This window comes from Cricetulus griseus, chromosome 2, assembly GCF_003668045.3.
Source record: "Cricetulus griseus strain 17A/GY chromosome 2, alternate assembly CriGri-PICRH-1.0, whole genome shotgun sequence".
Lineage (NCBI taxonomy): Eukaryota > Metazoa > Chordata > Mammalia > Rodentia > Cricetidae > Cricetulus > Cricetulus griseus.
This window is the reverse complement of record NC_048595.1, coordinates 73,045,976-73,118,064: the sequence shown is the minus strand read 5'-3', so window position 1 is coordinate 73,118,064 and position 72,089 is coordinate 73,045,976. Positions and strand designations below refer to the sequence as shown.

General features: G+C 39.1%; 1 protein-coding gene and 1 non-coding gene across 2 annotated transcripts; one reads left to right on the top strand and one right to left on the bottom strand.

The window, feature by feature from the left end:
• Positions 1-21,244: 21,244 nt before the first annotated feature.
• On the bottom strand, positions 21,245-70,668 carry Rasef (RAS and EF-hand domain containing). Its single transcript, XM_027400233.2, has 17 exons — positions 70,328-70,668; positions 56,320-56,466; positions 55,273-55,363; positions 47,612-47,707; positions 43,795-43,872; positions 40,319-40,434; positions 38,956-39,024; positions 37,360-37,444; positions 36,457-36,545; positions 35,508-35,742; positions 35,065-35,202; positions 34,829-34,973; positions 34,249-34,330; positions 32,924-33,038; positions 28,464-28,583; positions 25,489-25,565; positions 21,245-21,699 (listed from the first exon to the last, which is right to left on the bottom strand). Exons 1-17 carry the CDS (start codon positions 70,666-70,668, stop codon positions 21,594-21,596), a joined length of 2,130 nt encoding a protein of 709 aa, XP_027256034.1. The 3' UTR covers positions 21,245-21,593.
• Positions 62,060-62,166, top strand: LOC113833982. Its single transcript, XR_003482214.1, has one exon. It is a non-coding gene; the product is annotated as a U6 spliceosomal RNA (small nuclear RNA).
• Positions 70,669-72,089: the final 1,421 nt, after the last annotated feature.

Sequence of the window (72,089 nt, the reverse complement as noted above, 5' to 3'; positions counted from 1 at the left end):
TGTCCTTTTTCACAATGTTCAGTGTACTTTCCAAGAGTAAAGTGTTCTGAAAAGGTTGTCAAAATTGACATAAGGGAAGAAAAGTGTCAAAATGAGTGGCTGCAAGTCATTCTGGGCCTAGGTAAGCACAGATGGCTTTAGGAATCTGAGCAAAGTGATAGAATTCAATAATTCTTGTTATTTTGGTCTCAAGTGGATGGGGGCAGCATATAGTCCCTGTAGGAAGCTCCCCTGTCAGTCATCTTTGAGGTTTCCCAGTTCTGTGACTGTCAGCAGGAAAGTCAAGCCAAATTCTCCCACGTTCCCTCAGTTTTCTGTCTTTTCATGCTGCCCCACATAGTGTTTCAGACTTTATGAAAAAACACAAAGATGGATAAAAATAATCTTGTTATCAAGGAATGTATTCTGTATCAGAGGAAGTAAAAACACAACAAATCTCTCTGTGATCCCCACAAACCCATCAGTGTGAACAGAGCTTGTCCAAAGCAGAGATGGGAGCAATCGATTTTACACATAATAAAAGAGAAAGGATTCACAGAAAAATATACAAGGTTCTGTTTTGATGGGAGTCCGGATGTCATAACCTGTTTGACTAATTTAGTTTCTAAGAAATTAACATGCACATGATGTTAACATGATATTTGATGCACCCACCTCCAACCACAGAATCTTAGAATGCAGAGCTAAAATGACTTAAGAAAGAAGTTGTGGTGTGTGCCTGAATCATCCCACTTCTTTGCAAAGATGTAGAACTTTGTAATTATCTCTGAATGATTTTGTTATGAACAGGGTTAGTGGGTGGTTGTGTGAGGTGAAGGAGGCCATAAAATTAATAACTCAGTGACTCTGTTCCAGAAAGAGCTTATGACAGAAAGCCAAAGAACACATACTACAGGCACAGTTTTGCCTATTAAGTTTTCAGTAACATCACAAAGCACTACCCTGGAGGTCCCAATCACAAGTATTATGTGAGAGATCTGTCCTAATAAGGTGAATCAGTAGTTTTCACACCAAACTCAGACTGTGTTGATGCATGGGTATTCATGTCCTCAGAAAATGACTTTTTGCTGTCAGTGGGAGGAAATACATTTATAGACGATGTAGGGAGTCAGGGTAACTGTGGCCTCATAAAATAAACTGGGCAATGTTCCATCAGTTTCTATTTTGTGGAATAACTTGAAAAGTATTGGTGTTAACTCTTCTTTGAAATTGTGGTAGAATTCTGCATTAAAACCATCTGGCCTGGGCTTTTTTATTGTTGTTGGGAGGTAACTGTTTCTATTTCATTAGGACCTGAGCAAATGGGAACTCATGGGCCCTAGTCTGACATCTGAGAAACCAACATAGGACCAAACCAGGCCCCCTGAACATGGGTGTCAGCTAGGAGTCCTGGGCAGTCTATAGGGCCTCTGCCAGTGGAACTGGTATTTATCCCTAGTGCAAGAACAGATTTCAGGAGCCCATTCCCCATGGAGGAATACTCTCCTAGCCTAGATACATGGAAGAGGGCCTAGGCCCTTCCCCAAATGACTTGACAGACTTTATGATCCTTCATGGAAGGCCTCACCCTCCCTGGAGAGTGGATGGGGAATTGGATGCGGGGGTGGGTTGGTGTGGGGCATGGGAGGATGGGAGGGAGACAAACTGGGATTGATATGTAAAATAAGATTGTTTCTAATTTAAATACGATTTATTTAAAAAATTGGTAAGTAAACAAAAAAAGGTTTTAACCTGTATCAAATGTTTATAGCCTAATAGCAAACTCTGCCCAATCTACGTTCAATGGGAAATTAATATACTTCTAAATGAAGCAGGTCGGTACACCACTATAGTAACGTACTTGTTTTTATTACATTTACTTTTAATGATTCTCTTCTCCATGCCAATCTAGCTTGTGCTGCCAACAGTGAGAGGAAAAGGAAACCCACACAAATCCTAAGGAACATCATCTTTATGCTGCACCGCCACCTAGCGATCATGGGGAAGACCTTGCACGGTGCTTTCATGAAAGGAAAGCAGGGCTTTCCATCTAGAATGGAAATTATTCACTCAGTGTCACTTTCACACAGAGGCAGGATTTTAGTAAACATGAGATTATAGTGCACACCAGTAATATGTATTTCATGATTAGTTCCTTTCAAAACTATTAATACAATGAACTCTGGTTTGAGAAAGACCATTTAGACAGCATTTGGGAAGACAATTATAAACTATATCTGAGACAGTAAATGAAAAAATTGTGATAAGTTTTTAAGATGACTATTTACAGTATAGAAACACTGTCATATTGTAAGCCAAATGATGATGACCTCCTGTTTGAATCTGGGAACACATACACACTAGGTATATGACAAACATGTAGTTTACCTTTGTTTGAATCATGTCTTAGAGACAAAAAAAAAAGTGTATGTGGAAATGATAACAGAAAAAATCTTGAAAGTTACTAAGTATTCCGTAAAATAAAATCTCACTGCCCACACAAGTACAGAACTCAAAATTAAGTAAGTTAATAGTCCTAGTCCTAGGAAATGTAGACCTTTGAAGATGAGAAAAACTTCACCACCACTAAGATAACTGCTCCTGTTTTATATTTATTATACTTCTAGAATATTCAGTTTCAGCCTAGCTCATATGATGAATACTGTTATGTCATCATTTTACATATGGGATTGTGACACAGAGAGAAACAGCCTGGGTCCAAATCTACATTGTCTCTTACAAACTTCAAGTTTAACTGAGTCTCATAAAAGAGCACTGTCCATGGTACAGTCCAAGTAACTATAATTTGTTTCCCTATTCAATATGGCATCACCGTCACTTCTGCCTGTCCTTTCTTTACTTCTTGGAGACCAATAAAATGAGACCACGTGGCTTTTAATGATGATCATAAACCATCATTACTGTTCTGGTACCCAGAACCTTTTACTCCCAGATTGCTCTCTGATTGTAACTGGAACCATCAGTCATATGTTAGTCATTTCCAAAGATGTTTCCTTCTCTTACCATTGTTAAATGCACCCTTCCTCCTATGCATAGACAAAAAAAAATAGTTTTCTGAAGCAATTATTATCTCATTCTGGGATACATATTCAATAAATATTTACATATGATAATTGAAGGTGTTTCTGAGACATAATCAAACCAAAGTCTTTTTTAAGTTTATGAGGTTCTGGGTAGGATTTATTACCTCCCCCAAGACATTTGGTGGGAATTAATAGTGCACAGGCTTTTTTCTCCATAAGATGTCTTCTGAGAAGGTAAGAAGTCTGAAATACCTCAATAATGATAATCTTACTGATAAAAAAGAAAAAGCCCACAACCAACTTAAACAAAGCTTATCTTCAATGGTTATTAAACTATACCTGTTGTACCTGGAAAATGTTCTGGAAGGTGAATGTGAATAAGAGTTCACTGTAAATCACACAACCCCCCAAATTGCCACTGATTATTTTATATATCCATCTGGAAACATTAATTATTAAACCTCAGGTTGTGTGGATATTTAATGAGACTACATAAAACTAAAATGTTCTGCTTATCTAAAGAAACAATCAACCAGGTGAACACAAATCCAATAGATGGAAGAGCATCTTTGCCAGCTATACATCTACAGGAGGCTTAATATCCAGATTATGTAAATAACTAAAAAAAACAATAAAATTAAAAATAAACAAAAATCTCCACCATTCAATAATACCTCAACAGAGAGTTTTTAAAAGAAGGTTATAAATAAATAAATAAACACTAACAACTTCAAATTTTCCTCTTACCCCAGAAGAATAACAAAGATCAACAAAGACAACAAATGCTGGAGTGCATGCAGGCAAAAGGGAATCTTCATTCATTGTTGGGGGAATTATAATCTATCCAGTCACTATGAGAATCAGTGTGATAATTTTTCAAATAGATAAAAATAAATCTACCCTTTACCCAGTTGTACCACTCCTTGACATATGCCCAAAGGACTTGACATTCTACTCCACAAATACTTATAACGCAAACTCATTGCTGATTTATGCACAATTCCTAGGAAACAGAAGCCATTAACATGTTCTTTAACCTACAAATAGATAATGAAATGTATGGAGTACTATTCAGCTATAAAGAAATATGAAATCATGATCTTTGTAGGGAAATGGATGGAACTCAAAAAGATCATATTGAGAGGGGTCACCCAGACCCCCAAAACAAACATTGCATGTTTTCTCTCATTTGAAGCTCCCAGATCTATTTCTTCAGATGCAAGTACATAAGCTAAAGTGACTGAAGATACTAGGAAGTAAAATGGGACCATTGCCAGAATAGGAAGATCAAAGAGAAATTTTGAGGGGCATAACAAAGTACAAGTGATCTGATCATGGAAATGGGAGTGAGGCTGTTTAGGCAGGAGGAGAAAAGTAAATATAGAAGTTGGAAGGTAAAGGCAACTATAAGGGTACAAGTGATTTTATAGGAAAAATGGGAAAATAGGAGCTCTTTAGGGAAAGAGAAGAATAGAGATACAAAAGGCAGGAAAAGATATAAAACTATGGATACCTGAAAGTCACAAGGAATCATACTACTATACGAAAATATTAATTTATGTAAATATATACATATATGGCTTTAATGAATTTTCTCATCTGGGCTAACAATGCTCCCTGAAAAGCCTAAGATTAGCTAACAGAATATGTAATTACAGACAGATACCATACGCCTTCTTTTGAGTTGTTGGCCAAGGATGCCCAAGAGAATTCCAAAACACAAAGCCTATTACAATTACTCTTGGCTGCCCTCCCCCAACAAATGGAAGGTAAGTTCCTATTGCAGAAGAAAACATGTTGTTCAACATACAGCCCGGAAGACCCTGAGCTGAAAATGACCTGAATAGTCCATTAGCAGGAATAGCTTTCACAGTACTGAAAGGGGCTATGCAAGATTCAAAGGATGTAGGCAACCAACAGTCCTACACAGCTACAATGTGTATGAACCACATTAACAACAGGCACTGAATGAAAACCCTAAGGGTGGCACACATACTGTAGTGGTTTGAGTAAGAACGGTCCTCATATAGTCGAATGGTCATTCCCCAGGGTGTTGCAGAATATTCAGAATATTCCTTTACAATCTGTGAATTTATATCACTGTGATTAGTTTAATAAAAAGCTAAATGGCGAGAGGACAGGACATCCCTTTCAACCTGAGGTAGAGTAGCGCTCAGAGGCATATGACGCCAAGGGTCTGCTCACTGGATCAGAGATCGACGACAGGATCCGACACACACGGAAGCTGCCAAGGCCCCGGTGACAGTTCTGCCTCCATCCACGACAAGAGGAGAGACATCAGAGTATTGGAACTGGTGGCATCTACCAGAAGGGAATCTTGGTCCCATACACACCAGGAGAGGAAGAGACTCCTGCTATACCCAACAGAAGAAAGGATGAGAACAGGTCAATGTAAAAGCATATTCAACAACAGAAAACCCAATATGAAACCACCAGAGACTAGGAACCATACACCAGCAAGACCTGAATAATGCAGATGAAGTAGAAAAGAATGACCTTATAAACATTTTCATGAAAATGATAGAGGACCTCAAAGAGGACATTAGAAAATCCCTTAAAGAAAGGGAAGAGAAAACAAACCAAAAAATACAAGATATTAACAAATCTCTCAAGGAAACAGTTCAAGACCTAAAAACTGAAATAGAGAAAATAAAGAAAGCACAATCTGAGGGAATGCTAGAAATAGAAAAGCTGGGTAAAGATCAGGAACTACAGGCATAAGCATAACCAACAGAATACAAGAGATGGAAGAAAGAATCTCAGGAGTTGAAGATACTCTAGGAGAAATAGAATCATCAACCAAAGAAAATCTTAAATCCAACAAATCCCTAACACAAAATATCCAGGAAATATGGGATACCGTGAAAAGGCCAAACCTAAGAATAATAGGTATAGAAGAAGGTAAAGAAATCCAACTCAAAGTCACAGAAAACATATTCAAAAAAGTCATAGAAGAAAACTTTCCCAACCTAAAGAAAGACATGCCAATGAAAATACAAGAAGCTTACAGAACAACAAATAGAATGGGTCAAAAAAAAAAAGGTCTCCTCGACACATAATAATCAAAACACCAAACATACACAACAAAGAGAAAATATTAAGAGAAGCAAAGGAAAAAGGTCAAGTAACTTATAAAGGTAACCTATAAGAGTTACACCTGACTTTTCCATGGAAACTCTGAAAGCCAGAAGGTTCTGGATAGATATTCTACCTACACTAAGAGACCATGGATGCCAGCACAGACTAGTATACCCAGCAAAGCTTTCAATCAATATAGATGGAGAAAACAAGATATTCCATGACAAAACAGGATTCAAACAATACATATCCACCAATCCAGCCCTACAGAAAGTTTTGGAAGGAAATCTGCAACCCAAGGAAGTTAACTACAACCAGAAAAATATAGGCAATAGATAATCCCACCTTACCAACAGCCAAAAGGAAAAAAGTATACAATCCCACACATAATTTTGCCACCATCACAAAATCAAAAGCAAACAAGAATGAACAATCAATGGTCACTAATAACCATCAACATTAATGGTTGTAACTTGCCTTTAAAAAAGGCACAGATTAGCAGAAGGGATAAGAAGACAGAATCCATCCTTCTGCTACATACAAGAAACACACCTCAACTTCAAACACATATGGTACCTAAGAATTAAAGGTTGGGGAAAGATTTTCCAATCAAATGGACCCAAGAAACAAGCAGGGGTAGCAATCCTAATATCCAACAAATTGGATTTAAACTAAAATCAATCAAAAGAGATGAAGGAGGTCAATTCCTATTCATCACAGGAGAAATACATCAGGACAACGTCTCAATTCTAAACATTTATACCACAAATACGAAGGCATCCACGTTTGTAAAAGAAACATTACTAAAACTCAAATCACGCATAAAACTGCACACACTTATAGTGGGAGACTTCAACACCCCACTCTCACCGCTGGATAGGAATACCAGACAGAAAGTTAAGAAAGAAACAAAGGAACTAATCAAAATTATAACCCAATTGGACGTAACAGATATCTATAGAACATTGCATCCAAATACAAAACAATTTACTTTTTTCTCAGCGCCACATGGAACCTTCTCTAAAATAAACCACATACATGGCAAAATAGCAAACCTCAACAGGTACAAAAAAAATAAATGAAATAACCCCCTGTATCTTATCAGACCACCAGGATTTTAAGTTAGAATTCAACAACAACACGAATTACAGAAAACCTACAAACCCATGGAAATTAAGTAACACCCAATTGCACAATACCTGGGTCCAGGAAGAAATAAAAAAAGAAATTAAAGATTTACTAGGATTCGATGAAAATCCAGACACAACATACTCAAACCTAAGGGACACTTTGAAAGCAGTGCTAAGAGGAAAGTTCATAGCGATAAGTTCCCACATGAAGAAACAGGAGAATAATTACACTAGAGAATTAACAGCACAACTGAAAGCTTTAGAAAACAAGCCAATACACATCAGAGGAGCAGATGCCAGGAAATAATCAAATTGAGGGCTGAAGTCAAATAAATGGAAACTAGGAGAACAATACAAAGAATCAATATAATAAAAGGTTGGATCTTCAAGTACATCAACAAGATAGACAAAACTTTATCCAAACTTACCAAACAGCAGAGAGTGAACATAAAAATTAATAAAAACAGGAATGAAAAGGGGGACATAACAACAGACACAGAGGAAATCCAGAAAATTATCAGGTCATATTTTGAAAACCTATATTCCTCAAAATTCAAAAATCTAAAGGAAATGGACAATTTTCTGGACAGACTTCACTTCCCAAAATTAAATTAAGAACAGATAAGCAACTTAAATAGACCTATAACCCCTAATGAAATTGAAGCAGTTATCAAAAGTCTCCCAATCAAAAAAAGCTGAGGGCCAGATGGCTTCAGTAGAGAATTCTACCAGAAATTCAAAGTACAGCTAATACCAATTCTCCTCAAAGTATTCCACACAATAGAAGCATAAAGGTCATTGTGAAACTCTTTTTATGAGACTTCAATAACCTTGATACCCAAGCCACACAAAGACGCAACTAAGAAAGAGAACTACAGACCAATATCCCTCATGAACATTGATGCAAAAATTCTCAATAAAATACTGGCAAATAGAATCCAAGAACACATCAGAGAAATCATCCACCATGATCAAGTAGGCTTCATCCCAGGGATGCAAGGATGGTTCAAAATACAAAAATCCATCAATGTAATCCACCATATAAACAGACTGAGGGAGAAAAAAACCACTAGATGCCAAAAAAGACTTTGACAAAATCCAACAGCCCTTCATGATAAAGGTCTTGGAGAAATCAGAAATAACAAGAATATACCTAAACATAATAAAAGCAATATACAGCAAGCCAACCTCCAACATCAAATTAAAGGGAGAGAAATTCAATGCAATTCCTCTAAAATCAGGGACAAGACAAGGCTGCCAACTCTCTCCATACCTTTTCAATATTATCCTTGAAGTTCTAGCTAGAGCAATAAGACAACAAAAGGTGATCAAGGGGATACAAATAGGAAAGGAAGAAGTCAAATTCTCACTATTTGCAGATGATATGATAATCTACATAAGTGACCCGAAAAACTCTACCAGGGAACTCCTACAGCTAATAAACCCTTTCAGCAAAGTGGCAGGTTAGAAGATTAACTCAAAATATCTGTAGCCCTACTATATACCTATGATACTTTGATGGAGAAAGAAATCAAAGAAACATCACCCTTTACAATTGCCACAAACAACATAAAATACCTTGGGATAACACTAACCAAAAATGGGAAAGGCCTGTAGCATAAGAATTTTGAGTCTCTAAAGAAAGAAATTAAAGAAGTTACCAGAAAATGGAAAGATCTCCCATGCTCTTGGATAGGTAGGATCAACATAGTAAAAATGGCAATCTTGCCAAAAGCAATCTACAGATTCAATGCAATCCCCATCAAAATCCCAACACAATTCTTCACAGACCTTGAAAGAACAATTCTCAACTTTATATGGAGAAACAAAAGACCCAGGATAGCCAAAACAACCATGTACAATAAAGGAACTTCTGGAGGCATCACCATCCCTGACTTCAAGCTCTATTATAGAGCTATAGTGCTGAAAACAGCTTGGTATTGGCACAAAAATAGACAGGTAGACCAATGGCATAGGGTTGAAAATCCTGATATTAACCCACAGACCTATGAACACCTGATTTTTGACAAACAATCCAAATTTATACGCTGGAACAAAGAACATCTTCAACCAATGCTGCTGGCATAACTGGATGTGGACATGTAGAAGACTACAGATAGACCCAAGCCTATCGCCATGCACAAAACTTAAGTCAAAATGGATCAAAGACCTCAACATAAACCCAGGCACACTAAACTTATTGGAAGACAAAGTGGTAAATACCCTTGAATGAACTGGTACAGAGGACAGCTTCCTGAACTTAATACCAGTAGTACAGACACTGAGATCAACAATTGATAAATGGGACCTCCTGAAACTGAGAAGCTTCTGTAAGGCAAAGGACACAGTCAGCAAGACAAAACAGCAGCCACAGACTGGGAAAAGATATTCACCAATGCCACATCTGACAGAGGACTGATCTCCAAAATATACAAAGAACTCAGTAAGCTAGTCTCCAAAACACCGAACAATCCAATTAAAAAATGGGGTACAGAACTAAATAAACAATTCTCAATAGAGGAATCTAAAGTAGCTGAAAGACATATAAAAATGTGTTCAACATCCTTAGCTATCAGGAAAATGCAAATCAAACAACTCTGAGACACCATCTTACTCCAATCAGAATGGCCAAATCAAAAACACCAACGACAGTTTATGCTGGAGAGGATGTGGAGAAAGGGGAACACTTCTCCACTGCTGGTGGGAGTGCCAACTTGTACAGCCACTTTGGAAATCAGTATGGTGACTCCTCAAGACACTGGGAATCAGTCTACCACAAGATCCAGCAATTCCACTCTTAGGCATATACCCAAAAAAAGCACATTCCTACAACAAGGACATCTGTTCAATGATGTTCATAGCAGCACTATTTATAATAGCCAGAAACTGAAAGCAGCCTAGATGCCCCTCAACTGAAGAATGGATAGAGAAAATGTGGTACATTTACACAATGGAGTACTACTCAGCAGGGAAAAAAATGGAAACTTGAAATTTGCAGGAAAATCGATGGAACTAGAAGAAACTATTCTGAGTGAGGTAACCCAAACACAAAAAAGAAAATCATGATATGTACTCACTCATATGTGGATTTTAGACAGAGGAAAGGATTACCATCCTACAATCCACACTCCCAGAGAAGCTAGTAAACAAGGAGAACCCTTAGAGAGACATACTTGGTCCCCTGGGGAAGGGGAAAGGGTCAAGATCCCCTGAGCAAATTGAGAGCACAGAAGAGGGGGGAGGGTGCTACAAGAATGAGAAGGGAAGAAGAGGAAGGATGCAGAGGTCATGAGGGAGAAGAAAGGTTGAGTAAGGGGAAGAATGGAAGAAAGGATATGTGATAGGTAGGGTTTTAGTTGAGGTGGTGGTAGGGGAGGACGGGAGGGAGAAGGGAACTAGGATTGTCATGTAAAACAAATCTTGTTTCTAATTCAAATTAAAAAAATCTGAAAAAAAATGCTAAATGGCCAATAGCTAGGCAGGATTTTCCAGGCAGAGAAAATGCTGGGAAGAAGAAGGATGAATAAGCAGCCAGGAACAGAGGAAGCTGAAAGCAGCAGTGCAGAATAAAGGTTAATAAGGTCATGAGACAGAAAGTAAATTAATATTAATGGGTTAATGTCAGTTATACGAACTAGTTAGAAACAAGCCTAAGCTATCAGCTGAACTTTCATAATTATTAATAAGTCTCTCTGTGGTTATTTGGAAGCTGGCAGACAAGACAGAAAAATACACCTATACCAGGGAGTGATATTACTCAAACAGATTAGGAGGTGTAGCTGTGTTGGAAGAAGTGTGTTATTGGAAGTGGACTTTGAGGTTTTAAAAACCCATGCTAAAAACCCAGAGTTCCTTCCTGATGCTGATAATCAGAAAATAGAGCTCTCAGCTACTTCTCCAGCACCATGTCTGACTGCCTGCCACCATGCTTCCTATCAAGACAATAATGGACTAAATCTCTGACTGTAACAAAGTCTCAGTTAATGCTTTCTTTTATAAGAACTTCTGTGGTCATGCTATCTCTTCACAGTAAGAGAACAGTGACTAAGACATATATCTTGGTGGTAACCTACTGCTCTTTAATTGGTCCTGTTCCACAATAGGGAAACCATGCCTGGTACTGGATACCTAGTTAACTATTCCATGCTAGTGAAGTCATAGGTTTTGGAAAATCTACAAGTACTAAACTAGCATAATTCTTAACTATATTCTAAATAGTTGTCCTTATACCCCTAATACTCAAACTTCATCACACTTTTCTTTGCAGCAAATGGAGAATACTACAAAAAAAAAAAAAAAAACACAAACAATAGACTGCAGAGTTGGGAAGTCCAGTCCTGGTGGATATATCTATAAAGCATTCCCATACCTAAAGCTCAGGGAATATTATAGGAGAGTGTGAGTAAAAGTTTTAAGAGCAAGAGAATCAGGTTGTTTGCTACAAGACTGTGTCTCCTGGTAGTATCAGAAGCTCCATTCATAAAAATCCCATTTATATGACTGCCTAAAAAATAAGGTGAACAGTTGTAGAGAGGGAGGAGTGATGAGCAAAGGGGTCAAGACCAGGCTGAGGAAACACACAGAAACAGCTGATCTGAATAAGGGGGAGCTCATGTTCCCCAGATTGACAGCTGGGAAACCAGCATAGGACTGAACCAGGCCCCCTGAACATGGGTGACAGTTAGGAGACCTGGGGCCTATGAGGCCTCTGGTAGTGAAACAGTATTTATCCCTAGTGTATGAATGGACTTTGGGAGCCCATTCCCCATAGAGGGATACGCTCTCAGCCTAGACACACAGGGGAGGCTCTAGGCCCTGCTCCAAATGATATGACAGACTTTGATGATTCCCCCATGGAATGCCTCCCCTCCCTGGCAAGCAGAAGAAGGATGGGATGGGGGGGTTGCTGGGGGGTGTGGGAGGATGGGAGGGAGAGGGAACTGGGATTGATATGTAAAATAAGATTGTTTATAATTTAAATTTAAAAAAGAGAAACATAGGATTCAAAAAAAAAAGGTGAAAAAGAACACCACCAGCAGACAAGTGGACAGGAGAAACTCCACAAGGCCTCAGCCCTACACAAATAACTACAGGCAACTAAGTTATGCTGAGAATAGGAGGAATAGTCTTTCTCAGGGGAGAATACAGCAATTTGTTATCCAATTCAAAATGGGTATCAAGGAACATTATAAAGGCTGAATAGGTTATATTTAGAAATATACAATCATGTGGTTTCTATTCTTTGTTGTTAACTTGACTACATCTGGAATAAACTAAAATTTAAGTGGCTAGGTACACCAGTGAAGGATATTCTCTTAATTAAATCATTTGAAGTGGAAAGATTCACTTTTAATCTGGATCTTTTAATGTGGGAAAATACACCTTTAATCCAGACATTTTGGGGTAGGAAAATCCACCTTTAATTTGGGCCATACCTTCTTGTGGCAGCCTATATAAATTACATGGAAGCAGGAAGTTTTCACTATTTGCCTGCTTATTCTTGTTCTTGTTGGCAAGTCCATCCATTCGCTGGCATTAAAGCATAACTCTGCAGCCATAAAGTGAAGATCAGCTGTGATGTCCAGTGTCATGGAATGAGCAAGTATTGAATTCTAAGACTTTCTGTTGGTAGACAGCTATTGTTGAATAAGTTAGACAACAGGCTATGAGACACTGTAATAAATCACCTTTATGTATTTGTATGTATATATTCATACACTTGAATATATATGTGTACATATGTATTTATTCTAGCAGTTCTTTTCCTTTGCAGAACCTTAAGTAATACAATACACATACATATATATACCCAACAATTAATGACAAAAGAGTCCGAGAATTAGAAAGAGAACAAGAAGGAGTATACTGGATAGCTTGGAGGGAGATGGAAAGGAAAATGTTGTTATATTATAATCTCAAAAGTATAAAGAAAAAGTCTTCAGTCAAATAATATGGTCATGTAACTGGAAAGCTGGAAATTACGTCTATCATGGATCAGAGAGAGAAATTCAGTCCCTAAATTTTCTTTATTCAAAGAGCCAGCAATTTGAGAAGACAGAATATTAACATCTTACAGATCTGTCTTTCTGTCCCATCTTCATTCAGGGAATAATCTTGGGAACAGAAAGAAGGGCATCCAATCACTGAAGAGTGTGATCCTTTCCTCCAGTCATGTAGTCAGTCTGGTCTTAGATCCATGGTGATGATGCTTCCCTCTGTCAACTTCTCAGCTGACACATGAGGATCTTGTCTGCTGGTCCTATTATCTTAGGACCTGAAAGAATGGGAAAGACTATAGTCTAATGCTGTAGACATCCTTACTTCAGTTTCAGTGTACTTTTTACACATGATGAAACAAAGGAAACAATGGTCTAAGGAAAGTTGCTTGAGTTCAGAAAACATGTAAATAAACACCAGTAAGAATATATTGAATATTCACAAAGTAGCCCTTTCCCAGAAATTTCTCAGGACAGACCAGTTTAGACACAATTGCCTGACATTATAGATTACATCTGGGAAAGCATGAAAGCAAGGCAGAAGACCATATCTAGATTAAGGGTGCACTTATCAGATTGGGTTCTATAGCTATGTTCTGAAATCCAAAAATAAAAATAAACACATCCTATAAAGAGTAAATGTTTATCACACAAGGTTTAGAATGACAATCAAGAATAATCTATGGAACAAAATGCACCTGAGGTAAAGGACCTGCTGTCTTTTCCCTGGAGCCACTCTCACAGTTTTCCAAGGCATTGTTCACCATGCATCATTCTTTTGACTGTGTTCCGACACAACTTCTGTACTTTTCCTCATTATTGTTTCTCTCTCTGTAGTGGAGGGTTCACATACACAAAGGCCATGGCTACTAAGCTTTATATTCCTCCTCACTTGTTAGAAGTTAACTCAGAACAGGCTCATTGTTAGTAACATGTAGATTCCTTTCTACAATATGAAGTGCAAATGTGATATTATAAAAGAGAAAGGTATGCCTCATCTGTCCTTCTTGTTCCCCACCAGTGTGGCTGATGGACTGTCAGAGGAGTCAGTGGAGATCTGATGCTAGTTCTGATTCCATTCATATCTTTACATTCTGATTTTGAAGCTTTCATTTCTCCCCAATCTTACCATATCTTATAGTCAATGATAGCCCAAATTTGTGTCATTTGAAACGCCAAGAATGCATGCTGGAAACTTCCAATTAATGGAAGAGATACTATTTCATGTGTCTTATGTTCCACGTCATCCAGAAAATTACAAATTCAATTATTCCCTGCTATAGAACCTCCTAAATCACAACAAGCAATGATGCTTAAAATTTCTTCCTGAAGGATGGATATTAGTGTGCCAGGCATCATTCCAATAATTATAGACATGAACTCATTTAGCTCTCATGACACTTCCCTGAGAAGTGTCTGCTACCATGGTTTTTTTCACTAATAAAGTACCTGGCATTTAGAGTTCATATTAATCCAAGCAAGATGATTGCAGAGTTCAACTTGTGATATTAAGATATTCTGTCTCTTGGGGACACTGCCCATAGCGATCATGTGTTTGTTTAGGTATATGATGCAAAAATCTGCCTGAAATACCTAATCAAATTTTTGATTACATACTCTGGCTGAATGTTCCTTATAGGCCTATCTGTTAAAGGCGTAGTAAACTAGGGCGTGGTGAACACCTTAAGAGGTGGTCCTGGTTGCCAGTCTTCCAGTCTTACAGGAGTATGCTCTTAAAGGGGATATTATGCCTCTGGATCTTCCATTTCTGCACTTTAGCTCTAGACGGCCATAAAGGGAGCAGCTTATTCTGCTAGGTCCTCTCTGCCACAATGTGCTGCCTCAGCTACCCCAAAGCAACAGAGCCTATCAATGGTAGAGTGCAGTCCATGTGGATCAAAATAAAACCACCCTCTTTTTAATAGATAAACTTTGGTATTTTCGTTCTAATAATAGAAAACTAACTAATACAGCATGTGTTCAAACATCAGTACTATTATAGTTCTAAGCACTGTGTGCACAGAAGGGAAGTTTCAACAGGCAAAGTGGTTAAGTGTAGGAAGCATCAGGCATCATAGTTAAGGGTAGAAAACATGTCTAATTAAGCAAGTATAAAGTCAGTAAGGAAAATAAGAAATGAAGAGGGGTTCCCACTCTGAGCAAGGTAACCCAATCACAAAAGACAAACGTGGTATGTACTCACTCATATGTGGATTTTAGACATAGAGTAAAGGATTACCAGCCTACAATCTACACTGCCAGAGAAGCTGGTAAACAAGGAGGACCCTAAGAGGGACACACATGGTCCCTGGAGAAGGGGAAAGGGAAAAGATCTCCTGAGCAAGTTGGGAGCAAGGAAGGTGGGTGGAGGGAGCTAGCAGAATGAGAAGGGGAGAAGAGGAGGGGTGAGGAGGACATGAGGGAGCAGAAAAGTTGAGGTGGGGGAAGAATAGAAGAAAACAAGAAAGGAGATACCATAACAGAGGGAGACATTTTAGGTTTACAGAGAAATCAGGCACTAGGGAAAGGTCTGGAGATCTACAAAGATGATACCAACTAACAATCTAAGCAACAGAGGAGAAGCTACCTTAAATACCCTACCCGATAATGATTTTGATGACTGTCTTATATGCCATCCTATAGGCTTATTCCAGCAGCTGGTGGAAGTAGAAGCAGACACCCACAACTAATCACTGAACTGAATTGTAATCCAGTCACCAAGAACAACTGATGGGCAAAGGGGTCCAGATCAGGCTGGTGAAACCCACAGAAACAGCTGACTTGAACAATGGGGAGTTCTTGGTCCCCAGCTTGGATACCAGCATGGGACTGATCCAGACCCCAGGAACATAGGTTTCAGTGAAGAGACCTCAGAAATCTACAGGACCTCCTGTAGTAGTTCAGTACTTATCCCTAGCATAGGCGTGGACTTTGGGAGCCCAATCCTCATGGGGGAGGCAGGGCTAGCATAGGTGTGGACTTTGGGAGCCCAATCCACATACCGGGTGTGGGGGGGGGGGCTAGGCCCTATCCCAAAGGATATGATAGATTCTGATGACCCCTATGGAAGGCCTCACCCTCCCTGGGGAGCAAAAAGGATATGTGATAGGGTATTAGTTGGGAGGAGTGGTAGGGGAGGAGGGGAGGGAGTGGGAACTGGGATTGCCATGCAAAAAAAACAACTTGTTTCTAATTCAAAGAAAAAAATAGGGTTCCATGACAATTTAACTGAATTGTAGAATAATAAAAACTCAGGGACAGATATTGGGGTTCAAGATGAAGATCAGAGAAGCTAAGCAACCAAGTCACCAGAGATCTCTTCCAAGGTCAGGGAGTCTCCTCAACATGGCTGGAGACTAATTGCCCTAAGTCTGAGTGCCTGCTCTGAGACCCTGCTCCTTTCTTATATACCTCTCTAGTACTGGGATTAAAGGCATGCACCACCACCAATAAACTTCTATGGCTAACTAGTATTAACTGCTAGTATTAAAGGTACATACCACCACTGCCTGGCCTCTATGGCTGTGGTTAACTTTGCATTCTGATCTGCAGGTAAGCTTCATTAGATCACAAATAATACATCACTACACTGACATTGTGGAACATGGCTGAGTATCAAAGGATTTGACCCCTGGATGCCATAAAAGTAGCCAGAGTGATCCTGTGCATAATATCTCCTGGGTGAGTCTTTCTGGACCAACCCAACCACACAAAAATAGCCTCTAAATCTAGCCCAAATAATAATTCCAGACTCCAATCCCATCTGGTGAATTTCCTAGATGTTATGGAATATATAAAAATATAAAGATGTATTACATTTGTTTACACTTTGGAATATTACTTTAATTATGTAAAAGTATGTTACATTTATTTCCACTGCATTAGTATAATGATGTAATAATGTGTTAGAACTGTTTAATTATACAAAGATGAGTTGTATTTGTTTCACCTTGCTTGCCTAAGGCACCTGGATTGGTGTAATAAAAAGCTGAAAGGCCAATTCGGGCAGACGAGTAGTCAGCTTCTATCAGGCATGGCTTACAGTGTCCCCTACAGCCAATAGCTAGGAAGGAGAAGCATAGGTGGGGTTGGCAGGAAAAAGAATAAATAGGAGAAATCTGGGTTTGAGAAGAATTAAAGAAAAGAAGAGGAGAAGAGAACAAAAAGAGAAAGAGAAGGGCCAGACAGACAGACAAACACAAGAGGCAAAGAAAGAAAGAAAGAAAGAAAGAAAGAAAGAAAGAAAGAAAGAAAGAAAGAAAGAAAGGAAGGAAGGAAGGAAGGAAGGAAGGAAGGAAGGAAGGAAGGAAGGAAGGAGAAAAGGCCTTGAGACAAAAGCTAGATAAAGAGAAACAGGTTAATTTAAGTTAAAAGAGCAATCCAGAAATGAGCCAAAGCTAGGCTGAGCATTCATAAATAATAAGTCTCTGTGTCATGATTTGGGAGCTGGTTGGTGGCACAAAAGTAAAAGCCTAGTACACCTGGATGCTACCCCCCTCCTGCAATCTCCCCAGTCCCCAGACCTAGGTTGGGTCAGACACCCTATATACTAACCTGGTTTGGTGAGTCTCTCTTGCCCCATTCTCAACCTTCATGCTAGTTTCCATTTGTCCTGTATACCAGAAGAGTCTGGAAGTCCATCCAACTCTGGTCTACATGTGACATTTGTAAACTCCAAGCCTAGCCAGGGTTACACATATGTGCACTGGCCTAGTCTATTAACTACTATGCATCTACATTGCCTGCATCTTTTCCAAATGCCGGGCTTGGCCTTAGTCACATATCTGGTACACAAGCATAGTAAAGTTTGCCACTTGATAAGAATCCTGTCTTGTGGTCGTTCTTTCTGCGTCTCATCCCCATTCCCTATCCCTGACTCTCTTGGCCCAGGTTGATGTCCTGCAGGTCGGGACACATTGTTTTCTCCCACTGCAGGAATAGCATGTCCGAAAATGACAAGTGCTGCAGATCTGTCTCTTGTAGACACTGTGGAATCAGTTGCTTCAGAATACCCACAGGGAAGCTCAGGAAACTGCCCAAGGGCCAAAATAAGAACACTTTATTGCATTTACAAGGCATAGATTTTATAGCTTCTTAGATATTTGCATGACTATGCAATTATACTTTGTGGTATCATTGTCAATGGTTTGAAAATACATAAAAAGTATAAATGAAACAGCTAAAACTGAAAAATATAAACCATATAAATCAAAATCATATAACAGTGACTCAGTTCTCAGCTGCTAACTTGCCATACACATACATAATTTCTTACACATATATACAACAAAAGCCTAAGAAACAATATTCTGAGGCTAGACACTATATAAATATGAAAATAAATCTTTACCCTTAACCTCAACTTTAGAGGAGAGAGGACGGTTTGTATTCATTCAAATTATACCTAGTATTAAATAATCAAATGTTGTATGATATCGTATAAAGCAACAAATAGAAAAATAAATTATGAAAATGAACAGACCTAGAAGGTAACAGTGAAAAATGCCTACTTTTTAAATATTGTTTTCCATGATGAAATTAAAATATTATCCAATGTGTTAAAGTGCATTTAAAAGGTGTATATAGCATCATTGTGATTTTAAAAGTTGTCTAAGGAAAAATGGATGCAAGATAAGTTACTTGAAAGAAATGTGTGAACATATCAATGTAAGCTTAAACGAAAGAAATGTGTGAACATATCAAAGTAAGTTTAAACTGAAAACATTATTTTGTCCTTATTTAAAATATTCTTTAAATTTGGGAACACTTTTAGAGAAATCAAAATATAGTCTACCAGCAAGACAACTAAAAATAATTTTAATTAGCTTTTCCTTAAGCAGAGATAGAAATATCTAATTTGAATATTTCATATTCAGACCACTGAAAATGTTGGCTTGTCATTCAAGTTACCTAGACAACTTTTTGGTCAACTCAGCTGTTCTGACCCCACAACTAGAGGCAAAACCCCAGGCAGAACTTCTTCATTAACAATACATGTTTTTTTGTTTTGTTTTGTTTTGTTTTAACAGAGTGTAGAAGACAAAACAACATAGGAGGGAAATAACATGAGACGAAAGAGAACATGGTAGCATGCATGCTAACAGTCTGTTCAGTGAGTACCACACATGTATCACCTATTAATATGTAAGATTCAGCCTTGTCTAGGATCTCCATTTTGTAAGGTAAACACTAATGGCAAACTTTTAATTGTGCCACATGTTACAAAACTCATCACTACTCTTCCCTGCCATCTGTGCCAATTTCTCACAAAGCATTCTTTTTTATCAGAAATGTAAGCCATTAACTGGGGCTGCAAACCATTAAACAGAAAGTAGACATTCGTACAGAGTTATGGAAGATTCTGTTCTTTTGTTACAATCCCAGAGACTTTCGGTTGGGATAAGGTACTTGGCTTTTGTGTATAACTGTACCAATTCAATTCCCAGTTACGGAAAAAAAAAAAAATGAAGCTCAAGCAATTTCAAGTTTGATAACAAAAATCAAAAGCATAAAAGGGGTTGTTAAAAGAAGTGTCATTTAAAAAGAAGTCTTTATTGCTCTTTGTGTCCGTGTGCACATGCATCATCTGCTCACAGTGACACACGTGTGAAGGTCAGGGAACCATTTTCAGGAGTCCGTTCCGTCCGTCCACTGCAAGTTCATGCACGGAGTTTGGGTTAGGAAGCTTGGGCAACAAGTATTTTGACTTCCTGAGACACCTTGCCAGCCCAAAGAATTGTTTTAATTCAATTTTTAAAAAAACAAAAAAGGTTGAATATACATAATACAATTTGCATAAGTAACTGGTATTATTTATGTTCTGGGTAAGCTATTCAAAGCCTAGACCTATATGAACCAAGATATTTAAGTCTCTTGCTAAGAATAATCTAATAGGTTCAGGCTACTGGAAACCTGTTTTTGCTGGACAAGCCTGGGTCAGATAGTAAGGCCTTTGCCCTTAAAGACATTTTGGTCAGGAGGAGTGGGAGGCACTGCAAGTTCCAGGAGAAAAGCAAGACCAATCATGTCTTCGGTAATGAGTAGTCATAAGTCACATTATCTAAAAGACAGACTCACCATTTTAAAGGCAAACTTCTTTTAAATACAGCACTTTCCAAAGCCATGCCTAATAACAATCTCCCATTGTTCATTAAGGAGGAAGCTAACACTTGAAGGTAGGAGCTGAGGAACTGGCATTATGCTACAGATAATGTTCTAAATCATGGGTCAATGTGAAACAGCAACAATATTCATATTCATAAAACTTATTCTTTCCAAATACAAAGTTTGGTGGCTTTTACCGTATTCAAAATTATGCTGCTACTACTGCCAAACTAATTTCAGTAGCTGTGTCCATTCTCCTAAGGAGGCAAATGCCCGCTGGCCATTTGAGCCAACTCCCCTCAGCCTCTGGCAGACATTAGGTGGAATATATTTCTGTGGCATTGTAGTATGTGTTATACAAATCTTCACTAAAATGTTCACATACAACTTAAACCACAGGCTTCACAAGTATTCCTGAAATTGTATTTTCTTATTATATACATTTCTTCAAACATACCTTCTGTTTTCAAAAAGAAAAATATTTTTATATAATGGGAGTCTAAAATATTCCCAATTTCTCAAATTCTACTCTTACTTCAGAAATTTAACAAACCAATACCTCAGTAACAAAAGGTATGCTTCACAGGGTCCTTAGTAACTATGAATCACTGTGCCCTTCATGCTCCCTAAAATGCACCAGAATCTAAGAGGCACTGGAGGCTAACTTCCTTGTTTTGCAGAGGGGAAGAGATCTAATACAGCGTGGACTGCCCAACATGATCGGGCTAGGGAGCAGCAGTAAAACTGATTTGCCAAATGGAAATAACCATGCTATCTTATACCACCCATGATTTAAAACTATAATACATAATATACCACCAGAACCATTGTTCTTTAATACAAGAGCACTGAATTGCACAAAACAAAGTATTATGCTCTTGTGTCCAAATTTTAAGTAAACACTGTCACAGGTTAACTACAAAGTCAGTTTTCTTATGAAGCAATTTTATCAGTGGGTTCTAAATAGTTTTGGTCTGAGAATATAATTTTATTTTACATATCATATCAAAACCATTGACACATTTTCTCTTAGTGATCTACAGGGGTCAAACATCCCAAATAGCTCACTAAGAAAAAAACAGAGAAAGCCTGAGGTTTCTGAGAACAGGAAGCACAGCTCAATTTGCCAGGTTGTGTTTCTTCATAGGCCAGTGTTGTATGACGCACATTCCATTGAGAACCAGTGTCCCACAATCAGTATTCTAGAAACAAGGACTTTATGAACTGAAGGCAGTTGGGGTTTAGCCATTGCAACAGTTTTTCATTTGCAGGGACTTTCTGGAAGTGGACCCAACTAGACTGGTAATTGATCTGCTGTCATCATCCTCTGTCCTTTTCTTCACTTCCCTGGAAGATGGGAGAAAAGAGTTACAACAAAGGTAAGCTATTTGTTTACTTACATGTGGAGATTAATTACAGGGCCAATATAAAATTAACAGTTTCCAAATACAAAACCTTGATAATTCTACCATTAAACAAATGTCTCATTTGTGTCTGCCTACTTTACAGGCTGTCAGCTACGAGACTCAGAGCGAGAGATAGATATCTAGATAAATAATTACAGTCACAGGTTTGTGCTTAATCCACCTTTATAGTGTCTTCTAGGAAGCAAGATGCTTCTAGGAGATGCTGAAACTGGGAGAACTTCTGTGGTTGTTTGAATTAAATATCCCCCACCTTCTCAAGCATGTGCATGCTTGGTCCCCAGAAGGTAGGGCTGTTTAGGTAGGTTTAGGAGGTGTGACCTTGCTAGAGGATGTCACTCTGATCAGAATTTGAGGTTTCAAAACCGGAGTGCCATTCCATGTTTGCTCTCTGCTTCCTGTTTAAGATTTGACACAAGAATTCTCAACTGTGTTTCCATCTTGTCACCATGTGTACCTACTGTAAACATACAAAATTCTCTAAAAATGTTAAATAAATGTTAAAAAATGTAGTGACATTCACCTGCTGTCACTTCAGCAGGAATCCTCGGTTCAGAAACAACATACACAAAGGCTAAAGCCTAAAAGAACTTGGATAGTACTAGAGTTTGCTGTGTCTGTAAATTATTATAAATTTTGTAAAAAAAAAAAAAAAAAAAAAAAAAAAAAAAAAAAAAAAAGAGATGAGATGTAGGTGACTGGAGGCCATGAGCCGAAACTGTTCAATGACACCAAGTCTGAGCCCAGGAGACGTGCTGCACAAAGAGATGTTTCTTGACCTATGGAAGACCTGAGGCCTGTTTCCTCATTATTTCAAGTCAGGATAGTCATCTCTTCCTAGACCAGACTCCAAACATTCTGCTGACCAGAGCCTGACTTAGTATGTGCTATAAACCCATGACACTTATTAAGATGGCAAGGAAAACCACAGGTCAGTTTTCACACTAATGATTCTTACACAAATTCAAATGCCATCAGAAAAAGAACTGCATGCAGAAAAGTATGCACTTTTTTGTCTCTAATTAGAGAACACTGTCCCCTTTTAGTAGATGCATAATTCCTTTATTACCACAAGGAATCATGCTTCCATCAGTGGCAGACTGTCTTAGTTAAGGTTTCTTTCGCTGTTATAAAAAACCATGACCATGTGTTACTTTGGAAGGAAAGGGCCTATTTTAGCTTACAATTCCACACCACAGTCTACCATCCAAAAGAAGTTAGGGGAGGAACCTCAAGGCAGAAACTGAAGCAGGAACCACAGAGAAACACTATTTACTGGCTTGCGCCCCATTGTTTTCTTAATCTGCTTTCTTACCCACCACAGGACCACTTGCCCAGAAGTAGCACCACACACAGTGGGCTGTGCCCTCTCCCATCAGTCATTAATGAAGACAACGCTCTACAGGCCTGTTTATCAGGCAGTCTATGGAGGCATTTTCTTGGTTGTGCTTTTCTCTATCATGTGTCAAGCTGACAAAAAACTAATGAGGACACTGACCCATTGTTAACTTGAAACACAAACGCACTACTGTTAATTCATAACCTTTCATTGTTTGTTCATCTCCAATGCTAATATCACGGTAGAAAACATTCCAACATTCTGAAATCTTTAAATTCAAAGTTAAGCCTCTCTAACACTAATTTGAAATTTCTTTCCTTCGCTAAAATACCCAAAGTCTCTTTAAAGTTCCAAAGTCTCTTAACTGTGGAATCCTGTAAACTAAAAAAGAATTAACACACTTTCATACTCCAACATGGAAGAACCAGGGCAATCATAAGCAGATCAAAGCAAAACCACAGTTCAACAGTATGAAAAGTTCAGTGTTTGATTTATGAGACCCATTTATCTGGGCTTCAAAGCCATGGGTCCCATCTCCCCTCTATCACATACACGGTAGGGCTCATAGTCTAAGGCCAGCTACAGGCTGAAGCTGCTTCTGTCTTTGATGGCCATCCCATGGTACTAGCATCTCCAAAATGCTGAGTCTCTATGGCAACTGGGCTGCATTTTCACCAACAGACTCTCCTGGACTTCCTTCACAGACTCTGCCCTGCCACATGGTGCCAAGCTTCAGTTTCTCTCCCTGAACCCTTCCATCCTGGAGATTCTACAAGCAACTGAGGCTACACCTTCACCAATGTCCTCACTTGGCCTCTCAAAATACCCAGTCTCAACTACTCTCCATGACCCTTTTATGCCTTAGAAACCAGTATCACCTGGGACACACTACCAAGTTTGGCTGCCAGTGTGAAATACAGCCTCACCCCTCCTATGGACCAGAGCTGTGTGTGCTGTCCCTGAGCCAATACAAAGATTTCACCTTAATAGCACTTGTCTCCTATTAGTCACCACTAATTTATCAGCTCCAGCTGACCAATGTTGATAGTATCAGAAAAGCAAAGGTTCTATTTTAGTGCCCTGGTCTCTTCTCAAACACAGCTGATTAAGCCCCAGCTGACAAGAATTACATATTCTCCATTCAAAATATCACATGAAGAGTCCCAATAAAGTCTTTGAAGAACTCCAAAACTTTCTTATGAAACTTTACAATCCAAGCCCCTATCATCTGTATTTTTTTCATATTTCTCAATTTTCTCTTCCAGACTCCCACAGAACAGCTCATTATGTTTTGAAGATCAAAGGTTTTTCTAGCCTTAAGTTCAGTTCCACAATCCTTTCACAATCTACCCCAAAACAATACAGTTAGGTTTGTCCTGGCACTAGTCCACTCATTAGTACAAATTTCTTAGTTAGTGCTACTATTACTGTGGTAAAGCATTATGACCAAAAGGAACGTGAGGAGGAAGGAAAGAATTTATTTGAGTTTATAGTTCCACACCATCCTGGGAGACAGGACAGTAACCTGGAGGCAGAAATGGAAGCAGATTCCAAGGAGAAATGTTGCTCACTGGTTTTCCCCTCATGGTCTTGCTCAGCTTGCTTTCCTATATAACCCAGGACCACATGGCCAGGGCAACCAAATCAAGCATTAAGAAAGAAATGACCCAGAGGTTTGCCTACAGACCAATCTGGTTGAAGTACTGTCTTAGTTGAGGTTCTCCCTTTTCAAATGTTGATAGATTGTGTCAAGCTAACAAAATCCTAAACAAGAAACACACCACGCAGAAAATAAAAATCAGGGAGATAGTACTGTTATGTCCAGCAATACTTGAAGAACTGACATGCTCGATTTATGCAAATCTTCTAGTGATGAATTTTATTCTAAGCCATATGCAAAATGCTATGTATTCTGCATACTACTGCCCTCTTTTAATAATTACAAAGTGAGCAATTCAGAAAATGATTCTAACTGGTAGGATATGCAATTTGCCTCTTCTGTTGTTGTTGTCTGTATACCCTATTTGACCAGAAAAATTTCCTAACAGGTTAATAATAGCCTATTGTGCTTAAATTTTGGTTTCAGGAGATGATACTATAAGTTAATTATTATATTTCATAGTGATAATTTGCAAAATGTTCAAAAATTCTGTAGCTACAACTCTTTTCTTTGATAGTAAAAAATAGTCAGTGTCCACAATGAACAAGTAGAATTATTAGATTTTATAATAAATACATGTACTGTTTTCCTTACCATGAAAGACAGAATTATTTTCTGTAGCAGATATTCTAACTGAATGCTATGATAAAAAAGTTTACAAATCCATTAGGTAAGTGAAAATTTGATATTTCTAAACACAAGGCAAACTTTACCGAGCAAGATGGAGAACAGCTTCAACAACATTGGAGCCATCTTTGGCACTTGTTTCACAGAATAATGCCCCATAGGTCTGTAGAAAAAAGTATACACAATTCAGGGAAGGCTTTGATTAGATTTCCAGATATTTAAGTTATTAAATTAAAAACATTTTTTTCCTAGCCAAGTATGTTAGAACACATTTAATTTCAGCACTTTGGAGGCAATGGCAGGCTAATTTCGGCGATGGAGGCCAGCCTGGTATGCAGAGTGAGTTCCAGGGTAGCCAGGGCTACAAAGAGAAACCTTGCCTAGATAAACAAGTGTGTGTGTGTGTGTGTGTGTGTGTGTGTAGAATGCTAAGAGTAACAACTGAGAAAAGTAAAATCAGAGTTTCAAGGCTTACAAACAGACAACCATACCCTGCTCAATGACACATTGATGCAATCTTCCTGCTTTACCTTACATTCTGTCTTTACACCATAAATCTCCAGGCACCTCGCCCTTCCCTGTATTTCTTCAGGGTCCTAAATTCCAACTGATCTCAGGATGTTTACACTTACTCTTTCTAATAGCTAGGTTGCTTACCTCACTTCAACTCCTGTGGTGATATATTGTTTATGATTTATGAAAGCCACTGGAGGTCAAAATAGAAAGGCAGCCATACTAGTTAGCCATAGAAATCAGGCAGTGATGGCATACACCTTTAATCCCAGGACTTAGGAGACAATATCAGATGGATCTCTGAGTTCAATGCCACCCAGGGCTACATGAGATTAAATCAGTCTAAAATAGTAACTGAGCTCACACCTTTAATCCCAGAACTAGAGAGGAATAAAAGATAGAAGGGTCTTCAGTAGTCGGTCTCAGGATTCTCCAGCCACACTGAGGAGAGGCAGCAGTCTGAGGCTTGGTGAGAGCTCATGGAGACATGATCAGCCCTTTCAGCATGAGGTAGATGTAAGACCTAGTGGCTTGGCTACTTAGCTTCTCTGATCTTCAGCTTGAAGTTTGAACCCCAATATATGTCTAAGTCTTTAATTTTTCATGCTACAAATTCCAATTTTTGTCTTGGATTTTTTGATAATCATTAAGTTGTTTCTAATTCTAACAAGTATCTATCAGGTCTTCCTGTCATAACCTCACAGGTTTTTGTTGTTGTTGTTGTTTTGTTTTGTTTTTGCACTGGACACAATTCTAACAGTTATACTTCCATGCCATTATAAAACAAGATAGAGATTCTTTTAACAAAGGACAATTGTGGATGCAATTGGATGAGGATTAAATATTACCATATAATTTAAAGGAAGGATTTGGTGGCTACTCTATAGACCAAGAGAGGAAAGATTCTAATGGATTTATATAAGCAACTGACAAAGAGAAACCTATACAATTCACAAATACACATGTGTAGTAGAAACACATGGTTATATATGACAGCAGGAAATAAAATAAGTCTTGAGGATTTCAATACTAAGTCAAAAGATGCATAAGGGAACAAGTTGAAACTCAGATTGGAGGTAACAGTTGCCAGGCATAGATCCTAGGTCTGAAAAGGGCTAAGTGCAAAACTCTTGTCAGATGAACAAAAGAAGGAAGTGTAAACTATGTAGATGGAAAGACTATGCTTTTAAGAGTAAAGTATACATGCAAAAGATTGGCTCCAACCAAGTAAAGTACACTGTTCTGAAGTTGGAGAACAACAGAGTTAACCACCGTACTAACAAAGTGAACGTTACAAAGGGAAAGGAATGACTCCAGAAGAATAAACTATGCAGGAATGAGGATTATTTCTAACAGATTCAACCACTCAGGGTGACGCATCTCCACAACACAGTTAGACACAGTTGTGATGACTTAGTCCAATACAGTGAACTATGGAGGCATGAGAACTGTCTTCAACACAAAGACCTATACAAAGTGAGAACTGCCCCAGAAACAGTTAACTACACAGGAGGAAGACAGTGTCCAATACCATCAACTACAGGCTCAGTCTTTAACACAGTGTAATACACAATGGTAAAGAATACAATAGAGTGAACTACAAGAAGTATAAAGTAGACAGGTATGAACTGCCCCTAAAATAGCCAACCACACAATGTGAGGGCTGTGTATAACACAGGCAAGTACTCAAGGTGAAAAGTATCTCCAACAAAGTAAGAGACAAGGGCCCAACACAATGTGTTGGATATAGTCTTCCACTACTGTATATTAATACACAGGATGAGGACTGTATCTAACACAGTCATTTAGTAAGGACAAAGTAAGGACTGTTTTAACACAAGGTAAAGATAGTTCATAACACAGTCAACTATGCAAGATGTGGAATGTCTCCAAAACACTGAAATAAATAGGAGTGAAGACTGTCTTCGACACAGGAACTACATAAGATGAAGAAGGTCTTCAATACAGTGACATAGGGATATGAACTGTGTCTACCATGGTAAATTACAAAACATGGATGAGGACTGTTTCCAACAAGTGTAATATACAAGGTGAGAAATGTCTCCAGTATAGTGAACTATATAGTGATAAGACCTGTGTCCAAAATTGTTAACAACACAGGATTAAAAAAAAAAAAATCCTCAACAAAATAAACTATACAGGGGAAACACAAGGAACTAGAGAAGAGAGAATAACTCTCTCAACTCAGTGGAGTAGACAAATATGAACTTTCCCTAAAAGAGCCAACTACACAATGTGTAACACTGAACTACTAAAGGTAAGAATTATCTCTAAGAAAGTGTAAGACATAGAGGTGAAGATTGTGCCCAGCACAGTAAAGCACACAGGAGTAAGGGTTGTATATAAAACAATGAACTACACAGGCACAAGGACTGTCTCCACCACACTGAACAAACAGAGTGAGGTACAACACAGGGTGAGGACTGTGTCAGCACAAAGAAGTATACAGGGTAAGGACTGCCTCCAATTCTGAGAATAATGACCTCCCATAATATTGTCTCATTTTGGACACCCCCACCCCTCTTACCATGGCCAGTTTTTCTCCAAAATATGCTGAGATACACTTTTGTTTCTCTGCACTAGCAGTATCACGAAGATCAGCCTTGTTTCCTACCAACATGATAGGAACAGTTCTGTGGGCTCCATCCTACCAGGAAGGAAAAGAAGTAGACACACATTAAACACCAAACCAACTATAGTGCTGTGAAAATGGTACCAGTAGCTTCCATTGCCCAGTTGTCTAAAGGTGCCAAATTTAGTATTCATCATCATTTATAGGTGTGTAGAACAGAATACACAGCTGTTTTCATTGTCTGTGTCTATGGTGATACTTTCTTTGTGATCTAACAAATAAACCGTGCCTGAAGATCAAAATGTAGAGATAAGCCACTAGTTAGCTACATACATACTTTTTTTTCTGCAGATTTCTTTTATTTGAATTAGAAACAAGATTGTTTTACATGACAATCCCAGTTCCCTCTCCTTCCCCTCCTCCCCTACCATGCCCCCATGCATACTAAGCCACTAGTTAGCCATACACCTAAGCCACTCCTTAGCAGTAGAGGCCAGGCACCGGTGGCCACAAAATTAATCCCAGAACTCAGGAAACAGAGGTAGATGGGTCTCTGTGAGTTCAAGGCTATCCTGGGATACATGAGAGTGAATCAGTCTAAAAGAGAACCAGAGCTCACACCTTTGATCCCAGCACTTGGGGTGACATACATTTAATCCCAGCACTAGAGAGGAATACAGGGCAGGCGCTCAGTGCAGTCTGAGATTTGGTGGAGAGAATTGCAGTCTGCAGTCACACTGAGGATAGGATCTCCCCCTTTAATCTTAGCCTTGGTAGAGTAAGAGCTCTCTAGTGGCTTGGTTACTTTGCTTTTCTGATCTTCAATTTGAACCTCAATATCTGTCTCTGGGTTTTTATTATTCGTACTACAATGTCTTAGTGATAATTGCAACAATTACTAAATAATTAAGACTATTTTTAAAAATCAACATGTCTTGAAGCACAATCACCCTTCTTCCTCATTTGCAAGTGAGAAGTCTGAGATTCAGAGAGCTGAAGTAAAGACATGCAAAGCTGAAGGCTGGGGTCTAAAGTGACTATATTGCCCCACATAGACAATATACCACTCTTGGATAATAAAAAGGTGGAGGGTATGAGTCTAGTCATCTATCTACACTGTGTACAATGTACTACAATCACTACTCAACCCAGTGACATGACCACAAAATTCTGTTCAGTTGGAATGTCTACAGGATGCTGGGTAAAAGCTTCTCCTTAAAACCATGTTCATTCTACATCAACTGCTTCAATGTCAGGTGCAAAGTATAGATAATTCTTCTTTATCTGTACAAGCATAAAACTAGGGTACAGGTTCCAAGTCACTACTCTAGTTTACAACAAAGCAAAATAGTCAAATTCTAAATATCAATATTCTTAAGTCATAGATTCCAAAATTACTTGTTCAGGATCTCAGAACCCCTAGTGGGGCCAGGAGCCCATGTCTGGAGTAAGGATCTCAGGGGGCATATTTCACCTTGTAAGGCTGTGATGTAAATAAAAGATGTGATAGGCATGATAGAACTGAAACATAAGTTTCTGGTTCCCAGCTGGGATAAGTAGCCACTCATTCAGTTTGAGATGTTCCTCATACAGGGTCAAGACATAAGGACAAACATGAGACTATATTTGATGTTTGCCTTTGATTGAAGGTATAAAAGTATACTTAATGCAAAGAGGAGCAAGGAGCACACAGGCCTCCTTGGTACTTGTTATTCCACATATTCAGATGCTCACGAACTATGTTCTTTGGTGATCTCTTCAGGACTCATAGTGAAGACAAACAAATACTCATACTAGCCAAGTAGCTGAGTATTAACTGACTTCAAAAGTCTTGTAAACAGAATGTAGCCTCCATTGAAGTACAGACTTAAACACTACTTTCTCTATGAGGGCCCCTTGGTCCTTCTGCCTCATCAAATGCCTGAGCTCCACCTTCCTTATTCTTCTGCAATACCTGCCACTTCCTGTCATACTATATCCTTGTTGTAAATTTTCCTTAGCAGACTATTGTAGCCAGCCCCTAAGTAGGCTAACAAGCAAACATTTCTCTGCTGTTTATGTTTGAGTCCCACACAGCCAATGAAGACCTGCCTGTCAGCAATCCCTGGACACCCTGGAAAGAAAATGGGCCACACCTCCTCGACTACACGGATCCAACTTGCTCCATTTCAACTGACACTCCGGCCAAAGCTTCGGATACTGATTTCAATCAAGTTGAGGATTTCAAGCGAGATCTTCTATCAAGAGAATCCCATCTAACATGGACTGGATACAATCCATTCAAGACTTTTACTACACTAATATTTTCTTCCTACAGGACCCCACATGACTATCATAGTCCCATTTCAGCAGGAAGTAACTTGGAGAATGCTACACCCCCTTTCCCCATTGTTGTCACTTAGGATAGTGTATATACCTAGTTAGGGATAGCTTCCTATTGTTTATGGTTGGGATTGGAAGGAGGTGTTCAGGCTTGGACACCTCTTTCAGATGACTTTAGGGTTTAGTTAAAATAGATACTTAGGATGTGACATAAGCAGATTGTTGTATCTTCTTATATTTTACCGTTATGATTGTTAATTTTGGATACTTTAAACTGTTAAGTTTTAATCCTCTTTTAGACTAAAAGGGGAATTGTAGGGGAAGCTGTAGCCACACCTACTTAGGGGCTGGCTACAGGTGTGCCTGACCACGCCCTCACAAGCTTTCGAGGGCGTGGTCGGGGGACGTAGGGACTGCGTTTTTCACTTTTGGGTTCTCTTTGCTTCTTGTTCTACAGACTGCTGCCACGCCGGCTGGCTAGGTCGCTCCGTAAGTAAGGCTTTTCCCTATTAAATACCCTTATATTTCTACCTGACTCCATATTGGTAATTTCCCATTATAGATTATCTTCTCCATGTCTGCCACTAGCAATGGTGTCACTCTTTGTAAGCCAATTAATAGGGATTGTGTAATTTCAGTGTCTCATCTTGGAACGAGCCATGGGGAAGTCTCTTTCTGGCTAGTATTTTTCTATAGTGAAATTCAAATGCATTGTGACACCTACTTTTTACCTCATAAGAAATCATCTTGTATACAATTTTCTGATCCCATGAGAAAGTTATATGGGTGGCTGAAAAGTTCACTTGTAAAATGCATCTGCAGTGCCTCACTCAATGTTAAGACATTTTCCTCATTGGTTGATCTTGCCTTCTGAATTGCCATTATCTGAGCATTTTCTTCAGCATACACAATGCCTGAATATGGAGACTAAGCCCCAAATATTAAAAGATGTTTGGCAAAGGACTCAGTGCTATAGCTCCTTACGGTTCCTTTAATTTCAAGGCAACTGCTATTCATTTGTAACTCACTACTGCACTTTACCAAAGTAATAAACAATGTTGACTCAAGAGGTTATGACCCCATTCCATCCTTATATACTAATATTATGAACACAAGCAAGTGCCCCGGGGTTCTCACAATACATAAAAATCGCTTTTTTCTTTCTTATTTTTTGGGTGTTAGAGAAATAAATGTAATATATGGGTAATTTTATCAGGTAAATATTAGATAAATGTGAATAATTTTAATTGCATTTATAGTGACTTTAAGATATGGTACTTTGGTAAGACAGGACATATTTATATTTCACCATCAAATAATTATTCCAATCACAGAGCATCTTTTCCAATAAATTCTGTAGTCAGGAAGCAAACATTAATCCACAGGCACACTTTTGATCAGACAACACTGGTCTTCAGCCACACCTGTAACTTAATATGTTTAAAATACAGATGATACTACTTACTTGGGAAATTGTATTTACCAAGAGTTTATATTTTCTAGACAGTACCCCATTGTTTTTATGATTGTTAGTAACAACTGGTAGTAAACCCAGTACTTTTACAAATTCTGACTGTGAAACCAAATGATGCAAAAGATCCATAAGTGGAGATATGAATATCTTAACATAGATGTCACCCATGCCACATGTTCAAAATGTCAATTCATATTTCCAAGTCATCTTGTGATACTTAAATATTCCCACATCACAACTAGAATAAGTTTAACTTTGTCTCAGCTGTTTCTAAAATTCCTGCCACACTGTACATGCAATGCAAATACTTTCATGCTTGGAAAAGTTGCTTTTGTGGCTACCCATGTTTCCATTTCATTATATAAGTTTCCTATGTTTTATCTTGTAAAGAATTGAGAAGTTGTTTCCAGGAGCTACTTGCAGAAGTATCTCCAATTTCAGAAATGGTCCTGGGAAGAGACAAGGCTGCCAATTGCACTGGAAACTTTCAATCTTCCAGACAGCACTCCTAATCATGTCTCCTAATCAGGTTCACTCCAGGAAAAATAAAAAATGGCATTTCTTAAGACAGTCCATGACTCCCTTGCATAATTTTTGATTCCTTCATTATAATCCTTACCTCAACCATATCCACCCATTCCCGTACGTTAAGAAAGCTTTTTTCACAAGTAACATCATATAGCAGTAAGACACCATCTGCTTTTCTAAAGTAAGACTTGGCAATACTTCTGAATCTGGAAAAGACAAAGCAAAAGCTCATCATCAACCTGTCATCTGGCCCGTGGCTTGAACTTCATCTCTATTATGACCTTCAGTTTTTACTTTCTATAACCAATTGCAACAAACAAAAGCCTTAACAGCAAACACTACTGATAAGCTTCTTTAAGAGAGGTCTAGTGATCATTGAGAAAGCCCATCCCTTTCTCCATAAGATAATTCCAAGAATTCATCCTAACCTCAAACTTTAGTCCCAACAATGGTGAAAGTATAATGAAAAAAAGGTCAACCCCAGGAACAAACAGATAGGAAACCAAATACCTGTCTCAGAAACAAGGCAGTGAGTGACTGAAAAGATATCTGATGTTGGCATACCCTACACATGCACATGTGTACTTTTACATATATAATATAGATATGTAGATATAATATGTATATATTCAAGAACACAAATGGTGAAAATCCCAGTCTTCTGGAGAATTATATTCTAAAAGGGCAAGAGTAGGTCTTTGTGTTTGTTTTTTTTTTTTTTAATGAAAAGAGAAAATATATTAAGGAGTAGGTACAGAGGAAACTAGATGTATGCTATTTCTTGCCTGTGGCCTAATCTCCAAGACCAAAAGAGGGGAAAGTGATGAGGTAAGATTTGCAGTGACCAAGGGCAGACTGTGTCTCCATGGTCATCACTGAATCTTAGTGCAATGAACAGTACAGACCCAGGGGCTCAAACATACTCATTGCATACCTGAGTAAATTTTGACCCACAGAGAACTAAGTAAAATTAAAATTTATGCTTCGTATTTCTGGTCATTATCAAGAACTCTAACATATGGAATCACCAGAAGTGTATCTGCCACTTATCTTGTGCTGTTGCCCTTCAATTGAGGGTATTTGATAGGTCTCCTTACCCATCATGTACTACTTCAAAACTAAGTACCCCTCACAGTGACACCACTCAGAAATGTTGCCTCCTCTCCACAGCAAAGTGTGCTGTCACAGCCAAACATCATCTCAAAAGAAGCTCAAGGATCCTCTTCTCATACAAATGATAGAAACATATGGGAGGAGATGTTGGGAAGATGAGCCTTTTTGGTATTACATATACCTTACAATTACAAATGCAGTATCTTAAAGTACAGTGATAGATTGTGAATATAAATAGTGTAGTCAACCCCCAGAGGCTTGCATTTGTATTCTTTAATCCAAAATACTATGAAAAGCACTTGCCTCTCTTGCCCAGCTGTATCCCAAAGCTGAAGAACTGTTCGTTCACCATCTACAAACAGTGTTTTCATCTGGAAATCAACTCCTGAAACAGAAACACCACAGGTAATTCTGCAAGTTTTGGCCAAAGACAAAGTACAAAACAAAATGCACTTGGCCTTCAAAGAGCAAGCTTTAAATAAGTCAATTCACTTATGGAGATATGGATGCACTATCTGCAGCCTGGCTGACTATGGAATAGAGCAAGCTCAGTTCATTTTTCCTAAATGATTGAATTCAGTCCTATATGTGTCATGCAAAACTGTAAGAACATGTCTTGGGTATGCTGGCTGGCAGTTTCTTTTACAGTTTCATTCTACTATCTACAAAGATTCCCATCATCCATTGATCTCTGTCTTTATTTGAGTCAAAATAAAGGATTATTTTACCACAAGGGTTCATACACAAACACACATAATGTCTGTGTACATGAATGAATACGTAAGATTTTTAAATCTGTGAATCTGTGTATATAATCCTGAAAGAAAAGAAGTCAAGCTAGAGGTGGTAATTGTCCTATTATCAATGGAAGTAAGAGTCATACCTAGGGTTGCACTCGTGTTGCCCTGAAATTCATTCTTGCAGAGTCTCATGAGGAAGCTGGACTTCCCCACTGCAGCATCTCCAGCAAGCACAATCTTGTAAGCCTTCTGAGATGTAGCTTTGAAGTTATTATCCACCATGTCTGTCTAGAGGGAAAAAGGCACATAGGTGATGACAGGGGGCATTTTTCATCTTAAGTAACATGCCATGAAAAGCAGAGTCTCCAAAGCTACCTACTTGAGGTAAAAGAGCGGAGATGGGTTTTCTGGAGGAACTAGCAGTGCTGCCTTCAGCAACAGACCCCTGTGGCTTCCCGTGTAAGACTGAGGCCACACTTTCAGAATCAAATGTTTCTTCATCCCTTATATCAGGAACCTACCCAAAAAAAAAAAAAAATCAACAATTAAAAACAAAAAGTCCCTCACAAATACATCAAAGGAAGGGAAAGACCTATAATGCGGAGTCTACTATTAGTGTGATTATTGAACAAACCTCTTCAAGGCAAATCTTTGAGAATTCCTCCCTATTTGGTAGGGGAAATAAAATCCATTCTAAAGACCAAGCTTCCCATTTATGACCTTAACAGCCTAGGTTATGTGCTGTTAAGACAGATTCCCATAAAACATGGTGGAAGATTTTAGTCAAAGGAAGTTATCAGAGTGTCATGGTTTCTGGCTTACATCTGTGTCTGATGCATCTCCCCCGAGGTTCTCCTGTGTTCCATGCAAACTCTGATACCCTCTCTGGTGCTTGTAGTCCACCTCAGAGTCACACTCATTGCAGTCTCTCAGAGTAGACAAGCCACTGTCAAAACAACTCTCAGGCAGGCTGTCAACTTCATAATTCATCTTCTGCAGAGGATCACAGAGAGCCAAAGAGTCACAATCCTCATCTGCATATGAAGAATGGAATGACCTTGTGATAAAAGAGGAGACAACTTTACCAAGGAGTTCACAATGCACAAGAGCACAAAAGGGACAAGCTGTCACTTGCCAGGAGATACATGATGTTCCCATAGCATGGTAGAGGAAGTGTAAAGTGCAACCAATTCATTCAGTGCAATAAGCTATGATGACAAAAGTCCTCAAATTAGAAACTTTACACATCTAATCCTTTTAAATTGGCTGATCTATTTCCTGATACAAAGAATGAGTACCCTAGATACAAATACAGTCTTACACTACTTTAATAAAATATCCCTAGTACACAAGAGCTTTTTCACTATAATACAGTTAGAGTACATTTGGAACAGTTTGCCTATTTCCAGATTGTAATTTTTTTCTATTTACTAGTCCCTTTGTTTGCTTGTTTCATTTGTTTGTTTGTTTGTTTGTTTTCAAGAGAGGGTGCTGGGAAATTTTTCCCTTGGGAGTGAGGAGGGGCAATTAGGCAAAGCCTACCCTCATTCAAAGTCCCAATGACAAAACAAAATTCAATTTCACCAAAGTTCACCTTACTGTTTCACCTTTTTCACATTTCTGAACATTAATGTAAGATCAGAATAGATATAAATTATTACTTAAATACATTCCTTTATTTTTAAATACAATACTTCAGCTCTCAGATAATTTGTCTTACTTTCAACTTCAATGTACAACCCAGATAATAAAAGAAGCAGGTGCTACATACCTATCATAGGTCAGTGGTTGAGAAGAATGGTGATTAAATTTGGGGCTGCTTCTACAAATTGTACTCCCTGGTGATATGTTATACGCACGCTGTAATACACAATACTTGTTTAGTATTGTAGACATCTTTTATACCACAGATATATGTTTATGCAAACCCATACAATTTAACTCCCAATACATATAAAAAGTCAATGAACCCACAGGAGCAAATATAAACATGAAAAATATCATTTGGAAAGTTTCAGCAAAGATAACAGACATGGTTTCTCTTCCTGAACAATCTTAGCTCTTACATGGCTCTACTGCATATTCCACAAGACTCTGCTAGCTCCTCAGATAGGCCAGGAGCCCACATTGGCTTCCTTAGATTTGTCTCTTTTGGAAATCTAATATAGCACTAGACTCTCCTGCCTAAAACTGGGATAAGAGGCTTCATCACAAATGCAATCTCAGGAAACTTCTTTCTTACTGGAGGGTTACAACCAAAAAACCCAAGGCCTACATTCTCTCAAGACATAGGGAACTTAAACAAGACAGAAGCCTAGCTGCCTCCTCTTGACTGGAAATATTTTTTTATTATTATGACCACAGTATTTCTCACTTTTTCTTATATTTTGCTGTCCTTCTAACTAGCTCTTATATTATTAAATCTTCCAAGCCTAAAATGACATGTTCAGTATCTTTCTCTAGCATATATATATATATATATGTATATAATTTAATTTTGATTAATATCATTGCATTTATTTTTTACAAATGGGCAAAGCATAATCCTTTTATGTAAAGAGTATCTCACTATAGGATCAACATAAAGTTATTCTAAAACATCACATGGTTTTCTTATGCTAAAACATTTGACCAAGAGAAAGAACAGAATATCTTGTACAATGACATCACATACCAAGGATCTGTTGAGCTTGCTGTAAGTGTTTTCCAGTGCACTCCTGAGACCATCATTACTGTCATGCAGTTTCCGGTTAGCTGTTCTGTATAGGAAAGAAGTCAGCAAACAGATACAGGAAGTATTGGGGGATCAAAAACCCCACTCTTTGTTAAGGCAGTGGCACTCAGAATGCACAGATACATCACGCTTTTATAAACATGTTTCCCTTCAAAATCCAGAAACAGAATGGGAAACAGATACAAATTGCCATATCTGAATTGATTAGTTCTCTATCCTGAAGGTCTGGGATCATCTTAAGAATAAATTTGCTGGGCTGTGGCACTTGCTCTTCCCTTAGATAATTCCTGTGTCAGCAGGCTTAATGCAGGTCACTGTTCTACTGTTCACACAGCTCAGCCCCCTGGCACTGATGCATATCATGCTGGAGATTCCTGCATCACATCCTCTTTACACTCTGATGGGATTTCTGTATCAAGCATATACTTGGTTATTGATCTCAGACTTACTGGGGTATAAAAATGAACTTAATAATTACTTCATGGGATAGCATGAAAGTCATTCAACATTCACTTTGCTTGGCTACAAAATGAGGATCACAGAGTCTCCATCCCATGGAGTATCTAATTTTCTTGTTTATAAACACTTAATCCTCCATATTACAGTTTTGTTATTACTTCCACCAGAATCACTTTACTAAAATTCCATAGTTCTCCAGGGGGAACATGTACTTTACCATTGTTATAATTCTCTCATTTGGTAATGTATATCATATTTATTTCTATGAGTAACCAGTTTCTGTCTTCCTCCTCTCTGGACTAGACTCATAAAAAGTGAGATTTTTTTTTTCTGCTACTCACTGTTCTATCCTTAATTCCAAGGGTACCTCACTCATGGAAGGTATTAACTGAGAAATATACTGAGGGAGTTAACGAGTGAATGAATAAGACTATATAAAAAGTGACCTCTGCAGTTGCCACAGCAGAGAGTTAATGAACACTAAAAACTGGAAACATTTGCTGAGCCCAACACTATTTCACTCAGTAGATTGAAAACCAAAGAATATACTGCGTTATGTGTAACAAACGGAGGAATATCAAGGTTTCTGAACAAAGATCCTCAGAAGATGGAATTACTACAACTTAGTGCTGAAGTTGATAGATTAGGATAGAATTTCTTAGGAAGTAGTTTATTTAAAGAAAAAAAAAGCTTTTTTTAAAAAAAGTGTATCTGCAGTCAGCATAAAGTAAAAGAGAATGACTGAACACTGTCCTATAGCCCCATCCACATGAGGACCTAGGAGCTCTCCAGATATGCCGTAGAGAACAATGAGGGTGGATGCTGCATCATAACAGAGCATAACACACATGTGACATACACTTTTCTGACCTGGGCAGACCGTGAGAATTAGACTGCACTGGAGTAATTCAGTTACAGGTAGATGAGTCATAAAGTGAAGTAGACATGCCAACTGTACTGTAGTGAGCAGACACAGTGACCTGAACACTGGTCATGGCAGGTTGTGCTACATGTGGCACATGTTTTATTAACAAATATTAGGCTAAAATACAATGAGCATTTCATATGAGAACTTACTGGAGGATTTCAATTTGCCTCTCAAGACTATTGCGATCTTCTGTGTACTCTCGGATTATTTCCAGATCCCTGCAAATTATATGCAATGTTTCAGTGAGGAGAGAAGAGAAAACAGGTATGAGCATGAGGCACAGCCAAACTCATCACTAGCTTCCTTCTACTCCTTACAAGCTACCGAGCCTCACCCACAGAAACCTGTCATTTTCTGCTGAGTTAAAACACAATTGCATATAGCAATTTAAGTTCCTTAGCTAAAAATTACAGGCCCTTTGAGAATGTCTGTGAACTAGCATATCAGCTTTTAGCACGTTTTAAAAGCTTATTTTCTATTCAAACCATCTTTTTGTCCAATAGTCTGATCATTTCTCCCCAAACCAGTCTTTCTTGTCTATTACATTGTTTCTCTAATTTTCCCCTTCCCTTCAATATTTGTAGGTCCCTGAAAGATAGGGTAGGTTGTGCGTGAAGGCATAAACACTGATAACGTGCCAGGGATGCTATTGGTTGATGGCAATGCTACTTGCTTCAGTAGATACTACTGTAACTGGGTCCTCTTGCCCTTGACTCAATACAAGCTGACCTTTCTTAATGTAATCACCTACTGCATTTCCTTAACACAAGCTGGAAGAAGGTAGTTACCCACCCCCGATGTTGCTAATGGCATCTCCTCTAGTCCTCAGTGCATGCTGCTTAACTTTTTGTCTTTTTCTCAACTGAACTTGAAACTTTTAAAGGGCAGCGGAATATGTTTCTTTGATTTTATATATATTTGCTGAACTCACAACTCATTGTCTCTAATGATCCAGACAGAACATATCCAGTAAAAGTTGTATTATTTAATATACAATGAGTAATTCTGATAGAAGTTTGCAAATAAATAATTTTCCCCCAAATGCCCAAATTTACTCTGTGTATACGCATACCACTGTATCTCTCATGTAAGAATGCCTGATTTTGATTATGGGAGGTTCTAAGTTATTAATACCAATACCTCAAACCAAATGCACTGAATAATTAATAACTCTCATTCTTATATTTTAGGTCCGTATTCCTATCTGTCAAGCATGTCTAAGAGAAGATTGTTATTACACAGTATTTTCTTCCCACAGCCACCTAAACCAAACATGTTTTTAAGCCCTGAGCTATCCTAAGGGGCAAATAAATCAAATGGTTACTTTTTAAAAAGATTAAGGAGGCATACAGAGAGAGAAGGGGGGAGGGAGAGAGAGAGAGAAAGGAGGAGGAGGAGGAGGAGGAGGAGGAGGAGGAGGAGGAAATCTGTCACTGAAGGTGCCATCACTAGAAATATATATAATTTTTCCCAAATTTAATGAATGACCCTCTATTATGAATAGTTTCATACCGTTCAGAATTCAGACTCTGATCAGCATAATCACTTTTCAAAGCATCTAGTTCACTCTGAAGAAAGGCCACATTTGTCTGTGCTTCCAAAAGCTCTGTCTTGAGTTTCTGATTTTCCTAAAGAAAATACACCACGATGGACATTAGACTCAGGGTATCTTGGTTCTAGACAAAGGAAGTAATATGTAGGGTAACCCCATGAAAATAGAACTCTTACCTGTCCTCAGTTCTTTACACCTTCATGTGTAGGGAACCAATTATATACTCAAATATTGTACACTACCAAAGTTTAAACTTGTTTTTTTTTATTTTGTACATGACGTCTGTTCCAAACTATAATAAACAAGAACTGATAATAATGCACTCATGTTATTGAAAAATTAACCAAGATGAAATATCTGAAAATCTTCCCAAAATTACTTACACTGGCTGATTTTAATAATAAATACCACTATCTAATTACTTTTTTGTTTAAAAACATAATCAAAAATAGGCATGTATAGCTATGAAATTTTAGATTTTTCTTTAAAAAAGAAATTACTGGATACTTTCAGTTCAAATAGTTGACTGCGCACAGCGATGGTCTATGTTCACTTCCCAGAAAACCTCACAAATATGAAATTACAATGGAAACAAACCATTTACAGTTAAAGAAATGGAAGAGGGGCCCAGGAATAGTCAAGCGACTTAAACACATTTCTAGGAAATAGAAACTGGATGATGTGTGCCACCCCAAAGGAGAGAATTGGTAATGTGGGGACATAATTTAAGAGTGTATACCCCACCACAAAGCTTTTCCCCAATTTCTAGGTGTAGAAGTGGCATGGAACCTTTTAGGAGGTAAGGCAAGGTAGGTGTCCCTTAGGTCAGTTAGGGTGATGTCCTTGGAAGTGACCTTTGGAGGTCAGTTTCTGTTTCCTGTTTACCTTTCTGGCTCATACTCCAGCTGTCTACCACAAGGTTTGCAGCAAAGCTAAGCTGGCACTGCCCCGTGTTCTTGAATTGCTACCACTATGATCTAAATAAAACCATTTCCGTATGAAGTAAACCTGCCTCCAGTATTTAATTTCACTAATAAAATGCACCAAGGCAGCATTCTAAAACCAAATGCTTAGGAGGTCCTGCTGGAGAACACAGAAGAGGCCAAGTGGCCCAGTCAAACAACAGAAGGCATGATGAATAATAGAGGTAGGGGCTGCAGAGGTGGTGAAGGATACTTGTTGCTCTTCCAGAGGATCTGGGTTCTATTCCCAGAGCCCACATGGTGAATTACAACCATCAGTAACTTCCAGGGGATCCAATGCCCTCTCTCTTTATCCCTTTACAGACAACAGACACATTTTTGGTGAAGAGACATATATCCAGGCAAAACACCATATAAATAAAGTCAAAATAAATAAATATTTTAAAAGGAGGAGTCAGGGAAAATAAATTAAAATGAGCTGGGCATGGTAGCAGTTGTCTTTAATCCCAACACTGAGGAAGCAGCGACAGGCAAATCTCTGGTAAAACCAGCCTGATCTATGTAGAGACAATTTCTACTCACCTAGTCAATGAGACAAACTTGCAAGGAAGTAAGTGTGTGTGTGTGTGTGTTCCTGTGTTTCTGTCTGTCTCCAATAACATATCAAAGGCATAGTATAGTGACCACCTCCTGTCTATCATAGTTTGATAACAACTGTCACATACAAAAATAATGATGTTAAAAATTTAATTTTTTTAAGTTTTATTAATGTTTAATAGTTAAGTCAATAAATGATTCTTTGAATAAGAAGATTTGAAGAACAGGGAAAGATAAGAGTGTGAGAGTTATGTTATATTATGTTTCATTTCTCCCAGAATCAAGAAATACTGAGTCTAATGACCCTCAAGGTTCATTTATTCAAGGAAATATTGGTAACAACGAAGTAAATATATATATATATTATATATATATATATATATATAAAGATCAAAACAATCCAATAAAATATTATTTTGTGACCACCAAAATTAATATTTTCAAGGGAAAATAAAGAATTTTACAGTAGTGGTGGTATAATATCTTTGTGCTGCCGGTTTTATAACAACTTGACAGAAGCTAAGAGTTATTGGACCTGGCTGTAGGCAAGCCTATCAGACATTTTCTTAATTAGTGATTGATATTGGAGGGCAGAGACCACTGTGGATGGGCTTACTCATGGGCTGTGGTCCTCGGATCTATTCAAAAGAAAAGCAGGCCAAGGAACACAGAGGAAGCAAACCAATAATTGGCTCTCCCCTATGACCTCTGCATCGGATCCTGCCTCCAGGTTCCTGCCCTGCTTGCGTTCCTTCCCTCACTATTTTTGATAAACTGTTACGTGGAACAGTACATGAATTAGACCCTTCCCAAGTCACTTTTGGTCATGGTATTTTCTCACAGCAATAACCCTAATTAAGAAATCTTTTTAAAACAAGAAACCATGAACAGAATCAGAAAATCCAAGAAAGCAAGCAACTCTTCATGAAAGTCATGCTGCAAATATAAAGGCAACTATGGTGTAGCAACATTAGGAATGTCTGAGACTGTGAAGCTAGGAAAATTCTCTCTTAAGTGGGAAAAAGATAACTGACTAAATAGAAAGCTATACAACCCCAGTTCAAGAGCCAGAGTAAGCAAAGCACATGTAATATTTGAAAGTCATCTAAAATAAAACCAAATAAGATTACTTAGCAGAGGTAAATGTTACTGATATTTGCAACAGACAAAACAAGTAGAAACAAGAACATATAGAAAAGACCAGAAAGAAAAAGCAGCAGAAATCACACATAAAAAATCAGGGATGCTTCTAAATCATGGAGGTAAAGACAGTAAGATAGCACTCAACACCACGAGTATATGACTTTAAGTAAATAAACTTTAAAAAAAATAGAACTACTCATAAGTGGTATTTAATTGAGAGAAACCCCTCTTATAATACAGTTACTCAAATATATTTCCAAGATTTTCTATAATTATAGTATCAGTGTTCTCTTTAAGCTTTTATTCCAGAATCACAGAAACAATAAATACCACAAACATGTGTATGTGTTGTCTGTGTTGGTTTGTTTTTTGTCAACTTGATACAAGTTAAGAATCATTTGGTAAGAGGAAATCTTACGTGAGAAAACATCTCCAAAAGATTGCACCTAGGCAAGTCTTTTGGGCATTTTCTTGATTAATGATTGATGTGGATGGGCCCACTGTGCAAGGTGACATCCCTGGGCAGAAGGTCCTATGTTATATAAGAGAGAAAGTCATGGACACAAACCAGTAAGCAGTGTTCCTCCTTGGCTTTTGCTTCTCGTCCCACCCTGGTTTCTCCTGGTGATGGACTGTTACTTTAGAACTGTAAAATAGAATACACTTTCCTCCCCAAGTTGCTTTTGGTTATGGTGTTTGATCATACTTATAGAAAGTAACTAACATACTATCTAACAGGAAATAAATTTCTTTCAGTGAAGGTTGAGTCTTACCATTGTTAAATCATAAATTTGTTTCTTTAATGCTGTCACATCTTGCTTTTGACTTATGTGTCTTGATTGTTCTTCAAGCTGAAAGAACAACAAAAGGTAGGTTTTTGAAATTAATTTAGAAGGATTTTGGTGATGATTAGAGATATCCTTGAATATAAATGTTAAGAATTCTGACAGTTTTCAATTTTTAACATCTTACAACTTTCCCGATCACTAAATGACATAAAATCTATAACATTTAAACATTTGTCTTTAAATAATGCAAACAACTGTTGAGAGACTTTTATTATTAAATGTATTTTCTTCTAAACACTGAAAAAGCCCTTTGAAAACCACTCAGTAATAAAACAACCCAATCCTTGTTTTCTTTATTTGCTAAAAGAATATGGGCATTCTCTTTGATCCTGTATGCTTACCACTTTCTGTTTTACTTTGCAATAGTCTTACCTTCTGTTACAGTATATTTTTATTGTTGTTTGAGATAGTCTCATATCATACATACTGGCCTCAATTTTTCTTAGTTACTGAGGCTGACAATCCTAGCTGTCAAGGGCAGGAAACAGAGATGAGTGCTAGAAAGAAAGATGTTTACTACCATAGTCAGCTACAAATTTAAAAAAAAAAAAATTAAGGAGTGTTAATGTCAGAGTCTCCTCTTTTCTTCATAGTGCACTTAAGAAATGTTTACAATAATAATTGAAATCACTAATATCTAATCACATAAGCAATATAAAGCTACACATGCACAGAGAATGAAGTATAAATGAGCATATATGAGGTCTTCTTGCTGGCTGATACATTCATAGCAGAGTTCAAGAATAAAACAAAAATAACTTTCTCATGAGTCAGCTGTGATGGTATAAAACTGTGAACTCAGAACTTGGGATGAAGCAGCAGGAAGATCATAAATCTAGAGCCAGCCTGGGATACACAATGAATTCAAGGTCATGAGAAATAGATCAAGATGATGTCTCAAAAAGAAATGTCAAAAAAAAAAAAAAAAGAACCAAACCAAAGTACATTTTCTTAGCATGTGTGAGACCTTACATTCAAATTCTAGTAGCGCAAACAAAAAACAAAAAGACATGACTACATAGAAGTTAACATCCCAGATTCGTGAGGGGTTGTTTGCAGGTGTCCTCAAACAGAGGGCATCTGCACTAGCCAAATGTTTACCAGATTTCATCATGCTCATGTGCGTTAACTATGAGCATTCTCTATCTTGCCAGAAGCTATCATGTGACATGACTCACTGTGACTGATAGATGTATATTAACTAAGTTTGTTGTCTGGAGAAGACTGTCTCATTTTCCAGGCTTTGCCTTCTGCTGGATTGCCTTCTTTACATACACCCTTTGAGGTGACTTTCCCATAGGGCAGGAGGCAGATCTGGGGAATCCAGTTTACTTAGCACCACCATATTAGCACCTTTCTGAGAATCAGATGGCTGTAGCATTGTGGATCTATTTCCAGGTACTTTAGTCCATTGGTTTGTGAGCCCTTCAATATGCCACTTCTGTGCTGTTTTTTCTTACTATGCTTGTGTAGTATAACTTGAACTTAAAATTAGTTATCATGATATTTCTTTTAAAAAGAGAGATGCATTATGACTTCACAGAAGAAAATTATGAAGGAAAAATAAACCTAAGACTCACAATCAGTTGTCAAAAATAATGGCAGTCACAATAAGCTTTAAATTATTTTTTATAATTTTTGAGAGCCCTTAACATCCTCTCCCATAAATATTTTTACTGTTTTATTTAGCAAACATAACAGGTAGGCAAGAAGTCTACAACAGGCAAGAACACAGACTCTAATGCTTACTAGCTCTATATTTTTGAGCAAGTCATTCGCCCTTTCTGGAACTTAGTCCTCAAAAATGAGTTCATATTTAGCATATGATTAGGCAGGATACTTAACTATTAGAACTGTGTTTTAAATGATAAGCTAAGGATTAAAAATATTTAGAAACACCTCTATGTGTTACAAGGAAAAGTTGGTATAATTTCAAAGAGGATTCAGGCTGCATAATTCTCACTTACGATCTCTCACTGTTAGGACCTCATCATATATTACATCAGGTCACATTTTTGGCATCCATCCTTGCAATGGGGGAACTCATAGAAATAAATGAAGCCAATGACTAGAAAACTCGATGGATAAGCAGATACATCATTCTGGAATCTATTCACAGTATGATGGTGAACTACATATAAAATGAACTTAGAGAAACATTTTATGGAGGGCTTGTAGATGATTCTCAGCCACTACAGAGATTGAGATGATCATGGGTGACAATGACAACTTAAATGTAACTTAACTTTACTGAACTGCCAGTGATACCTATGTTACAGGCAGTCTCAGGTGGGTTCCATATGTTACTGGGGAAATTGGGCTTCCCTCATAAGGGTCTTAGTCTCAAAATAACAATTTAATAAAACACTCAAAATAAAACAAAAGGACAATTTTTGCTATAATTCAAAGGAAGAATCTTAGACAGGTAAACTTTAATCTTGGCAGCTTCCCAGGGGAGGAAGATGTTGAAAAGAAAGAAATGTCCTTTGAGTTAAGACTGGCAAGCCACATGGCAAAAAGGTGGTAGGGAGAAGTCGAGAGAAAGAGCCAGAAGGCCTTAGACTCCACTGGGGAAAGCACGCCTAGAACAGAAATAGAAAAAAATGAAAAGTTATGCTTCTCTGAGTAATTACAAAAAGCTGGCAGGGGAAAGGAAGCTCCATGGATTCGACTCAGTATGCAACTGCACAGATGGAAGAATTTCTGGGAAAGATAACTGCATTATCTTATTAAAGGGTTAGTCATTATTCCTCCCTTCTCTTTATATCTTTAGGATAGCTTTAGGTGAATCCACCTTCCTGAAGGATAACCCCTTAAACCATGAGACTGCCTGGCCCAATTGGATTAACTCTTATGTTTTGGGTATCCTGGAATGGTATGTTTCTACACAGGTTAAATAGATTATATGCTCTTGACCAGAGAAGATGGATTTCCCTTAATGGTCCTCCAATACTACTGAAATATTTAATTTTCGGTTTTGTTTACTTAAGCTATTCCCACCACTGATGGAAACAACCACATAAGATGTGAACTTAATTCTTATAGTAACCATCTTATAGTAACAGATGAGGATTTATTTCTGCACATGGAGATGTCAATTTGATAACACGATGTCAAAAACACTACAAACATCTGCACCATGGAAGCTGGCAAGGGCTACAAAACTCCCCTGTCTCACTCCTGCCCTCAAGAGTCACTTATTTACAAGTGCAAGCAAATCTCAGATTACAAAGAACCTGTTCATTGGAACCAAGAAAAAGAATACAGTACTCAAACACACTTTTGCTCGTGTTTCCACAAATTTTTTTTCTTACTTCTCAATGATCAGTTGATTGCTAGACCTGGAACTTTCTACTTAGAAACAATTTTTATTTCACTTAATATTTACTAAATATTAAGGTGCTATGCACCTTGACTTAAGCTAAGAACAGAAATACTGGGATCTAGCCCAATAAGTTTCAATAAGGAACACACTTTCCTCTGGATACAGCAGATCCACTCAAATCACTTGGTGAATGAAAACTGTCGAAATAGGTTTGATGAACTATTCATGCATAAGACATTTTATTATTCCCATAAGCCATATGGTCCAGGAACAAGAGTCTCTCAACGAGTTGAACTGACTTAGCAATCTCGTTCTTTCTCCTCTTCAAAATAATTCTAAATGTTTTTCATTTTCTATGTCTTAGACATAGTCAGATACTAAAGCTGTTTCCAGAATACATAGATGCCATATACATACCTTTTTTAACTTTTTAATGGTCACCTGTAGATCTCCTACTTCTGTTTCATACTGACGTCGAAGGTCACTGAGGGCTTCCTCTGCTTTTCGTTTTTCCTGCAGGAAAAGTAAAAGGTGTCATTTGGTAATTTCTGCCTCTTAAACAGCCTTCAACCTTTCATGGACATAAAGCATTTCATGTTAAGCTAAGCTGACCAAAAGGTTCCTAAACAGGAAGGGTGAGACAGATGGCAGAAGGACACCAGGATGTTTTAGGTGTGCAGATGTGCTGGACTTGAAACCTAAGAAAATGGAAGGACTGAAAAATGTCATGATTCATGCATCATTCTGAAGTGCTGTCTCTAAGACTGTAACCCTGTGATAATACCACCTCACACCAGTGAGTCAGTTAACCATTGCTATCAAAAGATATACCAAAATTATGGGACCCAATGAACACATGCATTCTATGATGGCTCAGGACTCAGGAAGGCACAGCCATCATTTTCATTTTACTCTGAATTCAAATCACATCATTACAAATGTCTATGCAGACTGTACAACAATTGTGATAGGCTGGGAGCGTTGTTAACAGGTGTACAGTCTTAGCAATGTTATTAGGTGATTTTTGTCCTTGAGTCAACATGATGCAATGTACTTATACAAAGTAAGGTGGCTACAACATCCCCGGGCATTAATGATGGGACCATTGAAATACATGAAGTGGAGACACCATTACACAGATTGTGGCTTTATGTTGCACACTATGATGTGTTCCATTAGGTTTCCTGTAGAAAACAGTGACAAAAAGGCACACCAGAGGGCGCACAGACTGCTATGCAGAAATCTCTGGTGAGATAGAAGGAGGAATGGGCTTAAGGAAGAAAGTCCTTGATTAATTTATAAAAGAAGGTGGTGGTAGAAGACTGGAAACTTTCCAAGCTGCTAGCTACATGCTAGAAAACAGAGTCTGTGTAAAAAGCTGAGTAATATATAAGGGATCTATAAAAGACAATAGTGATGCCCTCTTCCTTTTGGAACAGGACTTTTATATTACAGATCCATCAGCTGCCTTTCTCTGTCCCAAAAAGCAGTCCCCTTGCAGTCTGTCCCTTATGACAAAGAACCTACAGGCAAGCACCTGCAACAACAGGGGAAAAGCAAACCAATCACTCTCACCAGCACCCCAGAGTGCCCTTGCAAGACAAAGCTGATTAGCTGTTCTGTGGCCTTGCAGCCCCTCCCACTTGAAGCTACAAGATAAATTTACGGTCTGTGGCCAGCAGGTAAAGCCAGGTCAGACTAGATAATAACCTCTTGGGAATACAATACAGATTCAAGACTCTAGTGACAACAAAGCAGTTTTTAATAATATGCAAATCTGCAGAAAGAGACACTAACGTAGAGAAAAGGCAAAAATAGCTGAGGTGCTGATTTGGCTTAATACAGTGAGGTTCACCATCTTAACTGGTTTAAGGCACAAAGTCTTTTCTGATAAATAATTTGGAGCTTGAGACTGCCCCTTTGTGATCTTGGACTCAATCACTTAGCAGACTATGTGTAACTTCCCAACTCTTTGAGTTTTTATATGAACAGGCACCACTGGACATCTAGGTGTGAGAGGACCATCTCCTCCACTTATCTATAACTTGGTTGAGTCTAAGTATACTCCATATTTAAAATGGACCACAGCAATTTATTTCTTTCAATTCCCTCTTTTTTTCTATTTTTACCCTTATTGGTCCTATTTTCAGGTTGTTTCAATTATTTTTGTTGATGTTGTAAATTCACTAGCAAGGGTTTTAATCATTGAAGGGTGTTAGAGATTGTCTTATCAGAAGCTGTATTTGTGCTAATAATGAATATCTCCTTTTCTGTTGGTGTCACTAAGTATTCTTAGGCTATTCTCCCATGCCATTCAGCTGAAGGTATTCCTTTAAGGTCATCCTGTAATACTCAGTTAAATCCTTATTAACTATGACAGTCATTTCAATATACATTCTGGTCTACTGATAACCACCAGAATATAGCCAATACAAACCCTGTAGTTATTTGGTTTTTAGGGTTAGTTTGAACCTCCCTAGTGATTCCTATAGAATCAATACAACATTAAATAATCTAGGTATTTGGGGCTGAAGAGATGGCTCAGCAGCTAAGGACACTGGATGCTTTTGCAAAGACCTGAGTTTGGTTCCCACCATCCACATGGCAGCTCACAACCATTTGTACCTCCAGTGCCGGAGCATCTAACAGACTTTGGGGATCACCCATGGTGGGCCTCACCCTCCCTGGGGAGCACATGGGATGGGATGGGATGGGATGGGATGGGATGGGATGGGATGGGATGGGAAGTTGGTGTGGGGCAGGGGAGGAGGGGAGGAAGAGGGAGCTAGGATGGACATGTGAAGCAGGCTTGTTTCTAATTTAAATAAAAATAAATTATAAAAAAGAAGACATTCAAAAACTGAAATAAAGGCTAGAGAGGATGTAAGGAAAAGGGAGCCTTCATTCATTGTTGTTGGGATGCAAACTGGTGTAACCTCCGTGGAAATCAGAATGGAAAATCAACAAAAAGATAAAATTCTTCTACCATATAACTCATACCATTCTTTGTCATAGGTCCAAAGGACTTGACCCCACAGATACTTGCTCAGCCATGTGTATTGATGCTCTACTCACAATACGCAGGAAAAGGAACCAACATAAATCCCTTCAATTGATGAATGGATAAAGAAAATGTGGTTCATATACATGATGGAATACTACCCAAGTGTAATAAAAAGTGAAATCATGAAATCTGCAGTGTATGAAAGTAGAAAAGATTATATTGAGTGAGGTAACCCAGACACAGAAAGAGAAATGTGCATGTTCTCTCTCATCTGGGGTTCTGAGATCCAAATCTTCAGATGTGAGTATTCAGCCTGGAATAATCACAGAAGCTAGGAATGTAAAAATGTGCCAAGAGGGAAGAAGTTGGTGCTAGAGAGGGAAAAGGCAGTCTACATGTGACACAAAGGGGAAAATGGGGGAAATGGTAGAGGTTTTAAATAGAGAAGAGAAAGGAATCAATACAGTAGGGAGGAAGGGGGACAAAATAACACTATGACTTTTGGGGGAAAGAAAACATAAGGAATAAATATTCATTATTTATCAAAAACTATATGTATATGCATATACATATATATTATACATGTATACATATAAAAATTAAATCTTCAATATGTCACTTGGGTTGACAATATTCTCCACAAGAGCCATAGATTAACAAAATCCCCAATACCAGGAATGAAAAGCCCTTTTCTATGTCAGGGGAGTCCAAGGGATTCCAAAAACAATATAGGTTTTTGTGTTGCACTTGGTTGCCGCCCAGTTTTATGTAAGTCCCTATTGCTGAAGATATCATACACTTTGGACAAGACTGTACTCCAAAAATCTCTTCCCTTGGGAATAGCTTTCATAGTAACAGATATTGCTATATAAGCTGCCAAGGAATAGAAGCAACCAAAAGTCCTACTCAAGTGTGTGCTTATATACCATAATGACCAGCAGCATGGCATGATATCCCTAAGGGTACAATTGTGGCATGTATACATTGGTGGTAACTGACAGCTGTGTAATTGTACTTAAGAGCCACTCAACAAGAAGAAAATCAGGTTTTGTAATGGAAACTGATCCAACTACCCAGAGCTAGTGAGCTCATGGACCTTAAAGGAGAACCTACTACTAACACATTACTAAATCTGCATACTTCCTAACTGCATTCTAAATACTCATTCTAATAGCCAAAAATACATGTAGCTACTGCCTCCCCCATACCCCAAGTCCACAAACCCACCTCAAAGGAGCATCTCTTTGCAGATTAAGACCAGTATGGAAAATCACAACTGGTCAAAATACAGATAACAATTGATTGTGGGGTGCCCAGTAACAATGGATAAAATACAACTTGTGAATGTACAGCTCAGGGATCATCACAAAAGAGGGAGAAGAAATATTATAAAAGCCAGAAGAGTAAGAAATCTGCTGAGAGAGTGTATCTCCTAGAAACACAGGGAAGCTACAGCTATGATATCTCAACACCATCATGACCTACACAATACTGGAACAAGGACAGCACCAAGAAGCTTGCTAAGATGGAAGGGTGAAATTTCATGGGGCCCACCTCTAGACAAAAAAACCTACTAAAGAATAATGGAGAAATTAGTCTTCCTCAGGGATGAGACTTTTAACTGTTTATCTAATACCAAGTAGTCAGCCCAGACATCTGTATACATATAAAAGCAACATGAAGTAGACTCAACATGTTGTATTTATATATAATGCACATACATGTAACACTAAAAAAGAAAAAGGGTCCAAGGATTTGAGAGGAATGAGAGGATTGGGACATGGTAAGAGTTTGACAGGAAAAGAAAAACAAAGGAATATATGATATAATCATATATTAAACTTTTTAAAGTAATAAAATTATTGATGTTTAATGCAGAAAATACTGAAGTACATTGAAAAAACAATCAATCCATTATTCAAAGATAGACATTAACAATTGATTCTTTACTAGCTTTTCATATTGTCTTAATAAAATTGGTGTCATTGACAAAAAAGGGGGGGAGCAAAATATAGGCAGCAAAATATCCCACTTGCAGTAACCAGGTCCTAACTGATAGGCATCTGCCCAACAACTTATGGGTCAAAATAATCCCTAACTGTAAATGATCCATGGGCCTCACAATAAACTAGCAGTCCCAGCAAAGATAAATTGTGTTTTAAAATACTGCCTAAATGGACAGTGAGCTGCTTACCTCCTATGTACCCAGATATGACCCCATAAACATGGTCAATTCTGCTCTAAGAATTCTAATGAGAAATGAAATGTATTTTTACATACATTTTCATACATGAATAGTCACACCATCTTGTATGGTTGAAAACTGCATGGAACTCAAATATCAGCAGATGCATGAACACACTCTATGTCTCATATTACACAATGGAAGTCTACATTACTATAATCACTGTATAAATGAGTACTTACACATAGCTAAATCTAACAATAATTATGCTGAGCAAAAGCAGCCAGGAAATAAATAGCACATACTGCAATATTCCATTCATATACAGTTTTTAAAACATTAAACAAATCTGCCACAAAAAAAATAGTGACAAAAAATGGAAAAGTGGTTATCTGCCAGAAAAGATGGTAAATGGACAACACAACAATGGGACATGAAAAAACAGCCCAGTGTGTCACAGTTTTAAAGACAGTTTATATATATAAATATGTGTGTGTGTGTGTGTGTGTGTGTGTGTGTGTGTGTGTATCCACACTTACCATATTCTTAAAACTTACATAAGTACAGTTTACTGAATACAAAACTGAATCAATGCAATATGCATTCCATGTACAGAAAACATCATTGGTGGAACTCCCTTGGATAGAGAATTTGGTGAGAAAATTAATGTAAGGTGGAGACTCAACTTTGTAATATTGAGGAAAGTCAGGGGAAGAATAGAGAAGAGTAAGGTAAGAGATACAATAATAGAGGGAGCCATTCATCATAGGTTTAAAGAGAAATCTGGCACTAGAGAGATTTCCAGAGATCTACAAGTATGACTCCAACTAACAATCTAAGCAACAGTAGAGAGGCCACCTTAAATGCCCTTCCTTGATAATGAGATTGTTTACTACCTTATATGCCATCCTAGAGCCTTCATCCAGTAGCTGATGGAAGCAGAGCAGACATCCACAGCTAAACACTGAACTGAACTCCTCGAATCCATTTGCAGAGAGGGAGGAGTGATAAGCAAAGGGGTCAAAACCAGGCTGGAAAAACCCAGAGAAAACAGCTGACCTGAACAAGTGGGAGCTCATGGACACCAGACTGATAGCTGGGAAACCAGCATAGGACTGATCCAGACCCCATGAACATGGATGTCAGCAAGGAGGCCTCGGCAATCTATGGGGCCTCTGGTAGTGGATCTATACTTACCCCCTAGCAAAAGAATGGACTTTGGGACCCCATTCCACACAGAGGAATACTCTCTCAACCTAGACACATGGGGGGGGGGCCTAGGCCCTGCTCCAAATAATATGACAGACTTTGAAGATTCCCTCATGGAAGGCCTCACCCTCCCTAGGGAGAAGAAAGAGGATGGGATAGGGAGCTAGTGGAGGGCAGGGGGGGAGGGGAGGGAGAGAGAATTGTCAATTTACATGTCAATTTTACATTGACATGTAAAACAAGCTTGCTTCTAATTTAAATTTTAAAAATTACTACAAATAAATAAATAAATAAATAGCCATGAGAATGAAAAAAAAATCACCATGGCAAAGAGAACATTTGGACTGAACCAGGCCCCCTAAATGTGGGTGTCACTTAGGAGGCCTGGGCAGTCTATAGGGACTCTGGCAGTGGAACCAGTATTTATACCTACTGCAAAAATGGACTTCAGGAGCCCATTCCCCATGGAGGGATACTCTCTCAGCCTAGATACATGGGGGAGGGCCTATGCCATGCCTCAAATGACTAGACAGACTATGATGATCCCTCATGGAAGGCCTCACTCTCTCTGGGGAGAAGATGGGGGATGGGATGGGGGGTCGATGTGGGGCATGAAAGGATGGGAGGGAGAGGGAACTGGGATTGATATGTAAAATAAGAATGTTTCTAATTTAAACAAAATTTATATAAAAAAGAAATTCTTAAAGAATTAATAAAAATATTTTAAAGAGATAAGACAACAAAGATACCCAAAGGGATCAATGTGTGTGGTGAAGACAAGTAAGATAAATTATCTGGAAGGAAACAAGGAAGGCAGAGGAAAAGAGAGTAACAGCCATGGTAGTGCCTATCACAGGCCACACTTCTCAGTACCTTACAGACATCTCCGTGATTGATCCTACTTGAGGCTGATAGGTGGCAGGCACAGACTCACGGGATCGATTACTTCACTAGTGCCACCTAGCCTTGGTAAGGGACAAGTCAGGACATAGACTTAAGTCTCTTCAATGCCAGCACTGAGGTCTGAACTTTTATGGCCTGTCAGCCACAAAATCCAATTTTATATCCTAATATTATCTACTCAAAAAAGTGCATATTGTCTTCTTTCAGCAAACATCAACTGCCCAAATATATTTTATATGGACAAACACACCTCCCTTGAAGAAATCACTAAAGAGAGCATGAACTTTAAATTTAAGAGTACTTATGAAAATAAGATCCATCATAAAACACCACAGTTAGGAGACAGGATTTTAAACTAACTGCAATCAAGATTTAAAGTTGGGTAGTGAGCGCAACATACAAGTTCAGCCATCTTCTCACCAACTGTGACTCTAGTCCTCTACTCCATGCCATGCATTTCAAAGAGACCTCTGCTCTCCCATTCAAACTGACCATTTTCCCACCCACATGAGGCTTACGCTATACTTATCAGTACTGGAGAGGTACAACCTCAACTTATTTGATTACAATCTCTGTTTCTCTTCAGGTCAAGAACACAAAACACTCCTGGTTATCAAAGTTCTTTATCTTTTCAAAATCTAGAAGGTTGATATTTTTATTTAGGGTACTAAGTAGTGAAGCCTAATGTCCCCAAGCTTTGGTACCAAGAGAGTGTCACAATAAAATGCACTCCCTGAAGATCTGTGAAATGAATGAATGACCAATCCACAAACTCACATCTTTCCGTGTCTCATTTTCCACCGCATGAATCCTCTGATCCATTTCCTCTTCCAACTCACTCAGCTGAATGGCTGCCTTGTCTTGGGCTCTGCAATCAAAAAAAAAAAAAAAAAAAAAAAATCATTGTATACTTGGACTGAAAAATGTGAGAAACTCAAAACTCATCAACTTCAGGCTTTCCATTATATAGATGAGATAGAATTCTACATGATATTTCCCAAGCCTTCTATGTGATAAACTAAAGTTGCCAACATGACTATTTGGATTAAAATTGCATTAAACAACTGAAATATATTAAATATATTAAATATATTAAAATTAGCCTGAGACAAACAATAGCTAAAGATAACAAATTTCTGTGAAAACTGTCAGCAAATATGAACATCTTGTTGCCACAACACAACTGAGTGCAAACCTAAATAAAGGAAAGAACTTTATGGCAATAGACAGTTAGATATAATTTTTAAATTCTATTATATAAACTTCACGGTTGTATATGCATTAGTTAAAGCCAGAAGGTTCTACTTCAGCAACTGTTTCTAATCAGTCTCCTACAGTTCCAGAGACAAAATATCTGTGAGAAAAAGTCTTCTACTCTACCCAAGAGTCATATACTGGAACTCATAGCCTCAAAGGCTGTATCCATCCTCTTTTGAAGACTCAGCACTGAGACTTGGAAATATAGGAAATCTACTGTCAAGGTCATTACCTGGCTTGGCTTCAGAGTCTACCTACTCTCTAGAAGTTTCCTGTTTTGTCAAGTAGCTGGGGAGAAGAAACATTCTGAATTTTTCAGGATGGAATTGTCAGATTGGAGGAGGTGGCAACATAAGATGATCAGCCAACAGATTGCCGTTTGACCCTGAAATTACTACCTGACACAACTTACCCTTCGTGAAATATTCTAGAATGTTCTGTATTCCAAAAGTTCAGGAAGTCCACTTTTATCATAACATGAATATGGTATTCAGTCCCTTTGTACCCTCTGGTCACAGAACAAGTAGAAGGACCCTAAGTGTCCTCAGAAAGGAAGCAGAATGATACCTCTTCACTGCAATGGCCAAGTTTTCCATTTCTGTGCTCTGGAGTTTGATCTCACGGAGAAAGTTTCTTATCACATGTTCATAAGGCTGGATTAGTCTTGGCTCCACAAGATTGATGTTCTGGTACAGAGTACTAACTTGTTCTTTTCTGCCAAAAATATTAAAATTAAATGGTGAGGGTTTAAAAGTAAAACAGAAAATGTATAGAGATGGGAAAGATAACCAGATAAGAAACAAGAAGGATTTTAAAATCCATAGATTTATCTGTAATAAAGAAAAGGCAGAGAGCCTGTGTGTTCTCCTATCAGAAGATGGCACCTGGGAAAGCCAGTTCAAGTGCAAGGAAATGAACCTAGAATGAAGGATTATTCATTTTACTTGCTAAAAATTGAAATAGTAAAGAACTTTAGAGAATAGTAAACTAATTATATTATATGTTTTTCCAATCTCTAACAAGATGTGTGTTAATTTTTGAACTTAGAAGAATGGATATACTTATTATTTTATGGTCAGTCAAAATTGCTTCAGACAAATTCACAATCCTTTCACAGCCATCCATAGCACCTACATATGGACAACAGTGATGACCACAGATCAATCAAATACTCTGAACACAGATCTCACACCATCTTCTCCATCCCTTTTGCCTAGAGTCTCTCAAGGGCAGTATGTTTTCATGTTTGATATAACATTTGCTCTATGTATGTCTGTGCACCCCTTGCATGCCTGGTACTCACAGAGGTCAGAAGAAGAACTTTGGAAGTTAATGCCAGAGAATCATGAGTTTAACCATGGCCATTCTAGCTAAATTGTTATTATTATTTTAGTTAAAAAAAAAAAAAGAAGAAGGACAAGGACTAAAGGTTGATCGGGGGCAGGGGAGGAAGGGTGGGTCAGGTTACAGGCTCTCTCCCTAGACAGGGTGAGAAAAAGATGTTCAGTGACCTTACAGTTCTCACAGAGTTCACGCTCTCCCTCTGGCAGCTGCAGACCATCTGCTCCTAGACCCAAGACAAGCTTTAATTCTTACTTTACTTTATCAGTGTCTTAGGACTTTTACTTCCAGGCTGGTTTACATGGTATGGAATTAATCCACCTCCCCACCTGCCCTTGAAAATATGTGAAAGCAAGAAATCGCCTTTTGTTCTTCGAACCTGAAACTCTACCTTTGCTTTCAAGATCCCATTGTGCTGTATTTCTCCTCGTCCTTCAGACCTGAGGAGAAATGAAGGCTGTCCCTTCAGGACCCCATCAACACTATCCCTGACAGCTGTCTCTCATAATGAAGCTCTTATCTGCACCTGAATGCTTGTCCTTACACCACAGGCTGTGATGTTGTAATTCTTCTAAGAAAGCTTATCTATGGGGTAATTCATCTCAGCTTTCTTTCTACAAAGCCACCATTATCTACACCAGGCAGGAATATAGCAAGGTAGGAAGGCAAGCAGGAAGAATCAGAATAAATGTTCCTTACTTTGAAAAATAAAACGAAGTACTCTGTTACTGTCCCACACAGCCACATATTTTGATAATTACAGAAAGCCTGGCTCTCCAATGGTGCCAGAAAAGAAGCCAAACTGCATGGTCTCTGATGAATGATGTCACAGGATGCAACCCATCAATCAAGAGAAGCTGCAGCTATGGTGCAGGAGTGCTTCTCTTTATGCCTACTCACCAGATCCTAATTTACTGCCACTCATCTTGAGCAAATCGGCAATTGGAATGTTTGCAACAACAGAAAGTATTTTTTATTTATTTTTTTTTGAAACAAGCTTATTTTACATATCAATCTCCCCATTCCCTCAACCTCCCATCCTCCCATGCCTCTCATTGATCCCCCCAACCCACTCCCCAGCCACTCCCCAAGGATAGTAAGGCCTTCCATGGGGATCACAAAAGTCTGTCACATCATTTGGAGGAGGGCCAAGCCCTCTTTCGTGTATCTGAGATGCAATATTACTCCTCCATAGGGAATGGGCTCCCAAAGTCCATTTGTGCACTAGGGATAAACACTGGCTCCACTGTTAGAAGTCCCAGGCCTCCTAGCTGGCACCCACATTCAGAAGGCATGGTTCAGTTCAATGGTGTTCCCCAGCTTTACAACTAGGGTCTCTGTGCTCTCACTAGGTCAGGTCAACTGTTTCTGTAGGTTTCTCCAGCACGGTATTGGCTCCTTTGCTCATCCCTCCTCCTTCTCTACAACTGGACAGAAAGTATTTCTATGAATGCATTTTACAAATCTGCCAGAACTAAGGGTATGCCATGAGATAAATCATCGTCTCAGTGCCCCAGGTTCATGTATTGAAACCCTACCACCAGAACTCAGACTCTAGCCAACTATACTTAAGAGTCTTTAAAGAAGAAATTAGGTAAAAATGATATTATCATTATGAGTTCTAACCCAATCTTACTAGTGATCTTATAGACACAGACATATACAAAGAGAGGAGCATGTGAAGACAGCAGCTATCAGCCCAGAATAAAGGCCCAGGACAAACTAGCCCCACTGGTTCCCTGGGGTCAGATTTTTAAAATCAACAATTATGAGAATTTTCTGCTATTTTAACTAACTGTGGTGCTTGATACTGCAAATGCCTGGACATCCCATAGTACACAGGGACACAAAGATCAAATGTCAGAATTGAAATTCTGTTTTGTGCTAGTGACCTCATAATTAACCACTAACATCCTACCACTTCTCAATTCTGCTAAACACCTGAGCTTTGCTAGAAGAAATGTGATTCAAAATTAATTGACGGAACTTTGAAACACTGCATTACATGAGTTATAAATTAACTAAGCTGCTTAATTGTGCATAGACCAAAAAGAGTCCCTGTTGTTTTAAATTTCATGGGACTTTTTCTTCTAAATACTGTTGAATCTACTCAGAGGCAAATCATGATTCTTAAAAATTGTGTAAGTATTATTAATTAACTCATGGTAGTAAGTCACTCTATATGATGATTTATGACACTCCTACCTGTCATCACTCCTCCCATTAGAGTTCAGAACAAATAATGCTCGAAAGAATGATGCACATTATTAGACAATAGTAAATCAATACCAAAAATCTCTTCTATGAGATTGTCACAAGCAATTTCAATGCACAACATGACAATTCATGTCTTTACTTATATCATTTACACTAAAAGGTACCAAATCTAAAAATATACTATGTGATGGGAATCTGTCAGAGAAACCATTCCCTAGAGTCCTTATTTACCAGCTAACTGCACAACAGTGAAACTTTCAGTTGCAGAAGTCTTAACAGGTCCTTCACTTTTTGTAAATGTCTAAAATAGAACAAATTATATTGATATGAATTCCCTTGGGTTATTTTCTGATCATGCTGCTTACAAAGTTCTAGAGGTAATTTACATTGAGATATATACATGGATTATTGAAAATATATCTACTACTGGTAGAAAATGTGTATGTTACACAACCAACTATTATTTCAGAATGGTCTTGGATCTTCATCTATCCTACTTATGTCAGGGACTTGTCTAAGGTGCACAAAGTCATGGGTTCAATCCTCAGCCACATAAACTGAAGATGGTAGCACACACCTGTAATCCCAGCATTTAAAAGGTGAAAGTAGGAGGATCAGAAAAGGCAAGGCATTCTGGGAGCCAGAATTAGTTGGGAGCCAGACTGGATTACATATACTATAGTCTCAAAAATAAAGAAAAGGAAGTTTTCAGCTCAGTCTGTCTGGCTTCAGCGTGCTGTTTTCCAGGCAGGAACTAGGTCTTTACTTCACATCAAGAAAAAAAAAAAAAAGAAAGAAAGAAAGAAACTGATCCATCTAGGTAAGAGTAGGAGGCCAATGCTTCAGGGAGAGATTGTGGGGGCAAGAGAAATATCACTCCTTCAGCATCAAATAAGGAGTGGAGAAGTTAGCAGGAACCAGAGTACATAGCGCCAGAATGCACTCAAAAGACAGGGATGGAAGATAGTACTAAGAATACAAGAAGCCACTGAAAGAACCAGTGGGAGAGATGGCATGATCAGAATACTCTTTTAACTATCCCATTGTCCTAGGATTTCTATTGCTGCAACAAAACACCATGGCCAAGAAGCAAGTCAATGAGAAAAAGGTTTATTTGGTTTATACTTCCATATTGCTGTTGATCACTGAAGGAAGTCAGGACAGGAACTCAGAGGCAAGAGCTAATGCAGAGGCCATGGAGGGGAGTTGCTTCTCCTGACTTGTTCAGCCTGCTGTGTTATAGAACCCAGAATAACCAGCCCAGGCATGGAACCACCTACCAGAGGCTGGGCCCACCACCATTGATCACTAATTGAGAAAATGCCTTACAGCTGAATCTCACAGAGGCATTTTCTCAACTGAGGCTCCTTCCTCTCTGATGACTCTAGATTATTTGGAGTTCACACAAAACCAGCCAGCATACCAATCTTCATGAAGTTCTGGTTGAAGATGAAATAAATATAAACCTAAAGAGCACTAACTACTTGGGGCAACAAGATGGGTCACTCTAGGGAGCTGGGCTTCCCTTGTTCTGTTTTGTTGCTAAATGATCAAAGGAAGATCTGTTCCAGGGTCACCTGCCTAGATACATCTCTGGCAGTTAAAACTCCAGATGTGCTTCAACACATTTTAAGTGCCTAGGTACTTACATAAGTCTCATTCTCCCAAAAATTTTAATATGCAAAGTTACTGGAAGATGAGAAATTTACCTAGACTTCCTATTCAAAACCACTGACATTTAGTATTGGGAGTTTGCCAATGAAAACAGTAAAATACAAAGAACAGAAGGCAATGTGCCACAGGTTCAGAGGAGGCACTGGTGTCTTCTGACGTCATAGATGAACAGTTTGCAGTGTGTACAATAGAGCTTGGCCAGACTTGAAGGCCTCCTTCACCACCACAGCTTTGTGTGGAAGAGCCAACACCTAACCTCCCTTACTTCAGCTCCCTCAACCACACAGTGCGGCAGTGACTTTAACAATGGAACTGACACTTCTGTGCGCTGTACAGTCAAACCTTTGCTGAAGTTCCCAGTGTAAATATTCTGTTTCCTTCTTCTGGTTAATAAAATAATTAGATTCAGACAAAAGAAGGTGACAGACAACTCCTTCTGTGCTCAAATGGTGTCCAGAAAAGCTGGGACATTAGAGGCAGCAAGCACAGAGGGCAGGAAGAGGCTGTTCGTCCTGACCCTGAATACCTGAGTATTTGGTCCTCTGCCTTCAGCAATTCATTCAGCTCTCAGACTGTTGAAATTTACAAGTTATGTTTTAATTAAATGGTAATTCATTTATATTCTGCAATAAACCCTTCTGACACCAACAGACTAACTAAAAGAAACAAAAGGTTTAATCTCTGTACTGGCTGGTTTTGTGTATTAACTTGACTAAAGTTTGAGTCATCAGAGGAAGGAACCTCAGTTGAGAAAATGCCTCCAAGAGATCCAGCTGTGAGGCATTTTCTCCTAGTGATCAATGAGGGAGGGCCCAGCCCATGGTGGGTGGTGCCATCCCTGGGCTGATGGTCCTGGGTTCTATGAGAATGTGAGCTGAGCAAGCCATGGGAAGCAAGTCGGTAGTAAACTGCACTCTCCATGGCCTCTGCATCAATCAGCTCCTGCCTCTAATATCCTGTCCTGCCTTCCGGCAGTGATGAACAGTGATGCTGAAGTGTAAGCCCAAGTAACCCTTTCCTCCCTAACTTGCTTTTTAGTGATGGTGTTTCATCAAAGCAATAAAAACCCTGATTAGTGCTCATTCCAGCAGCACATATACTAAAACTGGAACGACAGAGAGATGATTAGCAAGGGCCCTGTGCAAGGATGACATGCAAATTTGTGAAACATTCTATCGCTTTGTGGAAACTCATGTATTTTAGACCTACAACTGTGGAGACTCCAAGGGACTAACCTAAGCCCACCATATGTGAGAGACAGTTGTGAATCTTGGACTAGCTGAGGGGCCCCTGGCAGTAGGACAATGGCACAAACCTGGTACATGAGCTAGCTTGTTGGAGCCCATTCCCTATGGTGGGATGCCATGATCAACCTTAATGCAAGGAGAGGGGCCTGGCCCTGCTCTACCCTATTGTGTCAGACTATGTTGACTCCTCATGTAAGCCCTTATCCGTGAGCAGTGAACTGGGGTTGAGCTGGGGGGAGTGAGGGGAGGTGGGAGGAAGGGTGGGAGGGAGAACTGTGGTTGGAACGTAAAATGAAATAAAAAAATAAAAAAAGGTTTTTTAAATTTAAAAATGGCAACAAGTAATTTCCCTATACACTCTCAAAGCTAAAAGTCCACATGGCCGTGATGCCTCAGTCCTGATCACTGGGACTACACACATGTGAACTAACCTCGATATCTTTACATATGGCAGAAATAACATTCTTGTAAGAAACATTTTGGATAGCACCATTTTATAAAACTACCTTTAATAAGAAAAGTAATTTGTCAGATTGGAAAATAGTATTCCAATATAATCGTGTAATTTAAAATATATTAGCTATCCTCATATTCAGTATCTTGCCACAGTGACAGCAACGAAACATTTATTTCTGTACCACATGATCAGGAGATTTTGGAGAAACCAGATTCTGAATCAGAGGTGGGAAGGTGGAGCCCCACCCAGCAGCCAAAGCCTTTAACACACAATACTGACCCCCAGATAAGATAGAATCACACTGTTGACCTTCACTCCTCCCAGAGTCTCCTTCCACCCAGCCTCAAGCAGTTTGGACCTGCCTCCATTAACAAGTGAGTTCTTTAAACTCAGCCAGACTCTTCACTAAGTGAGAACAGGAAACACAGACAAGTGCATATTTACTCATACACAGGTTCTGCTTCTCCCTAAAGACTCTAATATTAAAATGGTGTACATCACTGCGTGATGTCTGGAGCTTAACTACACAGAAGCAAGTTCACCGGCTTCTCAGGCCATGGTTCCATTAACTACAGGAACTGGAATCAAAACCCTGTTTCTGTTTTAATTTATTTTAATAAACTTAATTTTAGCCACTATACCAACCTGGATAACAGGTTTGCAACCTTAAACCTAAAGTCACCTTACTGTATCCCTGCCTGAGAGAGGTGATGCACTGTCCTTTCGCATTAACACAAAACCCTCAAATTTTCCCTCAGAATCAATCAAATATTCTGTCTGTAAGCCTAACTTCAAGCCTCATATGGGTCTAATCCAATCTTAGGACCTAATGCATGCATGCATGTATGCATGTATGCATGGTCCTGTGACATCAATTAACTCTTGCCTGAAGTAAGCACCACACACACACACACACACACACAATATATATTATATATATATATATATGTATATATATATATAGAGAGAGAGAGAGAGAGAGAGAGAGAGAGGACTCTGGACATTAGGAGTTTATGCCTGGAGTGGCATCCCCAGAAAGCTATGTGTAGTAGTGTATAGATGAAGGCCACACTGGATGACACCTCTTGAGCTTGGCTTTCTACTTGCCATGACTAAGCAGCCACAACCCAATACCTCCTTCCTTCACCTTAAAGAAAAAAAGAAAATGCACAGCAAAATCCTGTATTTTCATTTTTATTAAAATATCTACAAGTTTTTAGAAAACTGAATCTTGAACTTTAAGCAACTTACATGACTTCTTATTGTGTAGTCATTTAGATTGGCAACGTTTATTTGGTATTCTGGTTACAGAAGTGTACAGACACAGCCTGAGGCAGAGGTAAGAAAAAAAAAAACACCAGGGGTAAATACTGAGACATGGGAACAAAAAGGAGCTCATCTTGGAGTCTGGTTTAAGTCTCTCATTACCTGAGAATGAGAAAGCCCGATGCATGGTCCCCATCAACCACCACCTGCCCTGCATCAGCATTTCATGGAGCCGCATCATGAACTCCAGAATCACCCACAAAATCTGATAACTACCACACGAACTTCTGAAGATATTTAGAGAAATCTTCTAAGCCCACAGAAGATTTAATCTTGGGCTAAGATTTTGTACCAGTCCCTAACCAAGCTTAGACCACTTCTGACACCCCATTTCCACACCAATACACAGTGGCCAGAAGAATGAACAGCAAGCACCATTTTGTTAGACCACAAACTGACAATATGAAGCAACAGCAAACAAGCATCCAAGAAAGCACTCAACTAATGTGAGACTAGACATCCAGACCAGAAAACACTGTCAATGACCAAATTCTAGATGCTTAAGACATATCACAAAAAGTCAAACAAAAGGAATAAAAAAGACAACTGGTCTACTCCAGAAATTAGCAACCCTATTTTAATATTCTCTGAGTAAAGCAACTTCTAGATAATTATTACTTCTAGAACAATTATTATGAGACAGTGACTATAAATATGTTCAAAGGCATAGACTCAAACTGGAGCCTAGTTCGAAGCATCACCCCTATGACTAGCCTTCATGGTACAACAATATACTGCAAGTTACCAGAGGAAGAATTAGCAGAGAGGAACTAATCAAAATATATTGCATAAAAATAATTCTCAATAAAAAATGAAAAGGAGAGAAACGGTAAAAAACAATGTTCAAGCCAGGCATTGGTGGCGCACACCTTTAATCCCAGCACTAGGGAGGCAGAGGCAGGCGGATCTCTGTGAGTTCGAAGCCAGCCTTGTCTCCAGAGTGAGTGCCAGGACAGGATAGGCTCCAAAGCTACACAGAGAAACCCTGTCTTGAAAAAAAAACAATGTTCAATAATATGAAAGAGGATGATGACTGTGAAAACAAACATTTGAAGGAAATAATACAAACAATTCAAGAACAAAGGCACTCCAAACTCTGAAGATGACCTATAGTTCATTACAGTACTAAAATGCACACACCTCCATAGAAATAAGTGATGCTAATGAGAGATGATACCACAGGGGTCCCTCAAATTTTAAAGGTTATGGCCATTGCTACTGGTTGTTCACCATAACTAGGTGGTCCTATTGCTGAAGACACCACACATTTGGTAGCAGAATGCAGAGAAACCATGCTGGAACTGACCTGGAAGCTTCCTTGGTGCTATACAGACTTCACAGTGTAGGAAGTCACTATTCTGGCAGCTGAGGAAGAATACCAACTATCTTGCAAGAGATGCTTACTTCTCAGAGGTCTTGATAAAAGAACAAAGAGAATGCTAGTTCTATGTCTTTGCCCAGGAATAGACTTGGCAAGGTCTGGAATGGGGCTGGGGACAGGGCCTCAAAGCAGTAAAGTTTCAATTCCTGGGAATCTGAATTTCCCCCTAACGATGATGAAGTTATCAGTTCCAAAGCCATTGTGTTCTTGATTTGGTGGTGCACTTGAGATCCTGTCTTCCTTTTGAGCACCACTACTTGAATAGCTTCCTGTGAGTCTGTCCCATTTTTTTTTCCTGAAAACTGTATAGAAGATGCTATTATTTCTTAATAAACTTGTTTGGTATAAGTCATCAGCTTATGCAAGATCTTTTGGTCACAACCTTCCTATCTTCTTTCTCATCCTTAATCCTCCCCCATAAGAACTTGTCGGTAAAGGAACAACCTGCTGGTCCAGGTCACACTTTCTTCTGCAGGTTGCCTTAGTCATGATGCTTTATCACTGTAATAGAAAAGTAACCAATACAGTTACCTTCCACCCTCTCTTGCTAATGTAGATACATACTTGATCAAGGTGCTGAGAAAAGTTGAGTGTTGAGTACTCAGCTTTAAAGGAGACACCAATATTTCCCCTTCCAAAGTTCAGTACACATCACTTAAAAGAAGACAAAATAATAGGAGTTTATCTATAGGCAAATGAGCCATAGAGTAGTGTTTTATGGCCATGACATGGTTGTGGCACTTCAATTCATAGCAGCTGTGGCTAGGGCCTGCATAGTTCCTATACACTACTGGGCCAGTAGACATAGGTGCATAGGGACTCATAGGTGCATAGGGACTCATAGAGGCTTGTAGGGCTTCACTGTGACCAGGGAAGCCAATGGCAGGTTGGGGGTGAGGGGGTTGGGAGAAGACAAGACATCACTGTCTTCAGTGATATAGCCACTGAAGAGTTACTCATGTTCCAGTGGAAAGCTGTCCTTGTTTTGGTTTGGGTTTTGCTTGATTTTGTTTGTTTGGTTGGTTGGTTGGCTGGTTAGTTAGGTTTTGCTTTTGTCAACTTCACACAATCTAGAGCTAATGGAAAAGAGGGAATCACAGAAGAAAACCTTTCCATAGACTGGCCTATGGGCAAACATGTGGGTCATTTTCTTAACTGACTATTGATGTGTGAGGGTCCAGCCCACTGTGGAGGGTGTCACCCCTGGGATTTGAGGTGTATAAAAAAGCAGGCTGAGCAAGTCAGTAGAGTGAGCCAGGAAACAGCAATCTTCCATGGCATCTGCTTCAGTTACTGCCTCCAGGCTCCTGCCTTGAACTCCTTCTCTTAACTCCTTGCCTCAGGGATTGACTATGACCTAAGAAGTTAAGATGAAAAGAACATTTTCCTCCACAAATTACTTTTAGATTTTTATCACAGCAAACAGAAACTCTAATGAAGGCCATAGCCATAGCATCTTACTCATTCCCAGGTGAATGGCCCTAGTTAAATGAAGTAGATCACAAAGCAAAAATAAATAAATACCTGAAAGTGGTGAGAGGGGAAAACATTAGGGGTGGGAGGATAAGAGAGGTCTGAAGGAATAATGTGCCTAGAGTGAACTATAAAAATGTGTGAATTTGCCAAAGAATCAGTCAATAATGAAAAAGGACATTTAACACAGCTTGAACAAGAATGCCTAACCTGTTCTAATGACTCCCAAAACCCTGCAAATCTAAGACAAAAGCCTCAATTCTTTACATAATGGCCACTGGGCTTCTAACCTTTTTCCTGCTCTGACTTACTTCCTCCCCTGGAAGTGTGTCTTTTTCTAATAAACTGTTTCTGTTCGCAGCAATCTACCTATCTCTGGTCAATTCCCTTTTCTGGGAGACAGGAACCTAGATTCTTCCTGAGGTGTCTACTTCATTCTGTATGGGCCAATATCACCAAGAAGCTTAAAGAGACGTGGAGGAATCTACCCAAAGAATGGTGAAAAACAACCTTGGATCACTGCTCTTTACAAATGCAAGAGCTGAGAACTCAAATCAACACAACTCCTTTTCACCAATATAATGACCCAGGCTCCAGGAATTTTCTAGGCTGCATTCTAAGTCTGCTCTATACCTGGACATCTCATTCCAGCCATCCCTCCCAGTACCTCTAGAACACCCCTTGACCTAGCACCACTTTCCTATTAAATCCTCTTTCATGAGTGCCTGCTTCACTTTGTTTCCTATTCTGGATTCAGTGCTATGAGACCACATTCTATGCTTCTATCTGCCAGATGCAAGGTGAGAGGTCACAAACTTCCAGAATTTAAGGGAAACAGTCCCTCAGTTTCCGAAGAAAAAACAAACTCATGCATATATTAACACACATCACAAAGGCCATTTACAATTCCTTTACAGTACAATTTAACTTCTTCTCTAACCTCAAAATTATTGTGGATTGTGAAGCTTAAACCCAAAATCACTTAATATTTTGCTTAAATGTAAAACATTTGTAAATATAAAATCACTAAATATTTGCTAAAATGTAAAAGTAGTCAGCACTATCATGCTTTACCACAGGAAGGACATGCCTGTATCTAGTATATTCTCATTTTAAACTGGATATATATACCCTAAGACAGTCATGAGGCCATCTACCTTCAAATAAGATAGAGTATCAGTTTGGGAATAAGCAATAAGATGCCACATCTTCCTGGAGGGCTCATTATTCCTGCAGAAGAAAACAGGACTTTATACCAAATTAACTCCAATATATCACATAGTAAAATGAACAAGTACCATTTTTCTTAAAAATTAGAAAATTCAAGACTTTGGGGCTGGAGAGATGGCACAGCAGTTAAGAGCACTGGCTGTTCTTCCAGAGGAACTGGGTTTGGCTTCCAGCACCCACATCAGGCAGCTCACAACTATCTCTAATACACCTTAAGTCTCTGAAGGAACCTGCACTCGTGGGCACATACCCACAGGTAGATACAAATAATTAAGAATAAAATAAATCTTTTTTAAAAAATCCTAAAGACAACAAAGAAAATTCTCGTTTATAGCAGTAAAAAATTTGTGATTTCCTACAAATAGCCCACTGGCCTTTACATATTATTTAAAGAAATATCAAAGAAATGCAACCAACATCCTGTATAAGCTTGTTATCCTTCCTTTCCTTTTACTCCAAGGGTGGGAAATAATGCCTAAGATAGCAGTAGGCATCTGTAGGACATTCAAACATATGTAGGATGAATTTGCCTGTATTAATGCAACAGAATATCAATAACAAAAAGTTGTGTGCTTTCAAAAAGTTGGTGTGTGTGTGTGTGTGTGTGTGTGTGTGTGTGTGTGTGTGTGTTTAATCAAGAATAGATGGGAGAAAAAAAGTGAACAGATGTATGAGGAAGTAGAGTGCCAGCTCTCTAACTTACCAAAACAGTTTATTGCTGCCATGGCAACAATCAGGCGGCTCAACTAAGTTTGGTTCTTTTTCACTGGAACAAAACAGAAAGGCAAACATTGTACTTGTTAACCTTCCATAAGAAGGTTAGGACAGAAGTCTATCAGGCGACACTGATACCTTTCATAACCCTTGACAGCCCTTGGAAAGATACGGTGATAATCATCCACTAGTTGTGTTAAGTCCGATTTGTCCACTGATTCTAGAAAAGTCAATATAATAATTGAGAGGTTAAGTGTCAAACGCCTACTGCTGAAATGTAGAAAGGAAAAAGGGAGAAGGAGCAAACTCACACAGTATCTCTCCCTTCTTCATTCTTAAATCTTATTAAAAAATAATAATAATAACTTGATGTGCTGGAAACACGGCTAAAAGCCGTAGCCTACAGCAATAGTGTTTACATTTTTCTATTTCCCTGGTTGAGACACTGTGAGGGTTTGTTTTTCCCCCACGTGTATGAAAGAGATTAGCCCTCACACCCTGTTTCTCAACACAGTGTCACAGTGAGTCACTCAACCTCCCTCACGCAATTCCCTTAGCCAACTGCAGGTAGGAACTAGGATGACAAAGCATGTGCTGTGAAGCAATCTAAAGGAGCCCGACACCTCCCGAGACCGAAGTCTTAGCTATAGAAACTGCCTGCCACTTCAAATGAAGCCTTTCGGGTCTTAATAAAATCAGCCAGTGCTCAAGAAAACTGGGGCTAAATTACAACCACAAAGCAGAAAAACTTCCAGAGAAAAGCAGAAATGCAGTGAGAGGAGAGTAAGGGTCTGATACGAAAAGGGCCCTTGTTACCCCCTCCAATTAAGAATAAAGTTAATAACTTGACAATAAGTTATTCTTTTCCTAGCTGTAAAGTCAGGGAATATACGCTGTGACTGTGTCATTTTATTTACTGAATAAAAACAATTTTTCAGCATAGAAGACCTGGAATCAATGTTCTGTTTTTAATTAACTGGGACAGACCCTTGAGGCTCCTGAACTTAAATCTCTTGGATTCTTCCTCGTTCAGTCAGAAACAGACAAACCTACTTCCCAAGGTATCCTTAAATAAAACGAGAGGTGTCGTGCACATCAATGAACATGTGTATCCAGTAATACTGCAGCTTCCTTTTCGGCCTCAGCAAACAACAAACGCACAAGTACGTTATAGGATGCCCAGCTGGCAAACTACCTCGGCTAGCCTCTTCATGCAGCACGGAAACGGCAGTAGGTGACCCGACAGGCCCCAGGGAGCCACCAGGAGTGTGCCAGCTCTGGCCGCTCCAGAGGGAGACTACAGGTGTCAGTCACCAGTCTTGCAGCAAGTGCTCAAACCTCACTTGGCCAACTCCTTCCCTACCAGTAACTTAACTCCAGATCTCTTTTCCTTTCAGGAAAAGTCTCCTCCAATTGTACAGCAGGAAAAAAAAAAAAAAAAAAAAAAAAAGCCGCCCCCAGACTGGGTATCCCGACCGCACAGCGCCCGCCTCCAGCGCTCGCCGGACCACGCACCTGGGAATGAGTTGAGCCTCGTCTCCGAGGCGCGCATGGAAGTCCAGCCACGCCGGGCACAGGTTTTCCGGCTCTGCCTCGTCCCATGCGCCCTGAGCCTCCGCACTGTCCCGGCCGAAGGCTCCGCGGAAGCCGTGCGCGAACTCCGGGAAGGTGATGGCCCCATCGCGGTCGGTGTCGAGCCCCAGGAACACTGCCTCCGCTTCGACCTCAGGCACGTGCAGCTCTGCACACAGCGCACCGAACTCCGCACGCTCCAGGCGCCCGGAGCCTTTGGTGTCGTAGGCGGCGAAGACCGAGCGCAGCCGCGCCAGCTCCTCGGGGTCCGCGTCCACCTCCATGGCGCCGCTGGCCACCGCGGAGCTCCCGCTCCAAGGCTCGGCCAGTGGAGCAGGTCCGGCCGGTTCTGCCACCTGCCCACCTGCGGCGGGCGGGAATGTCCGGATGAGGCGGGGCTCAGGCAGAGAGAGGCGCTGGCCTCCGGCTGCAGCAGCCGAACCGCTGCCCTGAGCCACCGAGTGTCACTTGGCACCTCCCAGGGGGTCGGCTCCACCCTGCCGTGGAGCCAAGGTGCAACTTCTCTCCCAAGCTTTCATTGGCAGCAGCTGGGCGGTTTTTTTGTTCGGCTTTGGGAGAGTGAGCAGGAACTAGGGGCACTCTGCCCAGATCTTAAAGGCCTGTTACTCAAATTATCCTTTTCTGCACCCTAGATATGCGTGGTGCGTGCCTGCAAATGGAGGGCTAACTCGCTGACAAAATGGGAAAAGGTGGGGAGAGGTTAAGATGCAAAATTGGCTTAAGTTAATTGGGACTGTATTCTCTCTTAATTCCAGACAGGGGGTTACTTTGCCTAATTAAACTTCACTTTTTAAACAGCAAAGAAAAAAATTTCAGAAGTCCTTTCTCTAATTTTATGTGAGTTGGCATAGTCATATTGATCTCCCATATGCCTAAATAAAACAGTTTTTGTCACTTTGCCACTCCTTGGCTTTAGAGAAAGCTAATACCAAAATCACTTAGAGATAGCTTTTTTTTTTTTTCCTTTTGGGTTTCCGAGCTATGTTAACAGTCCTAGATGCCCTGGAGCTGGCTTTGTAGAACAGGTGGCCTCAAACTCAAAAAGATCCACCTGCCTTAGCATCGAGTTCTGGGATTAAAGGCCTGCGCCAGCACTCCCAGCTTCGTTTTAATTTATTATTGAAAAGCTTTTTATGCAAAGTATTTTTGATCATTTTGATCATGTTTTCCCCTGCCTCATCTCCCCTTTCTTCCCTCCTTACCTCCCTGGGCACCCAACTTTATTCTCTCTCTCTTCTCTCTTCACTCTCCTCTCCTCTCTCTCTCTCTCTCTCTCTCTCTCTCTCTCTCCTCTCTCTCTCTGTGTGTGTGTGTGTGTGTGTGTGTGTGTGTTTGTGTGAAGAAACAAAATAATCAACAAATAAAACATCCAAACAAAGAAACCAAAAATAGGTAAAGACACACACACACGCACACACACACACACACACACACACACACACAGGCACCAAAAAGTGCCTGAGGCAGGGCAGGAGGCATAGAGTTTATTTTGTACTGGTCAAGTGCTCTTGGAAATATGGCCTGTGCTGGAGTCTGGTGGATATGGATAGACTCAGTGACACTCCAATTGATTTCCCATTTGCCACTGGCTAGCAATTGTATATGGTTCCTTCATTGGGGATGGGACTTGCATCCACTTCCCCTTGACAGTGCTGTGATTTTGTCTGGTGTGAACATGTACAGA

Bases quoted from the DNA above. Each gene is read 5' to 3' on its own strand.
- Rasef (XM_027400233.2), bottom strand. From the start codon at position 70,668: ATGGAGGTGGACGCGGACCCCGAGGAGCTGGCGCGGCTGCGCTCGGTC. The intron at 37,445-38,955 runs GTAAGTTCTCAT...TTTCCTATACAG, and splicing joins AGGCAAATTGAAATCCTCCA to AACAGCTAACCGGAAACTGC. The intron at 34,331-34,828 runs GTATGACTCTTA...TTTCTGTTTCAG, and splicing joins CAACACGAGTGCAACCCTAG to GAGTTGATTTCCAGATGAAA.